This window comes from Muntiacus reevesi, chromosome 5 (genome assembly GCF_963930625.1).
Source record: "Muntiacus reevesi chromosome 5, mMunRee1.1, whole genome shotgun sequence".
In the NCBI taxonomy this organism is placed as follows: domain Eukaryota; kingdom Metazoa; phylum Chordata; class Mammalia; order Artiodactyla; family Cervidae; genus Muntiacus; species Muntiacus reevesi.
The window spans coordinates 100,181,783-100,253,871 of record NC_089253.1 but is presented as its reverse complement, the minus strand read 5'-3'; the positions used below and the strand labels follow the sequence as shown (position 1 = coordinate 100,253,871).

At 42.3% G+C, this 72,089-nt stretch overlaps 4 protein-coding genes across 4 annotated transcripts; 1 reads left to right on the top strand and 3 right to left on the bottom strand.

The window, feature by feature from the left end:
* Nucleotides 1-10,329: 10,329 nt before the first annotated feature.
* Nucleotides 10,330-13,227, bottom strand: LOC136169388 (melanoma antigen preferentially expressed in tumors-like). Its single transcript, XM_065937158.1, has 3 exons — nucleotides 12,941-13,227; nucleotides 11,937-12,509; nucleotides 10,330-10,903 (listed from the first exon to the last, which is right to left on the bottom strand). Exons 1-3 carry the CDS (start codon nucleotides 13,225-13,227, stop codon nucleotides 10,330-10,332), a joined length of 1,434 nt encoding a protein of 477 aa, XP_065793230.1.
* A 10,609-nt stretch (nucleotides 13,228-23,836) lies between these two features.
* On the bottom strand, nucleotides 23,837-25,054 carry LOC136168860 (solute carrier family 38 member 8-like). The gene has a single exon (XM_065936574.1). The coding sequence runs from the start codon at nucleotides 25,052-25,054 to the stop codon at nucleotides 23,837-23,839; it is 1,218 nt and encodes a 405-aa protein (XP_065792646.1).
* Nucleotides 25,055-30,946: 5,892 nt separating this feature from the next.
* Nucleotides 30,947-33,718, bottom strand: LOC136169387 (PRAME family member 8-like). The gene is made up of 3 exons (XM_065937157.1): nucleotides 33,432-33,718; nucleotides 32,512-33,075; nucleotides 30,947-31,499 (listed from the first exon to the last, which is right to left on the bottom strand). Exons 1-3 carry the CDS (start codon nucleotides 33,716-33,718, stop codon nucleotides 30,947-30,949), a joined length of 1,404 nt encoding a protein of 467 aa, XP_065793229.1.
* A 12,929-nt stretch (nucleotides 33,719-46,647) lies between these two features.
* LOC136169128 (endogenous retrovirus group K member 13-1 Env polyprotein-like) lies at nucleotides 46,648-48,403 on the top strand. The gene is given in 1 exon segment (XM_065936906.1): nucleotides 46,648-48,403. A coding segment is annotated over 1 exon segment (1,614 nt). The 5' UTR covers nucleotides 46,648-46,681; the 3' UTR covers nucleotides 48,296-48,403.
* Nucleotides 48,404-72,089: the final 23,686 nt, after the last annotated feature.

Below are 72,089 nucleotides of genomic sequence, written 5' to 3'. Positions count from 1 at the left end.
CCTTCACTTTCATCAAGAGGCTTTTTAGTTCCTCTTCACTTTCTGCCATAAGGGTGGTGTTGTCTGCATATCTGAGGTTCTTGATATTTCTCCCAGCAATCTTGATTCCAGCCCAGCGTTTCAGCATTAACTCAGAAGCATCTTCCCTGATGTGGGGTCCAGTGTCCTCCAGGTCTCCCTGGTCCCCACCAACAGTCCTTCACCCACACCCCACTTGGCCCTGGGGATGTGGGTTTACAGTCTCATGTAGGAAGATGACAGACAGTTTCACCTGAGACTGGGGATTTGAGTGAAGGAAACTGCTCTCCTACAACTACAGTGGATAATGAATGAGAAGAGCCCCAAGCGGCAGTTGGGGGCTTGGGTTTCAAAAACCACCTGCAGCCAAGCTTCTTCTCCAGTGACTCTGGGAGTCAAATTCCAGGATAAACATGACCCAGCAGGAAAGTCACATTCCGAGGTAAGCCTCTAACGTGTCACAGGAACATCAGAAACAATTTTTTTTCTCAAACAAAGAACCTGAGGTCCAGGATGTGAAGTGAGCTGGGAGCAAGATAATGTCTGGTTCGAAACTGGGACTTCAGAATCAGTTCCAAATGGTTTGTAGGGCAACAAGGCTTAGTCTTTCAATTTAAGCATCACTTCTCCTAGCATGTATACATCTAAAAACACCAAAAGGCCTCAGATGGTTTCCAAGGGAAAAACAGAAAGTCGCTGGACAGAGAAATCTGATTCAGATTTTTGTTCACATCTGCTCCCTGGATTAGTGCCAAACAGAGAAACCCTGAACCTAAGACTTATAGGTGCCTGCATGCTCAGTCGAGTCTGACTCTTTGCCACTCGACGGACTGTAGCCCAACATGCTCCTCGGTTCATGGAAATTTCCAGGCAAGAATACTGGAGTGAGTTGCTGTTTCATACTTCAGGGGGTGTTCACAACCCAGGGGTCCAACCCCCACCTCTGAGTCTCCTGTATTGCAGGCAGGTTCTTTACCACTGCGCCACCTGGGAGTCTAAGCCATAGCCAACTATAAATAATTGTTTAATGGGCTACCAGAGGACAGCCTTGTTTCAGCCAGTGGGCTGAATTTGGCTCCCAGGGTTTTCTCTTAAGTTACTGGCTTCCAGAATCAAAGCATCACAATTTGTAAGAAGGGATGACTGACATGTGAGACTCTGCCTCAGGTTCTGTTTGTCGCCATGGCTGTTTCACCTTGTGGTCTTTGAATGTCAAACAACAGCCCTGCCATTTATGGAGGATTTATTCTGCACCAAGCTCTGGACTCTGTGTTTTTATCTGAGTTAGAGATCATATGGTGCCCATTCCATAGAAGGAGAGATAGATTCAGAGAGGAGCAGTAACTTCTTCAAAGGCACACAACCTGTAAGTCGTGGAACTGGAAGTTCTGTTGGCTGATGTTCTGAAAAACTGCTCTATGCCAGCTATGTTCTGCCTACTTTGAACTTTGTAATTAAATACTGGAGTCATGGGCTCTTCTCTTCCAGGAGGAAGTATGAAAGAGAATAAGACTAAGATTTTTCCACATTGCTTTCTCTAAAGAACCTGTTATCCAAAAACTGCACTGATAAAATAAAAGTGGAGTGGCTCCATCTACTACAGTGGTTCTCAATGTCTGGTCCTCCAACTAGTAGTATCGGCATCAACTGAGAACTTTTTAAAAATTTATGTTTACAGATTTTATTTATTTTATCCATTTTTTTTTAATTTTTGGCTGTGGTGGGTCTTCACTGCTGCTCTCAGGCTTTCTCTGGTTGCAGAGAGAGGGACTGCACACTTCTCACATGGTGGTCTCTCTTATGGAGCACAGGCTCTAGACGATCTGGCTTCCGTAGTTCTGGATCTCAGGCTCTAGAGTGCTGGCTCAGCAGTTGTGGTGCAGGGGCCCACAGCTCCATGGCATGTGGGACCCTCACAGACCAGGGGTCAAACCAGTGTTCCCTGTATTGCAAGGAGACTTCTCAACTACTGGATCATCAGAGAAACCCTGAGAACTTTTCAAAAAGTGACTTCCCAGCCCCAACCCAGCTCCACTGCCCAGAAATTCAGAGGGTGAGACCAACATCAATGTTTTAATAAACACCTCCTTCCCCCAATACCCACCACATCTGCCAGAGATGCTGAGCCTCTTCACTTTGAGAGACCAGGTGAAGAAGAGAGGAAGGGTAAAGGTCCTCTCTGGCTCAATTCCACCCTCATTCCACTCTTTTAGAGAGAGTAAGGAAATCCTCCACCAACCATGTTAGTCCTTGCTATTGGTCAAGGAACCCAATTATTAACCTGGTAGCAAAGTTTTAAACTTACTTTGGAACCCTTAATCTGATTCAAGTACTTCTGGTCACTTCAGTGTTAAGAGCCAATTTTAGACTGTGTGTGTGTATGTGTGTGTGTGTGTGTGTGTGTAAGTTCATGGAGCACTAGGATTCATTCAGTCCCACTTCCACTCTCAACCTTTGTCCTCCACCTTCTCAATGCCCAGAAAGGACTACATAGATTGAGGGCTAAGTGATGGAACATGTACTGAGCCAGAGGACTCCTGACTGGTTCCAGGATACAGATTACTCATGCCCTCCCCAATCAAAATATCCACATTCTCAACCCTGGACTATGTGAATAAGATTGTTATATTCAAGAGGAATTTTGCAGTTCTGATGAAGAATTTTGAGATGTGCAGATGATGCTCTAGGTGATTCACACTGTGCTGTGGTGGTGTGGCAGTTTTCAGAAGAGTGGGGCATCCTGGGAGCAAGAGCTAATACAGAAGTTCTAAATGTGGCCAGATTCCAAATGGGCCATTTGAGGATGTGGGAACATGGAGGGTATTCAGGGGACCTTCCTTGCCTGAGCAGTAATCAGCTGTGAAGTTGTGACAAAAAAATCAGAGACAGACACAGGTGTCAGCGGTAAAGTCACATTTTATTCAAAACTATACAATACAGGAAAATATACCCCATTATGAAAGTGGACTTCATTTGCAATTCAACAGGCACAAGTATGGATTCAATGCCAAGAAGCAGGATTTTGCTGGGTGTGAAATTTCTAAGAGGAGACATCAGATCTGGGAGGGATTCTGGATGAACCAATCTAGAAGATTTCTTGCTGAAGGAAACACAACATTATCAGATAACAAGTGTGGGCGGTGAGGAATTTTGATCAGATTTTGGAGATGATCTGACATCAAGAGTGTGGTTTCTTCCTGAACAGAGTTACAATTCTTATGCAAAGTGAATTTTACATGAAAACCCTCAGACCCTCTTGGGAGAAGTTCAGGAACCTGAATAATTGCTGATCAAACAAAGAATGCTTTTATTTTTTAAATTTATTTATTTTAATTGGAGGCTAATTACTTTACAATATTGTAGTGGTTTTTGCCATACATTGACATGAATCAGCCATGGGTTTACATGTGTTCCCCATCCTGAAATACATTTGAATCAGCTCTAATGAGGTGGATGAAACTGGAGTCCATTATACAGAGTGAAGTAAGCCAGAAAGAAAAACACCAATACAGTATACTAACACATATATATGGAATTTAGAAAGATGGTAATGATAACCCTATATGTGAGACAGCAAAAGAGACATAGATGTATAGAACAGTCTTTTGGACTCTGTGGGAGAAGGCAAGGATGGGATGATCTGAGAACAGCATTGAAACATGTATATTATCATATGAGAAACAAATAATGCTTTTAATTAAGGGGATTTTGTTGGGTCACTGGGTGGACTGTGCAAACACTGATGTAGTGAAGTATGTAGTTAACTTGGGAAAAAGTGAAGGTCACTAATGCTGTTCAGGGAGGGTTCAGGCAGGTCACGTGGGGCTTGAAGTAAACTGGAGATACTTTGTAAGATTTCCATGATCTGAGTAATATTTTCTCTCTCTCCAGTGGTTGCAGGGAAATGATTTTGTCAGCCAACAAAAGAGCAGGAATGGAGAGTGGGGAGAGAGCACAATCTTCACTCGGCTTGATCAGAGCAGTTGTATTGGACAAACAGGAGGCACCACAGTCTTGGCTGTTTGCAGGCAGCTTGGGTGTGGATATGGCAAAATCATAGAGAGGAGGATGACCACTGGAATATTGATGGGTTCACTGTAACCTTGCTTTCTCTTCATGGTGATGGGTTTCTATGAACTGAATGTTTGTTCCCCATCTCCTACCCCACCTCCCATCCTCCCCCCCCCCCCCAAATTAATATCTTGAAGCCTTAGTTCCCAGGGTGATGGGATTTGGAGTTACCTTAGTAGGTAAGTAGGTTTGGCTGAGATCATGGAGCTGGAGATCCTTGAGCCATTTAGTGCCCTTAGAATCAAATGAAGATATTTTTTCCCAGCCCTTCACTTTCATTCTGTATGTGTCCCTTGTTTTGAGGTGGGTCTCTTGTAGACAGCATATGTAGGGGCCTTGCTTTTGTATCCATTCAGCCAGTTTTTGTCTTTTGGTTGGGGAATTCAACCCATTTACACTTAAGGTAATTATTGATAAGTATAGTACATAATGAGAAACGCTGGGCTGGAAGAAGCACAAGCTGGCATCAAGATTGCTGGGAGAAATATCAACAACTTCAGATATGCAGATGACACCACCTTTATGGCAGAGAGTGAAGAGGAACTAAAAAGCCTCTTGATGAAAGTGAAGGAGGAGAGTGAAAAAGTTGGCTTAAAGCTTAACATTCAGAAAACTAAGATCATGGCATCTGGTCCCATAACCTCATGGGAAATAGATGGGGAAACAGTGGAAACAGTGTCAGACTTTATTTTTTGGGGCTCCAAAATCACTGCAGATGGTGATTGCAGCCATGAAATTAAAAGATGCTTACTCCTTGGAAGGAAAGTTATGACCAACCTAGACAGCATATTAAAAAGCAGAGACATTACTTTGCCAACAAAGGTCTGTCTAGTCAAAGCTATGATTTTTCCAGTGGTCATGTATGGATCTGAGTTGGACTGTGGAGAAAGCTGAGCACCGAAAAATTGATGCTTTTGAACTGTGGTGTTGGAGAAGACTCTTGAGAGTCCCTTGGACTGCAAGGAGATCCAACCAGTCCATCCTAAAGGAGATCAGTCCTGGGTGTTCATTGGAAGGACTGATGCTGAAGCTGAAACTGCAATACTTTGGCCACCTCATGCGAAGTGTTGACTCATTAGAAAAGACTCTGATGCTGGGAGGGATTCGGGGCAGGATTGGCTGGATGGCATCACCGACTCGATGGGCGTGAGTTTGAGTAAACTTCGGGGGTTGGTGATGGACAGTGAGGCCTGGTGTGCTGCAATTCATGGGGTCGCAAAGAGTTGGACACGACTGAGAGACTGAACTGAACTGAACTGACTGATGGCCCCATTGCCATTTACTTTGTTGTTTAGGGTTTGCGTTTATTCAACCTCTCTGTGCTTTCTGTCTAGAGAAGATCCTTTAGCATTTGTTGAAGAGCTGGTTTGGTGGTGCTGAATTCTCTCAGCTTTTGCTTGTCTGTAAAGCTTTTGAATTCTCCTTCATATCTGAATGAGATCCTTGCTGGGTACAGTTATCTGGGTTGTAGGTTATTCTCTTTCATAACTTTAAGTATGTCCTGCCATTCCCTTCTGGCCTGAATAGTTTCTATTGAAAGATAAGCTGTTATCCGTATGGGAATCCTCTTGTGTGTTATTAGTTGTTTCTCCCTTGCTGCTTTTAACATTTGTTCTTTGTGTTTGATCTTTGTTAATTTGATTAATATGTGTCTTGAGATGTTTTGCCTTGGGTTATCCTGTTTGGGACTCTCTGGGTTTCTTGGACTTTTGTTACTATTTCCTTCCCCATTTGGGGGAAGTTTTCACCTATTATCTCCTTGAGTATTTTCTCTTGGCATTACTCTTTGTCTTCTTCTTCTGGGACTCCTGTGATTCGAATGTTGGGGCATTTCACATTGTCCCAGAGGTCCATGAGGTTGTCCTCGTTTCTTTTGATTCTTTTTTCTTTTTTCCTCTTTGCTTCATTTATTTCCACCATGTTATCTTTTACCTCACTTATCCTATCTTCTGCCTCTGTTATTCTACTGTTGGTTCCCTCCAGAGTGTTTTTGATCTCATTTATTGCATTATTCATTTTTAATTGACTCTTTTTTATTTCTTCTAGGTCCTTGTTAAACATTTCTTGCATCTTCTCAATCCTTGTCTCCAGTCTATTTACCTGTAACTCCATTTTGTTTTCAAGATTGGCTCATTTTTATTATCATTATTCTAAGTTCTTTTTCAGGTAGATTCCCTATGTCCTTCTCTTTTGTTTCGCTTGGTGGGCATTTTTCATGTTCCTTTACCTGCTGGGTATTTCTCTACCTTTTCATCTTATTTAGATTGCTGAGTTTGGGGTGGCCTTTCTGTATTCTGGTAGTCTGTGGTTCTTTTTTTATTGTGGAGGTTTCTTCTAGTAGGTGGGATTGGATGATTGGCTTGTAAAGATTTCCTGGTTAGGGAAGCTTGCGCTGGTGTTCTGGTGGGTGGAGTTGGATTTCTTCTCTCTGGAGTGTAATGGAGTGTCCAGTAGTGAGTTTTGAGATGGGTCTATGAGTTTGGTGTGGGTTTGGGCAGCCTGTATATTGGCGCTCAGGGCTATGTTCCTGTGTTGCTGGAGAATTTGCATGGTCTGTCTTGCTCTGGAACTTATTGGCTCTTGGGTAGTGGTTGGTTTCAGTGTAGGTATGGAGGATTTTGGATGATCCCTTATTAAATAATGTTCCCTGCAGTCAGGAGTTCTCTGGTGTTCTCAGGTTTGGGGCTTAAGCCTCCTGCCTCTGGATTTCAGTCTTGTTCTTCCAGTACCCTCAAGACTTCTCCATTCATACAGCACTGATAATAAAACTTCTAGGTTAATGGTGAAAAGATTCTCCACAGTGAGGGACACCCAGAGAAGTTCACAGAGTTACATGAAGAAGAGGAGAGGGAAGAAGGAGATAGAGGTGAGCAAGAGGAGAAAAAGGGGGACTCAAGAGGGGAGAGACAGATCTAGGTGGTACTCTGTTCCCTAAGTGTTCTCTGCAGCCCAGAACACCCAGAGATTCACAGAATCAAAGAGGACACAAATAGATGGAGAAATATACCATGTTCAAGGATCGGAAGAAGCAATATTGTGAAAACGAGTATACTCCCTTAAGCAATCTATAGATTCAATGCACTCCCTATCAAGCTACCAACACTATTCTTCACAGAACTTGAACAAATAATTTCACAATTTGTATGGAAATACAAAAAACCTCGAATAGCCAAAGCAATCTTGAGAAAGAAGAATGGAACTGGAGGAATCAACCTGCCTGACTTTAGACTTTACTACAAAGCCACAGTCATCAAGACAGTATGGTACTGGCACAAAGACAGAAATATAGATCAATGGAACAAAATAGAAAGCCCAGAGATAAATCCACATACCTATGGACACCTTATCTTTGACAAAGGAGTCAAGAATATACAATGGAAAAAAGACAACCTCTTTAACAAGTGGTGCTGGAAAAACTGGTCAACCACTTGTAAAAGAATGAAACTAGAACACTTTCTAACACCATACACAAAAATAAGCTCAAAATGGATTAAAGATCTAAATGTAAGACCAGAAACTATAAAACTCTTAGAGAACATAGGCAAAACACTCTCTGACATAAATCACAGCAGGATCCTCTATGATCCACCTCCCAGAATATTGGAAATAAAACCAAAAATAAACAAAATTAAACTTAAAAGCTTTTGCACAACAAAGGAAACTATAAGTAAGGTGAAAAGACAGCCTTCAGAATGGGAGAAAATAATAGTAAACGAAGCAACAGACAAAGGATTAATCTCAAAAATATACAAGAAACTCTTGAAGCTCAATTCCAGAAAAATAAATGACCCAATCAAAAAATGGGCCAAAGATCTAAACAGATATTTCTCCAAAGAAGACATATATATGACTAACAAACACATGAAAAGATGCTCAACATCACTATCAGAGAAATGAAAATCAAAACCACAGTGAGGTACCATCTGACACCAGTCAGAATGACTGCTATCCAAAAGTCTACAAGCAATAAATGCTGGACAGGGTGTGGAGAAAAGGGAACCCTCTTACACTGTTGGTGGGAATGCAAACTAGTACAGCCACTATGGAGAACAGTGTGGAGATTCCTTAAAAAACTGGAAATAGAGCTGCCATATGACCCAGCAACCCCACTCCTAGGCATACACACTGAGGAAACCAGATCTGAAAGAGACACGTGCACCCCAGTGTTCATCACAGCACTGTTTATAATAGCCAGGACATGGAAGCAACCTAGATGCCCATCAGCAGACGAATGGATAAGGAAGCTGTGGTACATGTACACTATGGAATATTATTCAGCCATTAAAAAGAATACATTTGAATCAGTTCTAATGAGATGGATGAAACTGGAGCCCATTATACAGAGTGAAGTAAGCCAGAAAGATTAAGACCAATACAGTATACTAACGCATATATATGGAATTTAAAAAGATGGTAACAATAATCCTATATGCAAAACAGAAAAAGAGACACAGATGTACAGAACAGACTTTTAAACTCTGTGGGAGAAGGTGAGGGTGGGATGATCTGAGACAATAGCATTGAAATATGTATATTATCAAGTGTGAAACAGATCGCCAGTCCAGGTTGGATGCATGAGAGAAGTGCTCAGTACTGATGCACTGGGATGACCCTGAGGGATGTGATGGGGAGGGAGGTGGGAGGGGTTTCAGGATGGGGAATACATATAAACCTATGGCTGCTTCATATCAACGTATGGCAAAACCCACCACAATATTGTAAAGTAAATAGCCTCCAACAAATAAAAATAAATGAAAAAAAAAGTTTTTTAATAAAAAAAAAAAAGAATAAAATGAAGAGACTTGAGCTTCCCTCCCCCCACGAAGTGAGGAAACTAGGAAGCTTGTTCCCTCCATAACCCAACCTCACTGTCTCTCTGATCTCAGTCTTCCAGGCTCCAGAATTGGAAGATGCAAATTTTCTTTGCTTAAACCCCTCAGTCCATTGAATTTTTATAATGGCCTGATTTGACTCAGACACACATGAATAGGATAGAAAGATTGTACAGAAAGGTGGAAGATATTTGTGGCTCATGATTTTCTTTTTCTTGAAAAATCACACAGCACATAATAAGAAGTTGGTGCTTTCTATAGTATTTTAAAGTAAAATACAGGTGAGCCTTATAATGTAATCCACTCTTGCATAAAATTCCCTATGACTGTAACAATCGTTCACTATTTCAGGTCATAGGCAATTTATGTGAAAATATATACTGCCCACAAGTGTTATTTATTTTACATCCTATGCATTTATATTATTTGTTGTTCAGTCGCTCAGTTGTGTGTCCTACTCTTTGGACTACAGCAAGCCAGGATTTCCTGTCCTTGAAAGAATATAATTTTATTGAGTTATAGAAATACTAAAACCATATTATATGCCTCTATGATTTGTGCATTTTGCTAAAAGATACTTATATAACTTCCCTAGCCCAAAAGATTAATTAAGAAGAATCATTATCCACCTGGGTTGGATAAAGTTGGCAAAGTCCAGAAGTTCAGCTTATCTGAAGTCCAGAAGTCCCCTTCTAGAATTGGTACCCATGCCTTCTGCAGTTAAACCCTTTCCTCCCACAAATAAAGGTCAAAAACTGAAACTTATGGAGGGACCAGGAAATGATGAGGACTGCTCATGACCAGGGTCATGGCCTGAGTCAGCCGTAAAGGTCCTGACTGGGCTTTCATGCGAGTGCCTCATTGGACACTGAGTATGCTCCTATCTGTGTTTATTAACCCACTGAACAGCCCCAGAAGTAAAAACGGAGGTCAGAGATGCCCCAAAGAATAAAAAACTGGTTGGAATGGTTTTGAATCATAGACAACTCAGTGCCTTAAAAAAAAAAAAAAAATCAGTGTCCGGAGATTCCTGTAGTAAAAACTGAAAAATTAAGATGATACATCATGGATGACAGCAATTCATTTACAATGAGGGTCTCTTATTTCTGACCATTTCTTTACAACTATTTACCCAGGATAACTCCAACATGTGAGTCTCAAGCTTGAATCCACCTAAAGAAATTTAGGTTCCTAGTTATGACACTACAGGACACATGTCCACAAGCATTCCTTTACCAGGAAGACTACATTTCCCCCTGCAGTCCTGCTCCCCCTGCAGGATCACCTTTCCTTTTCACATTCACATTGAGCAGATGTCTGAAATCAGTTCTATTTTCGCTTCATGATGTATCTTGTCCTAGATCTCAGTTTCCAAGTGCTCAGAAGAAAGCTTTGATTGATGCACCAACTAGGCCAGGGTGTTACCACCATATATAATGGGCTCAGGACGATAGAACGTGTTATCTCCACAGTGTGGGCAGGGTGTGAAGCTAATCCAGATGGTCCTGGGATGTCTCAAGTGCTTCAGAATCTCAAGCAGTTCAGTCTGACACCGGGCAAATCTCCCAGGTTGGAGGATCCCGTCAGAGCTGAAACTTTCCTTTGGCACAGGGTACAGTTCTCGACTTAAACTGGAAAGCCTAGAGGTATGTTGCAGCAGCTTCTCCATGATGGCCATGGAGAGGAGGTTACCAGAGAGATTGAAGCAAGTGAGCTGGATGCAGTGGCTCAGGGCTGGCAGGATGGCTTCAAGGTGGGAGTCCCTGATCCCACATTGCTCTAAGTACAGTTCCTGGAGGGTGGATGCAATTTTCTCCAGCAGAGCTGGGAGGAGCTCAGAACTAGAGTAGGTCATGGTAACCCCACTCAGATCCAGGCCCCTTAGGTGACTGATATTCGGGCTCTGGGATAGATGGGTCAGGTCTGAATCTGTAAGCAGGCAGTGAGTTATCTCAAGGTTGTCCAAGGGGGTCATCAGATACCTGGGGAGAAAGAGAGGAATTAGGTATTGGAAACTGAGGTCAAAGTTGATCACAAGTTGAGAGACAAGTGATCTGCCCAAGCCCAAGTTTGGTCTGATCATCTAGTAAGATTAATACTCAGAATGGATAATCTCATTGTAGACAGTCATTTCACCTTCTCTGTGGGACTGGGTCAAGTACACAGAGTTTTAAATGCTTCCTCTCCTCAGTACTCAAGCAGAGAAAACTGTATTCTGCTTCCTTACAAAGAGGAATGAAGATAATGGAATGTACCAGGCAAACTTAAAGGAGAGCCTGACATCTTGTCTCAGTAAAGAGTGGACATCACTGAATGTTAATAGTAAGAGATATAGTTACTAGGCAGGCTAACTAGGCAGGCTACTTTCCAAACATGCTTGGGCCCCAGACATCCATCTCAGGCAGGTGAAGCTTCTGGGTGGCATGCAGCAAATCCCACAGCATCCACAGAGGATGCCAGTCTGCAAGGGTTCATTTATATCCCTGCTTTATCTGCAAGTCATATACCAATTTTTATGGTCCCTTTGACAACTGCCCTATTACCATCATCTCCAGAGTCATGCATTTCCCATATATTATTCACCATATCTGGAGCAAAAAAAAAAAAAAAGAAAGAAAGAAAGAAAGAAAAGAAAAACAACCTTTTGCAGACAGGGAATTTGAGATAGGCTTGTCGTGGTCACAAAACTGGAGAACACAGAGCATCAGTTTAGAAATGCTCAGGGCTAAAGGAGTCCTCTGTGTTCAATGCCCTCTTCCCTTACCTATTTTCCTAAGTTATCTAGGAAAGATATCTCTTCCTAAGAAATAAAATACCTACCCCCTAGATTCTAACCCTTAGTCTAGAGCTTCCTATCAAAGTGCCCCTTTCAAGAGCCTCTCTCCCAGTTTGGACCCCTACCTTGATTTGTGTGGTTATGTGATACCACAGTTCACAATGGAGCAGTAAAAGGGACAGTGCATTTGATATTCTAGTGTTGGGTTCACTGTTACTTGGTCAGTGGTGCACACTCACCTGAGCATCAGGTCCAGGCAGCCTTCGAGGTAGAAGGGAGATTCCAGCTGGAGATCCCGGAGGCACTGCAGCCTCAGGAACTGAGAAGTAATTTTGACAACGTGCTCTTCTTCCTGCTCCTCGGGATCAGGCAGGTGGATGTGGGAGATGAGGAGTCTCTGCAAATTGCTCATCTGGCCCAGGAGAGGAGCAAACATGGCCAGGGTGGACAGATGCCAAGTGCAATTCACATGTAACTCCTGGATACAGTCCAGCTGCACCATACTCAGGACCTTCATAATATTATCCATGGAAGATGAAATAATCCTCAGCTTCTTACAACATAGGTGTATGGAAGCTTTCCTCTGTTCCACCCATCTCATAAGGTAGGTAAGGAATCCATCCATGCTCCTTTCCTTGAGGTGAAGTTCTATGAACACCTCGAAGGGAGCCGAGGGCTGCTCGGTCCTCGACCTTTCCTCAGTCCCTGGTGCCATTGAAGAGCCTGAGGACACATGGACACTGGATCCAGACCACATTCTCCAGAAGTTCTGGCCAGTATTCCTTAAATCCAGCACACGCAGTTTGCACCTCCTATGGGGAAACAGCAAATTGGCAGTGATGATTTTAAGATCCACAAAAAATTTAGGCAACACTGACTTCCCACCTGAGCTTTTACTCCACATTCCCAATGTCACAAGCTGCCTTGTCCTCTTCTTCCCTCTCTGCTTCACATTCCTCCACCTCCTTTTCCATTTCACTTTTCCCTTACTTTCTACTCTAGGGCCCTTATGCATCCCTGTGAGGAGGCTGGCACTTGTACTTTCACATTTCCTTGCATCTTAGGCACTTCTACACTGCTGGAAGGCATTTCCCAAAGTGAGCTCAGTAATGACCAAGTCTCTGTGTTTCTTCATTAGCATCACCAGAAGCAACTGATCCATACATGTGCCATCTACTCTCCTGATGTCAGCTATCTCTTCTTTACTGCTCATGACCTATCAGATTATCTGCATCAGACTCACCTGGGCTGATCTTTCTGTGCAAGCAGGACATCGAGTCCATCCAGCACTGCTTGTAAGGTTCCCAGATGAGGCGTCTGCATCAGGCCCCCCAGAGGCAGGCGGACAAACGGCCAGGCTTGCACCAGGGCCTTTAGGGTCTTTCTGCGTCTTCCACAGAATGCTTCCATAAAGAGTAGGGGGAACAGCTCGATGGGCAGATACTCCAGAGCAGAAATGGACAAGGCCTCATTGGTTAGTAGGCTCTTCCCTGCCAGGTTCAGGAGTCTCAGGGGGTTCCGGACACTCATCTTGAATCTACTCCTAAAGGAATCATGTGAGAACTTGCAGGAAAGAAGGCATCAATCTCACGTAAGCATGAACACCCCTTCATCTGTCTCCCCACCCTTCAGAGAAACCATCTCTGAGTGAAAGTCTCTGCTCTGATAGTTGTGGAATAGCCGCAATTTTGCACAATTTCACTCCAGTTCAGGCTTAGTAAGGAAAAAGTGATAGCTATGCCCCACAGACACCAAATGGCAACCCACTCCAGTACTCTTGCCTGGAAAATCCCATGGACTGAGAAGCCTGGTAGGCTACAGTCCATGGGGTCACAAAGAGTCGGACATGACTGAGTGACTTCACTTCACTTCAAGGAGGAAGAAACCCAACCCACTAATCCATTCATATCCATTCACTGCATTGCTTAATCAGGTTTCAGTGGGAAGTATGTACCAAGAGCTGAAGGTTAAGTTCCATCTTTTTGGGGGGAAAATATTTAAATCATCACTTAGAGCCTTAAAACCATGGGAATAAGAGCATCATGTAGCCCAACACAGCCTCCATCCTCAGTTCCCACAGTTACTGAACTAGAAACATCAAACAGATACTCCTTAAATAAATATCATTTGTACAAACTGGATATTTTTAATGTCAAGAAATAAAATTTCAAAAATTTAGATGTTTTCATTAAAAAATAAAATCTTATTGGTTAAGATATTTTTAAATGATATAAAGGAAAGCACATAACAAAATGTTTGGGATTAATGCAAAATTACACTTAGAGGTAAAATCAAAGGCTTACATGTATACATCTGAAAATAAAGAAATCTCCCTGACATCCACTGCTGCATGCCACCAGTGGAAACCCACTGACCATAGGTAAGAGGAGGGGTCCTTTGCTGAGGTCTGTAACTTACCAGCTCTACTGAGGTTGACAGGGTGCTTAGAAGTCAGATCTGGTGGAGAAGCCAGACAGTGACTCCAGAGGAAGAAGTTTCTTCATCTCTTCCTGATGCCTCAGGTTTTTATTGGCCTTTCTGATCACATCTTTCCTCTGTACATCCAATCAGAAAGTGAGACTTGATTAAATTTCCAAACGTCCATCAGGTAAATCCTGATTGGATCTTTGCTTATAATCAGGTGATTTGACTGAATCAGATATTCATTCAGGAAGGAATACATGGTAGGAAGGGAGTCAAATATTCAACCATGGATTCACTCTACGAATGCTCACTAAGTTCTACTAATAGGGTCACTTATGGGGGCTTCCCAGGTGGCTCATTGGCAAAGAATCCGCCTGCCAATCTTTTGATTTCCCTTTCAATTTCATAAGTAACCTGTTCATTATTTAGAAAAGTATTGGTTAATCTCCATGTGTTTGTGCTTTTCAGAGTTTTTTTCTTATAATTGATACCTAGTCTCATAGCATTGTGGTCAGAAGAGATACTTGATATGATTTCAATTTTCTTAAATTTACTGAGGTTTGATTTGGGACCCAAGATGTGGTCTATCCTGGAGAATGTTCCATGTGCACTTGAGAAGAAGGTGTATTCTTCTGCATTTGGATGGAATGTCCTGAAGATATCAATGAGAGCTATCTCGTGTAACATATCACTTAAGACTTGTGTTTCCTTACTAATTTTCTGTTTTGATGATCTGCCTATTGGTGTAAGTGGGGTGTTAAAAATCTCCTACTATTATTGTGCTACTGTCAAATTCTCCTTTTATGTCTGTTAGTGTTTGTCTTATGTATTGAGGTGTTCCTATGTTGTATGCATAGATATTTACAATTGTTATGTCTTCCTGTTGGATTGATCTCTTGATCATTATGTAGTGTCCTTCCTTATCTCTTGCAATATTCTTTATTTTAAGGTCTATTTTGTCTGATATGAGGACTGCTACTCCAGCTTTCTTTTGATTCCCATTTGCATGCAATATATTTTTCAATCCTCTCACTTTCAGTCTATATGTATCTTTAGATCTGAAGTGGGTTTCTTGTAGACAGCATATATGTGGGTCATGCTTTTGTATCCATTCAGCCAGTCTATGTCTTTTGGCTGGAGCATTTAATCCATTTGCATTTAAAATAATTATTGATGTATATCTATTTATTTACTGCTGGCAGAGTAGAGCGACATGTGCTCATCTTCTCTTTTGAAAGATCTCACATGCTAGCAAAATAATGTTCAAAATTCTCCAAGCCTTGCTTCAGTAGTACGTGAACCATGAGCTTCCAGATGTTCAAGCTGGGTTTAAAAAAGGCAGAGGAACCAGAGATCGAATTGCCAACATCCGTTGGATCATCAAAAAAGCAAGAGAGTTCCAGAAAAACATCTATTTCTGCTTTATTGATTACACCAAAGTCTTTCACTGTGTGGATAACAACAAACTATGGAAAATTCTTAAAGAGATGGGACTACTAGACCACCTTACCTGCCTTCTGAGAAATATGTATGCAGGTCAAGAAGCAACAGTTAGAATCAAACATGGAACAACAGACTGGTTCCAGACTGGACAAGAAGTATGTCAAGGCTGTATATTGTCACCCTGCTTATTTAACTTTGATGCAGAGTACATCATGCAAAATGTCAGGCTGGATGAAACACAAGCTGGAATCAAGATTGCCAGGAGAAATATTAGTAACCTCAGATATGTAGATGGCACCACCCTTATGGCTGAAAGCAAAGAAGAACTGAAGAGCCTCTTGATGAATGTGAAAGAGGAGAGTGAAACCGTTGGCTCAACATTAAAAAACTGAAGATCATGGCATCCCATCCCATCACTTCATGGCAAATAGATGGGGAAACAATGGAAACAGTGACAAACTTTATTTTGGGGGGGGGCTCAAAAATAATTGAAGATGATGACTGCAGCCATGAAATTAAAAGACACTCCTTGAAAGAAAAGCTATGACTAACCTAGACAGCATATTAAAAAGCAGAGACATTACTTTGCCAACAAATGTCCATCTAGTCAAAGCTATGGTTTTTCCATTAGTCACGTTTGGATGTGAAAGTTGGACTATAAAGAAAACTGAGCGGTAAAGAACTGATGCTTTTGACCTATGGTGTTGGAGAAGACTCTTGAGAGTCCCTTGGACTGCAAGGAGATCCAACCAGTCAACCCTGAAGGAGATCAGTCCTGGTTGTTCATTGGAAGGACTGATGTTGAAGCTGAAATTTCAATACTTTGACCACCTGATGTGAAGAACTGACTCACTGGCAAAGACCCTGATACTGGGAAAGATTGAAGACAGGAGGAGAAGGGGATGACCAAGGAAGAGATGGTTGGATGGCACCATCGACTAGATGGACATGAATTTTAGCAAGCTCCAGGAGTTGGTGATGGACAGGGAAAGCTGGCATGCTGCAGTCCATGGGGTTGTAAAGAGTCAGACACGACTGAGTGACTAAACTGACTGACTGCGTGATATATATGTTCCTATTGCCATTTTCTTAATTGTTTGGGGTTTGTTTTTATAGATCTTTTCCCTCTCTTGTATCTCTTGAGTATATAAGTCCCTTTAATATTTGTTGTAAAGTTGCTTTGATGAAATTGAATTCTCTTAATTTTTGCTTCTCTGTAAAGCTTTTGATTTCTCCACTAGTTTTAAATGAGATCCTTGCTGGGTAGCATTATCTTCATTGTACATTTTCCCCTTTCAGTACTTCAAATATATCCTGCCTTTCCCTTCTGGCCTGCAGAGTTTCTGTTGAAAAATAAGCTGTTAAATGTATGGGGTTTCCCTTGCTGCTTTTAATAGTCTTTGTTTGTGTTTAATATTTGTTAGTTTGATTAGTATTTGCCTTGGTGTGTTTCTCTTTGGGCTTATCCTGTATGGGACTCTTTGTACCTCTTGGACTTGATTGACTATTTCCTTTTCAATGTTGAGAAAATTTTCAACTATCAGTTCAGTTCAGTCACTCATTCATGTCCAACTCTTTGTGATCCAATGGACTGCAGCACACCAGGCTTCCCTGTCCATCACCAACTCCCAGAGCTTGGTCAAACTCAACTATAACCTCTTCAAACATTCTTTCATACCCTTTCTTTTTTTCTTCTTCTTCTGGGGCCCCTATAATTCGAATGTTGGTGCATTTAATCTGTCCCAGAGATCTCTGAGATTATGCTCAGTTCTTTTCATTCTTTTTACTTTATTCTGCTCTTCAGCAGTTATTTCCACACCATTTTATCTTCCCAATCACTAATCCATCCTTCTGCTACAGATATTCTGCCCTTGATTCCTTCTAGAGTATTTTTCATTTCAGTAATTGTTTGTTTCTTCATGTTTATCCTTTAATTCTTCTAGGTCTTTGTTAATTGATTCTTGCATTTCCTCCATTTTATTTTCAAGATTTTGGATCATCTTTCTATCATTATTCTGAATTCTTTTTCAGGTAGTTTGCCTATTTCCTCTTCATTTATTTGGACTTGTGTGTTTCTAGTTTGTTCCTTCATTTGTGCAGTATTTCTGTGCCTTTTCATTTTTTTTTTTTAACTTATTGTGTCTGAGTTCTCCTTTCCCCCGATTTCAAGGCTGAACTATTTCTTTCTTTTGGTTTCTGCCCTCTTAAGATTGGTCCAGTGGTTTGTGTGAGCTGCATGTAAGGTATAACTTTGTGCTTACATTCTAGTGGGAGGAGATGAGTTTTATTTTTCCCTCTGATGGATAGGACTGAGTGAGCTGGTAATCCTGTCTGCTGATGATTGGGTTTGTATTTTTGTCTTATTTGTTGTTTGGATGAGGTTGCCTGCACAGGGTGCTGCTGGTAGTTGGGTGATGCTCTGTCTTACATACAAGTGTTTGCATTTGTGGGAGTTCTCACTCTTTGATACTCTCTAGGGTTAGGATTTCTTTGGTAGTCTAGGGTCTTGGAGTCAGCACTCCCACTTCAAAGGCTTGGGGCTTGATCTCTGGCCAGGAATGGAGATTTCACAGGTGGTTTGTTATGACATTAGATGGGTTTAAAACAAATACCCCAAAATGAGAGACCAAAGACAAATCCCAGACAAATAGCAATTACAAAATCAGGCAAATAATAATTAAAACAACATACACAAAACACATACACTCATAAGCAGAATCAAATAGTCCAACAAAAATAAATTACAATAGATTGACCCAGTGAACAAAGGAAACCAAAAATGATATCCATCAATTAAGAACAAAACTAACTAAGGCACAAGCTGGAAAACAAAACTAAAGCGAGGTACCAAATTTGAATTAAAAAAGTAATGAAGGCAAAATGAACAAATATGGTGAGAAAAAGAAAGGAAAGAAAGAAAGAATAGAAATGCAAAGTTAAATAGAGGTAGATAAAGAAGATTTATAGATCAGTGATAGGGGAGGAGCCAAGATGGCAGAGGAATAGGACAGGGAGACCACTTTCTCTCCTACAAATTCATCAAAAGAATAACTGAACGCAGAGCAATCTTCACAAGACAACTTCTGATCGCTAGCTGAGGTCATCAGGTGCCCAGAAAAGCAACCCATTGTCTTCGAAAGGGGGTAGGACAAAATAGAAAAGATAAAAAGAGAGACAAAAGAGCTAATGATGGAGATCTGTCCTGGGAAGGGAGTCTTAATAGAGGAAGTTTCCAGACACCAGGAAACCCTCACACTGGCGGGTCTGGGGAAAGTTTTTGAATCTCAGAGGGCAACCTGACTGGGAGGGGAACAATAAATAAAACTCACAGATTACGTGCCTAAAAGCAACTCCCAGCAGAAAAGTACCCCAGATGCCCGCATCCGCCACCAGCAAATGGGGGCAGAACGGAGAGCAGCGGGCGGCATTGCTTAGGGTAAGGACCGGGCCTGAGTGCCCTGAGGATAATCGGAGGGGGCTTTTGTGAGTTACCAACTTAAACTGTGGGACAGTAAAAGAGAGAGAAAATTAACCGGCCCGAACACGCTGCCAGCCGTTCGCAGAACAAAGGGACCGAGCAAGTCCAGAGGAGAGCTCGCAGGCTGCGGACTGGCCCAGCCCCGCCGGAGGCTGGAGGCAGTGGGGAGGGGAAAGGGGCAGGCTCCTCCCCAAGGACCGCATCCCCTACCACACTGCAAACAGGCCTCCAGTTTCTAATCAAAGACCTCCTGATTCTGGATGGTCGACATCCGCTGGGAGGGTCATGGCGAGACACGACTCAGGCACCCGACCGGGGCGGGCGGGGACTGGGGCTGGGGACGCAGAGGGCAGAAGGCGCGCCGCACCCAGGGAGAGTGCGCCCGTCAAGCACCTGGCTGCCTGAGCCACTCAGACGGCGTAGGCACAAAACGCAGGTGCAGCTTTTTGTTCCGCGCTATTGTGGAACACCCGAGGGCTGGAACCACGCGCAGCACAGGGCACGCTCCATATAGAACAGCCGGGAGCCTGAGCAGCGCAGATGGGGGGAAAACAGTGCCAGCTCCTCCCCGCAGTGCGACAGAACTAGCAGCCTGAATAAGAGACACCTCCGCCCGCCTGTGTCAGGGCGGAAATTAGGCACGGAAGAGACCGGCAAACAGAAGCCAAATAAACAAAGGGAACTGCTTCAGAAGGGATCCGTGCAACAGATTAAAATCCCTGAAGAAAACACCGACTACACCGGAAGGGGCCTGTAGATATCGAGAAGTGTAAGCTGGAACGAGGAGCTATCTGAAACTGAACCGAACCCACACTGACCGCAACAGCTCCAGAAAAATTCCTAGATATATTTTTACTTTTTTTTTTTTTTAAGTAAAGGAAAAAAAATTTTTTTTTCTTTTTTATTTTTTCTCTTTCATTTTCTTTTAAAATTCCCTATTACTCCTCCATTACTCCTTAACTTTCATTTTCATAGATTTTTACGATTTTCTTAATTAGGCAAAAAAATTTTTTTTTCTTGTGTTGTGTTTTTTTCTTTTTTTTTCTTTTTCTCTTCTATTTTTTACTTTTCTTTTTCTCTTATTTCCTTTTAAAGTCCTCTATTACTCCTCTACTACTCCTTAATTTTCATTTTCATTACACTATAACCTTACAAAAAAAAAAAGAGAAGCCCTATTTTTAAACCGAACTTCATATATATTTCTAAAATTTTTTTGGTGTGTTTTGGTTTTTGATTTTAATATAGTATTTTTAAGAATCTAACCTCTACTCTAGATTTTTAATCTTTGTTTTTCAGTATATGATATAAATTGTGTACATTTAAGAATCCAACATTCAGTTCCCATTTTTATTCAGGAGTGTGTTGATTATTCTCTCCCAATCTTGACTCTCCTTTCTCTACCTCAGAACACTCTATTTCCTCCTTTCCCCTTCTCTTCCCAATCCAATTCTGTGAATCTTTGTGGGTGTCTGGGCTACAGAGAGCACTCTGGGAACAGACAACTGCATATCAGTCTCTCTCCTCTTGAGTCCCCCTTTTTTCTCCTCCTGCTCATCTCTATCTCCCTCCTCCCTCTCCTCTTCTTCATGTAACTCTGTGAACTTCTGGGCGTCCCTCACGGGGGAGAATCTTTAGCCATTAACCTAGAAGTTTTATTAGCAGCACTGTATAGTAGAAGTCTTGAGACTACTGGAAGAATAAAACTGAAATCTAGAGGCAGGAGACTTAAGCCCAAAACCCGAGAACACCAGAGAACTCCTGACTACATGGAACTTTAAGTAATAACAGACCGTCCAAAAGCCTCCATACCTACACTGAAACCAACCACCACCCAAGAGCCAATAAGTTCCAGAGCAAGACATACCACACAAATTCTCCAGCAATGCAGGAACATAGCCCTGAACACCAACATACAGCCTGCCCAAGGTCACGCCTAACACATAGACACATCTCAAAACTCATCACTGGGCACTCCATTGCACTCCAGAGAGAAGAAATAAAGTTCCGAGCACCAGAACACCGATGAAAGCTTCCCTAACCAGGAAACCTTGACAAGCCAATCATCCAACCCCACCCACTGGGTAAAACCTCCACAATAAAAAGGAATCACAGACCTCCAGAATACAGAAAGCCTACTCCAGACACAGCAATCTAAACAATAGAAAAGGCAGAGAAATACCCAACAGGTAAAGAAGCATGAAAAATGCCCACTACGTCAAACAAAAGAGGAGGAGATAGGGAATCTACCTGAAAAAGAATTTAGAATAATGATAATAAAAATGATCCAAAATCTTGAAAACAAAATGGAGTTACAGATAAATAGCCTGGAGACAAAGATTGAAAAGATGCAAGAAATGTTTAATAAAGACCTAGAAGAAATAAAAGAGTCAATTAAAAATGAATAATGCAATGAATGAGATCAAAAACACTCTGGAGGGAACCAAGAGTAGAATAACGGAGACAGAAGATAGGATAAGTGAGGTAGAAGATAGAATGGTGGAAATAAATGAAGCAGAGAGGAAAAAAGAAAAAAGAATCAAAAGAAAAGAGGACAACCTCAGGGACCTCTGGGACAATGTGAAACGCCCCAACATTCGAATCATAGAAGTCCCAGAAGAAGAAGACAAAAAGAAAGGCCATGAGAAAATACTCAAGGAGATAATAGCTGAAAACTTCCCCAAAATGGGGAAGGAAATAGCCACCCAAGTCCAAGAAACCCAAAGAGTCCCAAACAGGATAAACCCAAGGCGAAACACCCCAAGACACATATTAATCAAATTAACAAAGATCAAACACAAAGAACAAATACTAAAAGCAGCAAGGGAGAAACAACAAATAACACACAAAGTGATTCCCATAAGGATAACAGCTGATCTATCAATAGAAACCCTCCAGGCCAGAAGGGAATGGCAGGACATACTTAAGGTAATGAAAGAGAATAACCTACAACACAGATTACTGTACCCAGCAAGGATCTCATTCAGATATGAAGGAGAATTCAAAAGCTTTACAGACAAGCAAAGGCTGAGAGAATTCAGCACCACCAAACCAGCTCTTCAACAAATGCTAAAGGATCTTCTCTAGACAGGAATTGCAGAAAGGTTGTATAAACGTGAACCCAAAACAACAAAGTAAATGGCAATGGGACCACACCAATCAATAATCACCTTAAATGTAAATGGGTTGAATGCCCCAACCAAAAGACAAAGATTGGCTGAATGGACACAAAAACAAGACCCCTATATATGCTGTCTACAAGAGACCCACCTCAAAAACGAGACACATACAGACTAAAAGTGAAGGGTTCGAAAAAAATATTTCATGCAAACGGAAAACAAAAGAAAGCAGGAGTCGCAATACTCATATCAGATGAAATAGACTTTCAAATAAAGGATGTGAAAAGAGACAAAGAAGGACACTACATAATGAACAAAGGATCAATCCAAGAAGAGGATATAACAATTATAAATATATATGCATCCAACATAGGAGCACCACAATATTTATGGCAAATGCTAACGAGTATGAAAGAGGAAATTAATAGTAACACAATAATAGTGGGAGACTTTAATACCCCACTCACAACTATGGATAGATCAACTAAACAGAAAATTAACAAGGAAACACAAACTTTAAATGACACAATGGACCAGCTAGACCTAATTGATATCTACAGGACATTTCACCCCCAAACAATCAACTTCACCTTTTTCTCAAGTGCACACGGAACCTTCTCCAGAATAGATCATATCCTGGGCCACAAATCTGGTCCTGGAAATTTTAAAAAAAATTGAAATCATTCCAGTCATCTTTTCGGACCACAGTGCAGTAAGATTAGATCTCAACTACAGGAAAAATTTGTTAAAAATTCAAATATATGGAGGCTAAATAACACGCTTCTGAATAACCAACAAGTCATAGAAGAAATAAAAAAAGAAATAAAAATATGCATAGAAGTGAATGAAAATGAAAACACAACAACCCAAAACCTATGGGACACTGTAAAAGCAGTGCTAAGGGGAAGCTTCATAGCATTACAGGTTTACATCAAGAAACAAGAAAAAAGCCAAATAAATAACCTAACTCTACACCTAAAGCAATTAGAGAAGGAAGAAATGAAGAACTCCAGGGTTAGCAGAAGGAAAGAAATCTTAAAAATTAGGGCAGAAATAAAAGCAAAAGAAACTAAAGAGACCATAGCAAAATCAACAAAGCTAAAAGCTGATTTTTTGAAAAAATAAACAAAATTGACAAACCATTAGCAAGACTCATTAAGAAACAAAGAAAGAAGAACCAAATTAACAAAATTAGAAATGGAAATGTAGAGATCACAACAGACAACACTGAAATACAAAGGTTCATAAGAGACTACTAGCAGTAGCTCTATGCCAATAAAATAGACAACTTGGATGAAATGGACAAATTCTTAGAAAAGTATAACTTTCCAAAACTGAACCAGGAAGAAATAGAAGATCTTAACAGAGCCATCACAAGCAAGGAAATAAAAACTGTAATCAGAAATCTGCCAGCAAACAAAAGCCCAAGACCTGATGGCTTCACAGCTGAATTCTACCAAAAATTTATTTATTTATTTATTTATTTTTGTTTCTCCAGCGTCTTTATGAAGATGTCACACGGTTCTCACTGCCGGATGCAGGCGGCCGTGGGGGCCCCCGTCCTGCTCGGGCACGGGCCGCCCCTCACAGCAGCTCCATGACGGCCGCCACCGTGCTCTGCCTGAAGATGAAGGCGCCGACCAGCATGGAGACCACCTCCCAGGCCTCCAGGCAGCACTCACTTAACTCGGGGTCCGATGGGCTCCACGCTGACTGCACAAATGAGGCACACACCTGGGAAGATGAAGATGAAGAAGGAGCTGATGCCGCCGATGATGCCGATGATCTCGCTGAGGTCAGGCAGGAACAGGGCCATGGCGAGCGTCACAGCGACCCAGAGCACGGTCAGCGGCACCCGGACCCATGGCCCCGAGGGCTTAGCCAGGGCCTGCGGCCCACAAGACCCACCACAGCCCCGCCTCCAGAAGTCCCGCATCACCGACCTTCCCAGGAAGAGCACAATGGGATAGGCGGTCACGATGGACACGGCGAACAGGACCAGGGCAACAATGACGACCCCGTCGCTGCCTGGGTAGGACATCAGGATGTCAGCAGACACACCTGTCCCGAAGGTCAGGAAGCCGTACACACCTGTCAGTGAGTAGACGAGGCAGCAGGCCAGCAAGGACAGCACGGAGACCAGCGCCCAGTGCCCCAGGCTCTGGTGGCGCATGCTGCAGTAGATGGACACAGCGGCTTCGTGACACTGAAATCCAGAACAGATGGTGGGGAAGACACTAAATACAGAGGTCCAGGAGGAGGGACTGGACGCCAGGTGGGGCTCACGGGCGAGGTCTTGGGGCCTCAGGTAGTACTGCACCATGATGACCAGGGCCAGGTAGCAGGCGGCCAGGGTGCCTAGGATGCTTGTGTGTTTCTGGAAGCTGATCTCCCGCGGCGTGGAGAGGGGCAGGATGACCAGTGCACAGAGCAGGGTCAGGGTGAAGCGCTCGTTGGTGTACCAGGGCTGCAGGGCCGGCGGGGCGCCGGGCAGGAGGAAGTCCCACAGCTTCTCCAGCTGGTCACCGACCACCCTGAGCAAGGCCACGGAGATCATGAGCAGGTTGACGATGAAGCAGGCCTCGCACAGCTTGCCGATGGCGGGGCCACACAGCCCTCCGACCACACCTTGGTAGGTGGCCTGGCCGCTGACGGAGGCAGCGTAGCCCAGGACGACCAGCCCGCTGATCAGGAAGACCAGGGAGACCAGCTCCACGAGAAAAGCGGGGGCCACTACCCCCGCCTTGTGGAAGGCCCATGGAAAGTTGAGCAGACCAGCGCCCAGCGCAGACTTCAGGAGGATGAAGACGGCGCCCAGCGAGGACAGGCCAGGGCTTGTGGCCGTGGGGACCGGCTTTTCTGAAAGGCCTCCGCCTCCTGGGGTCTGCCCCTCCATGGCACCAAGTCCAGTCTTCACGGAGACCAGCAGTCCTGGGCCATCGGGGATGGGATTCAGGCTCACTCCAGAGAACCCGGAGGGGTGGGCAAATGAGTCAGGAATCGTGGGGGGCCCTAGACAGCACTGGTGAGGGTCACAACCCCAAACCTAGGAGGATGGGACCAAGAGGTCAGACCATCCGTCCCAAGAACTTGCGGCTTCTGAGGCTGCTGGTCTGAGCGGGGGAGAAGAGGAGGCTTAAGAAGCACTGGGGCGGGGCTTTCCCTGAGCTCCGGGTCAGGGGAGCTGGCTGATCTCAACCAGTGACCTGGGCCAGGGGCCCAAGGCCTCCTACCAGGACACCTCTCCAGGCCCCCTTCTGTCACCTGCTAAGGACACCGTGCCTGGCTACCCAGCTACAGAAAGGGGTCTGCCCTCCTCGCAGGGAGGCTGGAGATTCACCTCTACCAAAAATTTAGAGAAGAGCTAACACCTATCTTACTCAAACTCTTCCAGAAAATTGCAGAAGAAGGTAAACTTTCAAACTTGTTCTACGAGGCCACCATCACCCTAATTCCAAAACCAGACAAAGATGCCACCAAAAAAAGAAAACTACAGGCCAATATCAGTGATGAACATAGATGCAAAAATCCTTAACAAAATTCTAGCAAACAGAATCCAACAACATATTAAAAAAAATCATACACCATGACCAAGTGGACTTTATCCCAGGAATGCAAGGATTCTTTAATATCCACAAGTCAATCAATGTAATACACCACATTAACAAACTGAAAGATAAAAACCATATGATTATCTCAATAGATGCAGAGAAAGCCTTTGACAAAATTCAACACTTATTTATGATTAAAACTCTCCAGAAAGCAGGAATAGAAGGAACACACCTCAACATAATAAAAGCTATATATGACAAACCCACAGCAAACATTATCCTCAATGGTGAAAAATTGAAAGCATTTCCCCTGAAATCAGGAACAAGACCAGGGTGCCCACCCTCACCACTACTATTCAACATAGTGTTGGAAGTTTTGGCCACAGCAATCAGAGCAGAAAAAGAAGTAAAAGGAATCCAGATAGGAAAAGAAGAAGTGAAACTCTCGCTGTTTGCAGATGACATGATCCTCTACATAGAAAACCCCAAAGACTCTACCAGAAAATTACTAGAGCTCATCAATGAATATAGTAGAGTGGCAGGATATAAAATTAACACACAGAAATCCCTTGCATCCCTATACACTAACAATGAAAAAACAGAAAGAGAAATTAAGGAAACAATACCATTCACCATTCCAACAAAAAGAATAAAATACTGAGGAGTACATCTACCTAAAGAAACAAGAGATCTATACACAGAAAACTATTAAACACTGATGAAAGAAATCAAAGAGGACACAAACAGATGGAGAAACATACCGTGTTCATGGATTGGAAGAATCAATATTGTCAAAATGGCTATTCTACCCAAAGCAATCTATAGATTCAATGCAATCCCTATCAAGCTACCAACGGTATTTTTCACAGAACTAGAACAAATAATTTCATAATTTGTATGGAAATACAAAAAACCTCGAATAGTCAAAGTAATCTTGAGAAAGAAGAATGGCACTGGAGGAATCAACCTGCCTGACTTCAGACTCTACTACAAAGCCACAGTCATCAAGACAGTACGGTACTGGCACAAAGACAGAAATATAGATCAATGGAACAGAATAGAAAGCCCAGAGATAAATCCACGAACCTATGGACACCTTATCTTCGACAAAGGAGGCAAGGATATACAATGGAAAAAAGACAACCTCTTTAACAAGTGGTGCTGGGAAAACTGGTCAACCACTTGTAAAAGAATGAAACTAGAACACTTTCTAACACCATACACAAAAATAAACTCAAAATGGATTAAAGATCTAAATGTAAGACCAGAAACTATAAAACTCCTAGAGGAGAACATAGGCAAAACATTCTCTGACATGAATCACAGCAGATCCTCTATGATCCACCTCCCAGAATATTGGGAAAAAAGCAAAAATAAGGAAATGGGACCTAATCAAACTTAAAAGCTTTTGCACAACAAAGGAAACTGTAAGTAAGGTGAAAAGACAGCCCTCAGGTTGGGAGAAAATAATAGCAAATGAAGCAACAGACAAAGGATTAATCTCAAAAATATACAAGCAACTCCTGCAGCTCAATTCCAGAAAAATAAATGACCCAATCAAAAAATGGGCCAAAGAACTAAACAGACATTTCTCCAAAGAAGACATACAGATGACTAACAAACACATGAAAAGATGCTCAACATCACTCATTATCAGAGAAATGCAAATCAAAACTACAATGAGGTACCATTACACGCCAGTCAGGATGGCTGCTATCCAGAAGTCTACAAACAATAAATGCTGGAGAGTGTGTGGAGAAAAGGGAACCCTCTTACACTGTTGGTGGGAATGCAAACTAATACAGCCACTGTGGAAAACAGTGTGGAGATTTCTTAAAAAACTAGAAATAGAACTGCCATATGATCCAGCAATACCACTTCTGGACATACACACTGAGGAAACCAGAGCTGAAAGAGACATGTGCACCCCAATGTTCATCACAGCACTGTTTATAATAGCCAGGACATGGAAGCAACCTACATGCCCATCAGCAGACAAATGGATAAAAAAGCTGTGGTACATATACACCATGGAATATTACTCAGCTATTAAAAAGAATGCATTCGAATCAGTTCTAATAAGATGGATGAAACTGGAGCCCATTATACAGAGTGAAGTAAGCCAGAAAGATAAAGAACATTACAGCATACTAACACATATATATGGAATTTAGAAAGATGGTAATGATAATCCTATATGCAAACCAGAAAAAGAGACACAGATGTACAGAACAGACTTTTGGACTCTGTGGGAGAAGGCGAGGGTGGGATGTTTCGAGAGAACAGCATGTATATTATCTATAGTGAAACAGATCACCAGCCCAGGTGGGATGCATGAAAGAAGTGCTCGGGCCTGGTGCACCGGGAAGACCCAGAGGAATTGAATGGAGAGGGAGGTGGGATGGGGAATCGGGATGGGGAATACATGTAACTCCATGGCTGATTCATGTCAATGTATGACAAAACCCACTGCAATTTTGTGAAGTAATTAGCTTCCAACTAATAAAAATAATTGAAAAAACTAATAATATATATATATATATATATATAAGATTAAGAGGAAAAGAGCAGCAGGAAAAGCAAACAAAGCAATAAATGTAGAAAAATAATAAGCTTAAAAAAATAAAAAATTTAAATTAAAAAAGGGGAAAAAAAGTACAAAAGGAAAACTTTATAGAACTGCAAAAGGGCAACATAGAGGCAGAAGTTTATAACAGAACCAAAAAGTATGATTAAAAACATCTCAAAAGCTTAAATAGGTTTCATAGTGCTAATAAAACCGACAACTACAACAGAGGGAGAAAAAAGGGAAAAAAATCAGAAGAAACTGCAGAAAAAGTCAAAATATAAGATTAATAAATGCTTTTCTTGAGCTTTTGCTGTCAGTGTCCTTTCCGTCGCTGGGTGTTACAGTCCACCTTGCCTCCCTAGGATGCCCTCCAACACTGTGCTGGTCTCTGAACATGCTGTGGTGCCAGCTCAAACTCTGATCTGGTCCTACTCCTGTGTGTTCTTGCCTCCACTGTCCACAGCTGTCAGAACAAGTGTGTTTTCTTTTGTGGGAGCTCTCAATGTCCTTTTATATATTCCATAGACAGAGTCTGCCTAGTTGATTGTGTGGATTTAACCTGCAGCTTGTACAACTGGTGGGAAAGTTTTGGGTCCTCTTCCTTATCCACACTGCCCATGGGTTTCAATTGTGGTTTCATCTTCACCTCTGTGTATGGGTCGTCCACTGGGATTTGCTCCTGGGACTGTCCTGGAGGACTTGGGTCTGCCCCAGTGAGTATCAAGTGTGGAAGTGGTGCAGGTGCTTGGGTCGCAGGGGCCCTGGCAGCACCAGGTACTCAGGGGAGGTGGTGGCTAGAGAAGCAGGAAAAATAGTGCTCTAGAAGTGTAAGGCAACCCAATCCAGTATTCTTGGCTGGAGAACCCCACTGACTGAGAAGCCTGGCAAGCCACAGTCCACAGAATGGCAAAGAGTTGGACATGACAGACGCAACCCCACATGCATAGAAGCAAGACTTTTCTTGCCTATGGCAGCTCTGCCCCAGTGAGTGCTTAGCCTGAAGGTGGCACAGCTGCTTGGGTCATGGGAACCCTGGCGGTGCCAAGTGTGCAGGGACACGGACTGCCTCAGCTGCAGGAGTTATGGCCCTATCAGAGTCTTTCGGAGCCTCTGGCAGCTGGCGATCAGGCCTCTTTGGCTAGTCTTTCTCCATTGCTCCACTGGTTCAGGCACTTAGAGGGTTCCCTTGCCTGGGGTCCTTCTCTACTGTTCAGCGCCTCAGGCACATAAAGTGGCCACCCTGGAGGGGTCCCACCCTGTTGTTCGTTGCATCAGTCACCCTGGGTGGGGTCCTACTGTGTTGTTCCATGCATCAGGCGCTTGATGGGCAGCCTCTCTATTGTTCAACTGCCAATGTTGTTCAACTGTCAATGCTGACAGGTGGGGAGAGAGAGGCTATGGTGATGGCCCCACCTCCTATGCATGACTCAGCAGTATTGTCTTGCTTCCGTGGCTGCCTGACTTTCCTCCACAGGCATTTCTCACCACAATCTCCTCCCTCACATCCCCTTGGTCAGTCTCCCAGCAGTCAACAGCAGCCCTTGCCCTGGGATTGTTCCACAATCCCTAAACTCTATTTCACCTTCTAGGTGAGCTGCATCCCTGTCTGGGGTAAATAGGGCTGTGGCAAGGATTGTCTGATTCTCATTTGATTTAGGCTGTCAAAGATCAGCTTCTTCACTCTCGGCCTCAAATGTTTCTTCTCTGACCAAGACAATTGTCCCAATGTGGGGATCAGACCCCTGTTTCAGTTCCCCCACCCATTGAGGGCAGGTCCAGTCCTACTAACACTCTGGTTTTTCCCCCTAGTTCCTTCATCCTACTGAGTTTTGTGTGGTTCTATATATTCTTTTCCAGTGGTCAGGTACTCCTATCTACTCTCAGCTGGAGTTCTGCAAGCACTTCTGTGTCTGAAGGTAAATTCCTGATGTACCTGTAGACAGAGATGTACTCCACATCCACCTATTCCTCTGCTATCTTGTTTCCAACTGGGATGTGTTGTTGAGGACATTGAGTATGTTTCCTTTGTTGCTTGTATTAGCCAGTAGAAGAAAGTAAGGAAATCAAAACGAAAAAACTAAGGGAATGATGGAGTTTCAGATCATAGTCTATGGAGTACTTTTCACTTGCATCAGTAACAGGAGATTCTGGAGATGTAAACACAGAAATCATGATAATATCATGGACAACATTTTTTCATTTACAATGAAGGTCTTTTTATTTCTGATCATTTGTACAACTTTGCATACAAAAATAACTCAAACTGAATCATCCAGAAATTCAAGTTCATATTTGACTTTATAAACATGTCTCTACAAGTCCCCAGCAACTACTCAAATCAACACATCCTTCTAGAATCATGCACTCTTGCTGGATCACATTTACGTCTCTCAATCACACTGAGCAGATATCAGAAACCAGGGGTGCATTTTCCCTTCATAATGGACCTATGTCCTAGATTTCAGTTTCCAAGTATCAGAAGAACGTTTATGATAGAAGGAACCACCTAGGTAGGGTATTTGGAAAAGGAAATGGCCACCCACTCCAGTATTCTTTCCTGGAGAGACCCAGGGACAGAGGAGCCAGGTGGGCTGCTGTCTGTGGGGTCACTCAGAGTCAGACATGACTGAAGCGACTTAGCAGCAGCAGTAGGCAGGGTATTGCAGTATTATGCATTGGGACTCAAGTGATCACACATGTCATCACCACAGTGAGGACAGGGGCTGGGGCTAACCCAAATCTTCCTGGGACGTCCTAAGTCTGTAAGGATCTCCCAAAGCTCAGCTTTTAGCTGGGCAAGTCTCTCCTGGTGAAGAATACCCAGAGAACTGTAACTCTCCCGAGGGGCAGGATAAAGCTCTAGACTTAAATCAGACAACCCATCAGTATGACGCAGGAGACTCTCCAGGACAGCCATGGAGATGAGGTTCCCACATATGCTGAGGACCCTGAGTTGGGAGCAGCTGCTCAGGACAGGAAGGATGGCCATAAGGTGGGAGTCCATGATCCCACACAGGTTTAAGTCCAGCTCTTCAAGAGTGCCTGCAACTTTCTCCAGCAGAACTTGGAGGAGCTCAGGACGAAAGTTGGTCAAGGTAACACCGTTTAGATTCAGGCCCTTTAGCTGACAGATGTTCCTACACTGGGACAGATGAGTCAAGTCTGATTCTGTGAGCAGGCAGTTGGTTATTGAGATGTTGTACAAGGAGGTCTTCAGACACCTGGAGGGAAAAAAAAAAAAGAAAAACTAGCAATTAGATATGGAAAACCAGAGTGATAAGTGATCTCCAGTTGAGAGGTAAATGATTGGCCTGCAGCCAAATTTGTTATTACCATCTGATAAAACTCAATACCCAGAATGTCCAGTCTCATTTTACCTAAGTCCTGCCATTTTCATTTTGTGAATGGATCAAGCTCAAAGAATCTTGAAAACTCCTTTTCCTCATATGTCAAGCAGAGTACAACATACTGCACTTCCTTAGGAGCATGAAGGAAGATAATGGATGCACTAGAAATGCTCAAAGGAGAGCCTGAGACAGTCACCATCAAGTGTGGACACCACTGAATTTTAGTACTGGGAGATGAGATAAATATGCTTTTAATTCAGATCTCTTCAGTCAATGCTTGGGCTCCAGGTGCCTGTATCTCTGGCCAGGTCAAGCACTTGGAAGACATGTAGAAACAATAAGACCCCATACATTGCCCTGGGGCTGACAAACTTCAGCAACTTCCAACCAGGCATCATCTACAAACCTTCTATCATTGTTCACTCTCCTTTTGCTTCTGCTTTGTTACCATTAACTTCAGAATCATGCACTTCCAGAATATTACCTTATATGCAACACAAGATCACCTTTAAGGGCTGGGACTTTAAGACAGGCTCACTGTGGTCACGAATTAGTGACCACAGAGTTTCTTTTTAGAAATGCTAAGGTCTGATGTGGTTTTTCCTTGTCAATGCCACCTTCACTAACCTGTTTACCTAAGTCATCCGAACAAAGATATCTCTTCCAAAAGAAGAAATCACATACATTGTCTGCATTACATTTATGCCCCCTTAGTTCATAGATTTCTAACCTGACGTCCCTTTCCAGAGCTTCTATACTGGTTTTCTCACACCTTGATTGCTCCACTTATGTGTTACCACAGGTCACAGTAGAGCAGCAAATGAGACAGTGCATTTGATATTTCACTACTGTGTTCACTGTTACTCAACCAGCACTGGTCCCCTACCTGAGCATCTGGTTCAGGCGTCCTTCGAGGAAAGCTGGACCTTCCATACGGAGATCCTGGAGGTACTGCAGCCTGAGGATCTGAGAGGTAAATTGCAGAAGAGCCTGATGGTCCTGTTCCTCAGCAACAGACCCATGAATGGGGGAGAGAAGGAGTCTCTGAACATTTCTCATCTTGCCCAGGAGAGAAGCAAACTTGGCCAGGGTGGACAGCTTCTGGGTGAGACTCAATTCTACCTCCTGTACACAGTTCAGCTTCACCATACTGAGAATTTTCTTAATATTTTCCTTGGACCTTGAAATAATTTTTATCTTTTTACAGCACAGGTGTATGGAGCCTTTCCATTGCTCCACCCACCTGAGGAGGTAGGTGAGGAATTTGATCGAGGTCTTTGTCTTGAGACAAAGTTCTATGTATACCGCCAAGGGGTGCTTTGTTCTTGACATGTCCTTAGCCACTGGTGCCATAAGTGAGGTTGCGGGCACATGGTCTATGTCTCCAGACCATATGTTCCAGAAGTCCTGGCCAGTATTTCTCAAGTCCAGCACCTGCAGTTTGCATCTCCTGTGGGGAAACAGAAGATAGGGTGAGATTCTTTAAAATATACACTACATGAAACTACAGCCTCAGAATTTAGGCAACATTCTAACTTCCCATCTGTGCTTTTACTTCACATTCCTGATGTCACCTTCTGTCTTTTTTCTTTCCTCTCTTGCTCACTTTCCTCCAGCTCATTTTCCTCTTCCATCCTTCTCATTATACTTTTGTAAGGTATTTCCCAATGTGATCTCAGCAATGCTCAAAGCTTCTGAGCTTTTTCAGAAGTCTCTGGTCCACCCCTTTGTCATTCACTGTCCCTGACACCAGCAGTGTCTTCTAGGACACCCAAGATCCTACCAAGTTACCTGGTTTGGACTTACCTGGGGTGAACCTTCTGGGCCAACAGGACATCAAGACCACTCAGCACTGCTTGTATGGTTCTTTGGTGAGGCTTCTGCATCAGGCCTCCTAGAGGCAGGCGGGCAAAGGGCCAAGCTTGCACCATGGCCTTCAGGGTCTCACTGTGTCTGCCAGAGAAGGCAGCCATGAATAGTGGTGGGTAGAGCTCCATGGGCAGATACTCCAAAGAGGAGATGGCCAAGGCCTCATCTCTCACTAGGCTCATTGCTGCCAAAGTCACAAGTCTGGGTGGGTTGTAAGCACTCATCATGACTCTTCTTTGAATAGAATCCTGTGAAAACATAAGAGAACAAAGCATTCTTCTCAGGTCGATCATACCCATAAGAGTGGTCTCTCTCCCCATCTCTCAGGGAAATCAAATCAGAGCCAAAGTCATTGCTTTGGAAATGATGAACCAGAATGGAAGAAACTCAGTTTGTCTGGCTTCCAGTCTGGATTTGGTAGGCACTAAGCCATAGGTCTGCCCCTCCTGGCACTAGAGCAAGAATCTCTCCAGTATGAAGAATGAAGAAAGGCAACCAGTAGCTCATTCATTTCCTTCCACTGCTTTGCTTAATGTGTTTCCCTGTTGTGCATTTGTATCAGGAGATTGAACAAGCTGACTCCCTTTTTCAAAGGTGAAAACATGTAAAGAATCACACAGGGCCCAAATTAAGGGGATAGAAGGTCATGTGGAACTTGAACTTCCATCCTCAGTTCCCACAGTTAACTTTGATTGGAAGGATTAAGGAGATACCTTAAAAGAAATGCCATTTGTACATAGATTAAAACTTTAATGTCAAGAAATAGCATTCAAACAGTTAGATGTTTTTTATTATCTAGAAAAACTGCTTGATAAGACATGTAATTGATATAAACCAAAGCCAAAATCAAAGTGTTTAGGATGAAGGCAAAGCTACACTTTGAGCCAAAAAGAAAGCCTAAAATTTGTTAACCAAAAGAAAAGAAAGAGGAAAACTCTTCCTGTCATGTCAGACTGCATACCGTCTTTCATACCTGCAGGCATTGGCAGAATATCTTCCCTGAAGTTGGTAACTTACCAGATCTGATGTGGTTGCGGGGCTGCTCAGATCAAACCTGGTGGAGAACACAGGCATTGACTCTAGAGTGAAAAGCTTCTGTGTCTCTTCTCTGGTGCTTCAGGCTTTTATAGAACTTTCTAACCACATCTGCCCTCCTTCTAACTGCTAACTTCCAATCACAAGGCACTACCTGATTAGATTCCAGAGTGTCCATCAGGTTAATCCTGATTGGGTTACTGTTAATCTCCTGGTGAATTGATTGAGTCAGACTCCATTCTTGAAAGAGAAAGAATGGGGTTTGGTGGGGGGTGAGGAATCCAGGACTTATTCCTTGATTCACACCATACAATTGGATTGAGTTTTGCTAACATGGACAGTTGTAATTCTGAGTAGGAGAAAGGTTTTGAGTTCCTGACATCATACAAAAAGCAAAACCAAAAGCAGTGTCCTGAATACATCATTGTTGGGAGATCTTTGGCCAAATAAATTTATTAAATATCAAAATTAAACAGCTTCATAAAGGTAGCGGTGTCATTTCCAAAGGAAACCAAATTAACTCCTTTTGCTTCCAAGTTATCTCTTAGGGATTATATGGGAAACACAGTAGATTGTGAGTGTAATCAGAGAGCAAGGAATGTGCAATTGGAGATGCAGTTGACTATTCAGGCTTAAGTCCTGAGTCTTCAAAAGGATATCTGGTCAAGATCCTTGTGAGTACTAAGGGTGCTTGCTGGGCAGTGTGGCAGTGGCCATTCCTAAAGGGACCTTGTGAATGACTCAAACAGCCTCATGGATCTTTTTTATTTTTTATCTGGAGAAGACAGACATTAAGGCTTTTCTTTGGGTGATATTTAGAAAATAAACAGGTGTGGCCTAGGAGACAGTCTTCTTTGAGGGTTTTCCTCCTAAAATGTTGAGATCAGGACAGCAAATTGACTTGCAAAGACTAAATCTGAAAACATGAGCAGAGAGAGACGTGACTAGTTAGTTCTGTGAAGGAGTACATTTTCATGTCTGAGAGCCATTGAAGGTGGTCAGTGTCGACTCTGTGCGAACTTAGGGTGAGGAGTGAAATAAGCATGGATCAGTCCCATCTAACCTTGTCCCCAATGTAGCAGCTGCTACCGGTACACATTGTCTTTGCAGTTCTTCCCACAGAGGATGCACCTGAGATGGCAGTTAACCCCAGGCACATTCTCTGGACTCATGGAGCAGAACTATAACCACATTGGCCCCTTTTCTAAGTAATTATTGATATTAATTGATAATACTTTACTTACATTGATACTTATTTTATGAGTAGAGTAAAGACATGAATTGTTGCCCATTTCCCAGTTCACCTGATTGCTGCTGGACCATGTTGGGAGGGTTAACAAGGAAACAGGACACCAGCAGAAGACCCTTTGCTGCTCCAGGCAGGAGGTGAGGGACAGCACTTGAGTGGTCCTTGGAACAGCTTTGAGGATGTTCTGGGGGCAGAATCAGAAGCACCTTGCTCTTACAAGGAGGTTGAAATGGAAGGATAAAGGAGGTTCCATGGAATCCCCTACAATTTGATTGTATCTTCCTGAGACTGGGAAGGATGAGGCAGGAGCAAGTATGGAGAAATAAAATAAGTCACCTATTAGGTTACTTGTTAGATTTGAAATAGTGACAGCCTTAAGTAAAAAGAAATATCAAGTACTGAATATCACCTGAAACAAAATCCTATTCATATAAAATCATACACATACTCACTCAAGAGCTAGTGGTAAATGTCTCTTATGAAATTTAAATTTTGTATTTGGTGTGGCAGAATCATGGGGGTGCAAAGGCAATTCCAGCCCCAACAACATCCCCACCCAAGCCCACAGACCAAGGGAGGTCTCAGTTTCTAGAAAAACAAAGATATGCATTTTCTCCTCTGATACTATAAAGATCATTGTGGGACAGGTTAGAGTTCAAGGCTTAACAGTTTTCTCAAACCAGAGGCTACAAGGTGGCCACATATATATCACACACAAGATTTTAAATAAAATTTGTGACCAGAGATTGAACACAATATTTTACATCACAATTTACTCTCCAGTGTCCCTTAGGGGAAAAATATTTAAAGAAAAATGTAACAACACTGAACCCACCTTCCTGAAGACCTTCTCACAGCATTCATTCAAAAGCAGTGCACTGATGTGAGGTCCCATGCCCTCCATGTCTCCCTACTCACCTGTCATCCTTCACTAACCCCCCAGCTGGCCCTGAAGTCTGTGGGGCTCCTGCCTCCTGTAGGAAGATCCCAGATAATTGGATCTGAGACTGGGGATTTGCACCAGGGAGAGAAGAATTCTGTTCTCCCACAACTTCAGTGGGAAATGGGGGCTGGGGGTGGTGTTAACTCCCAGGTGGGAGTTGGAGTCCTGGGTCTCAGGAACCACATATACCCAAGCTTTTTCTCCAGTGACTATGGGAGTGCATATCAAGAATAAACAAAACCCAGCATTAAAATCCAGATTCATGAGCAATCCAGGGCACCTACAGTGTCACAAGAACCCCAAAAACTATTTTTCAAAAAAAAGAACTCTCTCAAGGCCCTGGGCATGAAATGAGCTGCAAGAAATTTAATGGGACCTGACAGTGAGCCTCAAAGTGTTTGTAGGTCAACAGGGCTTAGCCTTCCAATTCAGGCATGAATTCTCTGAACATCCCTAAACCTACAATCACCAACAGGCCCCAGATGATTTCCAAGAATAAAGAGAAAGTCATTGGATGGGGAAATCTGATTTAGATTTCTTTCACTCCTGCTCCCTGAAGTTAGTGCCAATCAGGAAAACTCTGATCCTGAAGCCAAAGCCAATGTTAAAGAATTGTCAAATTGGCCATCAGAAGACAGACTTTTCCCAGCCAATAGGTTGAACTCCAGGCAGAGACACCCAGGCTTGCTTTTAAAGTGTTGGCTTCCATAATCTAAGCATCGCAACTTGGCAGAGGAAATGGCTGGCATGTGAAGCTCTCCATCAGATGTGGCCTTAGATATTGTCTTGATTAAGCTTGCAGCCCTGTAATTTCAGAGGGTTTATTCTGCACCAAGTTGTAGGCTCAGTGCTTTTTTCTGAGTTACAGATTACATGGTAATCATTCAAAAGAGCGAGAAGATGACTGAAGCTCCAATATTTTGGCCAGCTGATATGAAGACCTGATTCATTGAAAAAGACCCTGATGATAGGAAAGATGGAGGGCAGGAGGAGAAGGGGTCGACAGAGAATGAGATGGTTGAATGGCATCACTGAATCAATGGACATGAGTTTGAGCAAACTCCAGGAGATGGCGAAGGACAGGGAAGCCTGTTGTGCTGCAATCCATTGGTTGAATTTTTAAGGTTAATTAACACACATCCCACAAACAGACTGTACATTTTTTTATCCCCTGTGTTATACAGTAGGTTCTCATTAGTTACTACCTTATACATAGTAGTGTGTCTATGTCAATCCCAGTCCCTCAATTTATCCCTCCCATTGTCTTCCTTGTTGTCCATATGTTTGCTATCTACATCTATGTCTCTATTTCTGCTTTACAAGTAAGTCCATTTGTACTATTTTTTCTAGATTCCTTATATATTTTGCTCCTGGACATATCCCCAAAGAAAACCATAATTCCAAAAGATACATGCATCCGATTGTTCATTGCAGCACTATTTACAATAGCCAGGACGTGGAAGTAAACTAAATGCCTATCAACAGAGAAGAGGTTAAAGAAGATGTGACATATATATGACAGAATGTTGCTCAGCCTTAAAAAAGTAAGAAAATAGTACCACATGCATAGATATGGATGGAACTAGAGTCTGTCACACAGAATGAAATAATTCAGAAAGAGGAAAATCAGATTTTATTTCAAAATTTATTCCCTAATGTCCTTTGGGGAAAAAATAGTAAAAGAAACATGTAGCAGTACTGATGCACCTTCTTAAAGGGCCTCACTCAGCATTAACTCAGAAACAGCTTCTCTGATGTGGGCTCCCTTGCCCTCCAGGTCTCCTGGCCTCCACCTATGGTCCTTCACTCACCCACCACCTGGCCCTGGGGATATGAGATTTCTGTCTCTTGCAGGAAGATGCCAGACAGTTTGACCTGAGACTGGAAGTTTATACCAGAGAGAGAAGAAAACTGTTCTCTGTAGTGAGCAATGGGTGAGAAGACCTCCAAGTGGGAGTTGGGAGCTTGGATTTCAGAAACAACATGCAGCCAAGCTTCTTCTCCAGTGGCTGTGGGAGTCCAAGTCCAGGATAAACATGACCCAGCAGGAAAGTCAGACTCAGGAATCACCCAGAGTAACTACTGTGTCACAGGACCCTCAGAAACAATCTCTATCTCAAACAAAGATCCTGAGGTCCAGGGTCTGAATTGAGCTGTGAGCAAGGTAATGTCTGGCCAGAACTGGAACTTTGGAGTAAGCTCCAAATGGTTTGTAGGTCAACAAGGCTTAGTCTTTCCATTTAAGCATGACTTATCCTAGCATCTGTATACCTATACCTGTACTCACAGATGGTTTCTAAGAAAGAATAGAAAGTTGCTGGATGGAGAAGTCTGATTTGGATTTTCTTTCACATCTGCTCCCTAGATTAGTGCCAATCAGAGAAATCCTGAGTCTAAGTCATATAGGTGCATGTGTGCATGTTTGCCACTCCATGGACTGTAACCTGCTAGGCTCCTTGTCCATGGAATTTTTCAGGCAAGAACACTGGAGAAGGTTGCCATTTCCTACTCCAGGGGTCTTCCAAACCCAGGGATGGAACCTCTGCCTCTTGGGTCTTTTGCATTGCAGGCAGATTCTTTACCACTGGAGCACCTGGGAGCCTGAGCCATAGCCAACTATAGGTAATTGTCCAGTTGGCCACCAGGCTTATCCCAGTCAATGAGCTGAACTTGGTTCCCTGGGTTTTCTCTTAAGGTACTTGTTTCTAGAATCAAAACAACACAGTTTGGAAGAGGGGATGGCTGGCATGTGAGACTCTGCCTCAGATTCTGGTTGTCCCTGTGGCCTTGGCTATTTCAAGGCTTGTGGTCTTTGAATGTCAGATAGCCCTGCCATTTATGGAGGATTTATTCTGCACCAAACTCTGGGCTTAGTGTTTTTATCTGAGTCCAGTATGGTACCTATTCAATAGAGAAGAAAGAGATTCAGAGAGGGGCAGTAACTTCTTCCAAGGCACACAGCCTCTAAATCATGGAACTGGATGTTCTTTTTGTTGATGCTCTTAAATACTGCACTGTGCCAGCAGTGTTCTACCTACTTTGAGCTTTGTAATAAAATCCTGGAGTCACAGGCATTTCACTTCCAGGAGGAAGTTTGAAGGAGCATGAAATTTAGATGTTTTCCACATTGTCTTCTCTGAAGAATCTATTATTCCAAAAACTGTACAGATAAAATAACAATGGAGTAGCTCCACCTGCTACAGTGACTCTCAGTGTCTTGTCCCCCAACCTGCAGCATCAACATCAATTGAGAACTTTTTAAAATTTTATTTTTAAAGATTTATTTTACCATTTATTTTATTTTTGGCTGTGGTGGGTCTTCACTGCTGCTCTCCGGCTTTTTCTAGCTGCAGAGAGTGGGGTTACACTCTAGTTTTTGATGTGCCTGCTATGTCTGCGGTGGCATTCCTTGCATGGAGTACAGGCTGTAAGCAATCCGACTTCAGTTGTTGTGGCTTCTACAACAACTCATGTTGTAGAATTCATTGGTTCTAGATCACTGGCTCACTAATAATCAATGAAAGGTGAGACCTTCTCAGACCAGGGGTCAAATTAGTGTCCCCTGCATTGCAAGGCAGGTTCTTAACCATTGGACCATCAGGGAAGCCCTGAGAACTTTTTAAAAAGTGACTTTTGAGCCCTACGCCAAACCTACTGATCCAGAAACTCAGAGGGTGAGACCAATATCAGTGCTTGGATAAGCACTTCCCCTAATCCCTACCACATCTGCCAAAGAGACTGAGCTTCCTCGCTTTGAGCGTCCAGGGGAAACAGGAATGTCCTCCACCCTCATTTCTACTCTTTTAGAGCTATTGATCAGGCAGCCCAATTGTTAACCTGTCAGCAAAGTTTTAGTCTTATGTTTGAACGCTTAGTAATCTGACTCACATACTTCCATTTAGTGCAGGGTTAACAGTCAGTGTTAGACTCTGTGTGTGTGTGTGTGTGTGTGTGTGTGTGTGTGTCTATAAGTTCATAGAGCACTGGGATCCATTCAATCCCCCCTCAACCCCCAACCATTGTCCTCCACCTTCTCAACTGCCCAGAAAGGGTTGAGGTCTAAGTGATGGAGCAGGTGCTAAGCCAGAGGACTCCTGCCTGGTTCCAGGATGCAGATTGATCATGCCCATCCCCTAAATATGCACATCCTTATCCCTGGAATATATGAATTAGATCATTTATATTCAGGGGGAACTTTGCAATTGTGATGAACTTTTTTGAGATATGGAGGTGAGGCTGATTATCCAGTGAGCCAGATGTAATCGCAGGGTCCTTACAGAGAGGGAGACAGAAAGGAAAGAAGATGCTATACTGCTAGCTTTGGAAATGGAGGAAGAGGCCAGGAGCCAAGGAATGCAGGTGCTTCCTGGAAGACAAGGAAACAACTCACTCCTAGAGCCTCCAGAGGGAGCACAGAATGTCCTATGGGCTTCTCATTTCTAGAGCTCTAAGGAAATAAACCTGTGTTGCTTTAAGACTCTGGAGCTGTTGTTTTTTGTTACAACTGCAGTTGGACTTAATACACCATCTTTCTGGGACTTCAGCAAACCTCTGAAGCTCCTTCCCAACTGTGCCAGCACATGCCATTTCTACAGTCTGCATCACCCAGTCCTCCCTCCCAACTGTCCCTGCACTTAGATGGTCTCTCTCAGCATTCTAGTCTCAGCATAAATGTTTCCTCTTCAAGGAAGCTGTCCCTGATTAGTTCATGTCCTCATAACCCCATTGCTGCTATCACCTGCCCCTTCACTTCAGCACACCCCCAGGGAACTCCCTTAGGACCCACTGACCCACAAAGTATCCACTTTTATAATCCTGCCCCCTGACATCACACTCTCACATCAGTATTTGCTTAACATCCCTTTCCTTCTGGACTGAAGGCCAGAGACTGGCTTGACCTTGGGTCAGTAGATGTTTGTGGGATGAATGGATGGTGCAGGAGGTGTGAGGAGGCTAGCTGACTCCATCTCAGCTGTCACTGTGTCTTCACCCCAAACTTTCTCTCTTTCCTATTCTCCCATCAGTCATTCATTCAATGAACATTACTCATTGAGAGTCTGTAACATGTTTCGAGAACTTGGAGTCATGTTATATCTCTGGGTCTAAGTTTTCTCTTGTGTGGAATGGAGGTAATGCAGGTCCCTCCAGTTTCTCCTGATATTCAAGCCTATATTCTGCAAACTCATGATACTCCTTGTTTGACTCTTCTTTATTTGTGGGCTGGTAAAGAAAGAAACCTATAGGTTTGAAGGAAGTGGATGCATGCATGCATGTTCAGTCATGCCTGAGGGGTGTAGCCCAACAAGCTCCTCTGTCCACCAATTTTTCCAGGCAAGAACACTGGAGCAGGTTGCCATTTCCTCTTCTAGGGGAATTTCATGACTTAGGGATCAAACCCAAGTCTCTTGGGTCTCCTATATTGGCAGGCAGGTTCCTTACCACTGCATGAACTGGGAAGATTTGGAGGAGGGGCAGGAACAATACAACACAGACCGTGATTCCAAGACTTCAAAGATGGCCCTCTTTAAAATTGGGAGTGTATCTGCAGCTACTTGCTCTCTGACAGTGTGATAGACCTCTAGGTGATTCACACTGAGCTGCGATGATGTGGCAGTTTTCAGAAGCATGGGACATGCTGGGAGCAAGGACTGATAGTGAAAAGTGAAAGTTATTCCATTGTGTTTGACTCTTTGTGACCCCATGAACTATACAGTCCATGGAATTCTTCAGACCAGAATACTGGAATGGGTAGCCTTTCCCTTTTCCAGGGGATCTTCCCAACCCAGGGATCGAACCCAGGTCTCTTGCATGGCAGGTAGATTCTTTACCAGCTGAGTCACAAGTGAAACCCAAGAATACTGGAGTGGGTAGCCTATCCCGTCTCCTGCAGATCTCCCCAACCCGGGAATTAAACTGGGGTCTCCTACATTGCAGGTGTATTCTTTACCAACTGAGCTATCAGGGAAGACCCCCAAAGACTGATATGGAAGCTCTAAATGTAGCCAGACTCCAAGTAGGCCATTCAAGGAATTGGGAACATGGAGGGTATTCAGGAGACCTTTCCTTCCTGAGAAATAATCACCTGTGAAATTGTGACAGAGAAACTCAGACACAGACACAGATGTCAGTGGTAAAGCCAACTTTTATTCAAAACTATACAATACAGGAAAATATACCCCATTATGTAAATGGACTTCATTCACAATTCAACAGGTGCAGTTATGGATTCAATACCAAGAAACAGGGTTTTGCTGGCTGGTAAATTTCAAGGAGATGATATCACTTCTGGGAGGAATTCTGGCTAAACCAATCTTCTTGCTGAACACCTTATCTGATAACAAGAGTGGACAGTGAGGAATTCTGATAACATATTGGGGGTGATCTGATATTAAGAGTGTGGTTTCTTCCTAAAGAGAGTTACAATTCTTATTCAAAGTGAATTTTATGTGAAAACCTTCAGACACTCCTGGGAGAAGCTCAGGAACCTGAATAATTGTTGATGAAACAAAGAATTGTTTTAGTTGAGAGGATTTTGTTGGGGCACTGGGTGGACTGAGCAAACACTGTGGTGAAGTGTGTGGCCAACTTGGGAACAGGTGAAGGTCACTGGCGCTGGGCAGGGAAGGCTTGGGCAGGTCACATGGGGCTTGGAATAAAGAGGAGATACTTGGTAAGATTTCCATGATCTGAGTAATATTCTCTCAATCTCTGCAGTGGTTGTTGGGAAATGATTTTGTTGGTAGGCAGAGAAGCAGGAATGGAGACAAAGGAAAGGGCACAACCTGCATCCTGGCTTGATCAGAGCGGTCGTGTTGGACACACATAGGTGGACGGACACAGGAGATGCCATGGTCTTGGTTATTTGCAGGCAGCTTGGGTGTGGATGTGGCAAATACATAGAGAGGAGGATGACCACTGGAATATTGATGGGTCCACAGTAATCTTGCCTTTTCTTCATGGTGATGGGTTTCTATGAACTGCATATTTGTTCCCTATCTCCTACTCTACCTCACACAGACACACACACCCCACAGACACATCCCACAAATTCATACCCTAAAGCTTTACTCCCCAGGGTGATGGAAGTTGAAGTTACCTTAGGATATAACTAGGTTTGAGTGAGATCATGAAGCTGGAGATCCTTGAGCCATTTAGTGCCCTTAGAATCAAATGAAGAGACTTGTGCTCCCTTTCCCACACCAAATGAGGAAAGTAGGAAGTTTGTTCCCTCCACAACCTAACTTCACTGTCTCTTTAATCTCAGGCTTTCAACCGCCAGAATTGGAAGATGTAAATTTTCTTTGTTTAATCCCCTCAATGCATATGGTTGTAATGGCATGAATTGACTCAGACACACATAAATGGGATAGAAAGAGTGTACAGGAAAGTAGGAGATATTTTCAGGCACATAACCTTTCCTCCTTATTCCTATCTTGGCTTTCGTTTAGAAAGGGAGACATTTGGAGTTCAGCCCATTGCTTTGCGAAGGGATAATCTGAAAACACTTAATGATTTTCAAAAGTTGCTTGGGGACATTAATTGGATTAGACCCTATCTACATTTTGCAACATATGAATTAAAGCCTCTTTTTGATATCTTAAAGGGAGATAATAATCCTACCTCCCCACGCAGCCTTACAGAAGCTGGAGAGCGAGCTCTTCAGAAAGTGGAAACTGCCTTATCACAGCAGCATTCCAGTTACTGTGACTATGAAAGGCCTTGGGGACTTTATATCCTTGCCTCAGAACATTCACCTACCGGTGTCCTGTTTCAAGATAACCCTCTAAGGTGGATTTACTTGCCAGTTTCTCCTTTACGGGTATTAAGTCCTTATCATGTTCTTGTAGCCAAAGTAATAGCAAAAGGTAGACAGGAATCTGTGACTTATTTGGGAAGAGATCCCCACTTTATTTGTATTCCTTTTTCAACTGAACAGCAACTATGGCTCTCTCAATTTTCTGATGATTGGGCAATTGCGCTTGCACAGTATGCAGGGGAGATTAAACAACAATATCCTGCTAATAAGTTATTACAATTTGCACAGCGGCATCAGTTTATTTTTCCAAAAGTCGTGCAGCAATGCCCTTTGGAAAAGGGGACAACTGTCTTTACTGATGGATCTTCCAATGGCATGGCCAGTTTGGTGATTGAAAATGAATCTTATTATTGTCAAACCTCATATTCATCAGCTCAAGAAGTAGAGCTTTTTGCAGTACTCCAAGCTCTGCAACGTGTTCCTCAAAGTTTTGATTTATACTCTGACAGTCATTATGTTGTCAGAGCTCTCTCAGTCATTGAAACAGTACCCCTCATTGGAGCTGCAAAGCCCTCTATTCAAACCTTGTTTTTGAAAATTCAGAATCTCATTCGAGCCCGAACTCATCCTTGCTTTTTTGGGCACATACGCGCTCACACTGCCCTTCCTGGGCCTTTAACGGCCGGGAATGCTCTGGCAGATGAAGCCATCCGTATGGTATGTTATTCTTCCTTAACCCCTATCTCTGCGGCACAGGCCTCTCATGCAATACACCATCAGAACAGCAATTCTTTACGGTTACAATTTGGAATTTCTCGGGAAGCCACTCGTCAAATTGTAAAAGCTTGTCCTACTTGTCCACAATTTTTTGTGCTCCCAACATATGGGGTCAACCCTCGAGGCTTGCTTCCTAATGATCTATGGCAAATGGATGTTACTCACATCCCTGATATTGGTAAATTAAAATATGTGTACGTTACTGTTGATACCTTTTCTGGTTTCCTCATGGCCACACTTCAACCTGGAGAGGCTAGTAAGCATTGTATTCAGCATTGCTTACGGAGCTTTTCTGCTATGGGCCTACCTAAATGCATCAAAACAGACAATGGCCCTGGATATACTGGTCGCAATTTTCAAGCCTTCTGTGCCCAATTACAAATTGTGCATAAGACTGGTATTCCATATAATCCACAGGGCCAAGGAATTGTTGAGCGGGCACATCAAACCCTTCAGCACCAATTGAAAAAATTAAAAAGGGGGAGTCTGTATGTTATTACGCCTAACAATCTTCTTAGTCATGCTTTGTTTGTTTTGAATTTTTTAAGCCTTGACCGAGATGGCAAATCAGCAGCTCAACGTTTTTGGCACTATGATAATAAAAAGTCTCGGCCATTGGTCAGGTGGAAAGACCCGCTGAAAGGCAGATGGCATGGGCCAGATCCAGTTCTAATATGGGGGAGAGGTCATGTTTGTGTTTTCCCGCAGAATGCCGAAGCGCCGCGCTGGCTCCTGGAAAGGCTGGTACGCACGGTGGAGGAGATCACTGGTGGAGAGAATGAGACAGCTCACAATCCAGGAGACGGTCCCGCTGCCGATAGCTCAGCAGATACAGGCCCTGTTACAGATGGTGTGTGAGAAGGCTCCAAACCCTTCCCCTGCCTCTCCTACTGTAAGACCCAAACGTCAGGTCTCTGTTCCGGAGAGGAGCTCCCGCGACTCAATAAACAGTCCAGCAGATGCAATATGCAAGAGGCTTTATTGTCGGTTTGCGCAAGCCGGGCGACTCTAGTCTCCTCGGAGGCAGAGTCGCACCGTATAGCAGTGTAAGCTGACTTATATAGGAAGAAGTCACATTGTCATCACATCCAGTACAGTGAATGAATAACATAATGTATACCGTTACAACATCCAGTACAGTGAATGAGTAACATAAAAGTAACATGATGTGTATCATATGGGGTCATCTTATCTGTGAATACAGGTGCTTGACGTCAGTTGGTTCCGGAAAACAGCAGGCTTGTTTGTGCAGTTATTGGGAAACCTATAGACGTTCCGTTTACATTTCTCTATCCTTATTTTGCAAACGGAAAATTCTGCGCAAGTGGAAAATTTACACAGGCCAGGGAGTTTCATGGTGTTTTTCAGATTCTTTCACTACTAGTATATTAATTTCTTTATTACTCCTTTTGAACCAGATAAGTTCCATGAATGCTGATGTCTTCTGGGCATATGTTCCTGATCCCCCTCTTTTGCAGCCTGTCGGATGGGAAATGAGTTCCGTTCCTGTGTATGTGAATGACACAATACTTTTGGGGGGGTCTTCTGATAAACATATTTTTCCGCAGAATGCCAACATTTCTTATACTGGATCCTCTTCACAATTACCAATGTGCTTTTTCCGAAATCATAATGTTTCAGGATGTCTTACTGTTACAGATGCACAATACTTTGGTTATAATTACGACCATGACCACCGTAATTGGATAGTGGATATTCCTAGCATTACGAGATCCACAGGATATGCACGACGAGTCAATGGAACCGGACCTAAAGACATCCCATTTTGTGGCCTGGGGGTAGAAGGACGATATATAGCTGTGCCATGGAAACTTTGTAGAGATGAGACTGCTACTGTATATTCTATTACTAATGACACACATTCCCTTTGGGACTGGTCGCCAGACTCCAACAGGAACCCCGGAAGGGAAGGCAGCAGACAACTTGCAGCCAGAATTCGGAATCTTGGCGGTACCACGGTGTATCAGACTGAGATACGGAAGCTGTTGGCTGCTTTCGGAACAGATGGGACTAGTTTGCGGACCGGAGGGAAGATCAAAGGAGTACTATCCTGGAGAGCACATTGGTGGAATGAGACTTGGAGATATCCTCGGGCCTGTGTATCCTATCCCTTTATGATCCTTGTTGGCTCTGTGACTCTTTCTAAAAATGCTAGTCTATATCATGTTCATTGTTTTAATTGTACCCTGACTAATTGTATAAGAGGTATGGAAAATAATTCTGGGGCTTTGATAGTCAAACAACCACCCTTTGTCATGATGCCTGTGAACCTTACTGAACCTTGGTATGAGGAGTCAGGGCTTGAGCTGTGGAATAAGGTGCGTACAGCCCTTGCTAGGCCACGAAGGGGGATAGGATTAATAATTCTGGGAGTAGTAGCTCTTATAGCTTTAATTGCTTCTGCTACTACTGCTTCTGTATCTTTAGCTCAATCTGTGCATACTGCTAATATTGTAGATGATTTAGCAAAGAACACTTCAAAAGCTTTAGGAATTCAGGAAGATATTGATAGAAAACTTGAAGATAGGCTAAATGCCCTCTATGATACCGTGAGATTTTTGGGAGAAGAAATATTAAGCTTGAAATTGAGGGCTAAAATCAGGTGTCATGCTAATTATCATTGGATTTGTGTAACTCCAAAAATTTATAATAATACTGAGACCCCTTGGAATAAGATAAAATTACATTTAGATGGTATTTGGTATAATGAAAACATTTCCTTGGATCTATTACAACTTCATCAGGAAATTCTTGATATAGAAAATGCTCCTCGGGCTAGCATGGATTTGGCAAAAAATGCTTAAGAGTTTGTTAACAGTTTGTTTTCCAATTTTCCCTCGATTACCTCACTTTGGCATCTTTTATCGGGGGTCGTGGCTGTGCTCCTAGTGTTTGCGCTTTTTGTGTGCATTGCTCCTTGTATCATAAAGAAATTCATTACAGAGTTGTGGGACATCAAGGCTGTCCTACACAGTAATTATTTACGCCAAAAAAATCAGGCGTGCCATTTTACTAAATAAAAGAGGGGGAGCTGTGGGGAGCGGCTTGAAAGAGCTGACTCTGGGAGCTGCCTTGATTGATTATCAAGGGTCCCTTCAAGGACATAGCTCTCTGTCCCGCCACCCCTCTCCTGGAATCCAAAGTTAATCAGAACACTAGTAAGCCTTGAATGCACACATGATGCAGATAGATAAGCCTTTCATGACCACCCTTAAGATAAACGGGATGCCCTTCTTATCCCTTGACGTTATCAGAGAGTTCTGGTGATTGTTATCTCAAAGTGATGTTTATGGAAAAATATTTTCTCTTCTTAAGATTCTCTTCTTGGTTTAGTATAAATGTAACCCTGAGAAATAAAGAATCATCGCTGACTGCAGCGATCCTCTCGACCCCATCTGTTCTGTGTCTTTATTTCTTAGCCTAAAGGAACGCGCCGTGTTGCTCGCTGAAACCTCCCGGCTGGTCCGGCACCTTTTCTTCATGGTGATGGGTTTCTATGAACTGCATATTTGTTCCCTATCTCCTACTCTACCTCACACAGACACACACACCCCACAGACACATCCCACAAATTCATACCCTAAAGCTTTACTCCCCAGGGTGATGGAAGTTGAAGTTACCTTAGGATATAACTAGGTTTGAGTGAGATCATGAAGCTGGAGATCCTTGAGCCATTTAGTGCCCTTAGAATCAAATGAAGAGACTTGTGCTCCCTTTCCCACACCAAATGAGGAAAGTAGGAAGTTTGTTCCCTCCACAACCTAACTTCACTGTCTCTTTAATCTCAGGCTTTCAACCGCCAGAATTGGAAGGTGTAAATTTTCTTTGTTTAATCCCCTCAATGCATATGGTTGTAATGGCATGAATTGACTCAGACACACATAAATGGGATAGAAAGAGTGTACAGGAAAGTAGGAGATATTTTCAGGCACATAATTTTTTTTTCTTAAAATATCACACAGCACACAATAAGAAACTGGAAAAGGTGGACATGAGGCAAAACAGCCCATATTACACTGTGGACTCAGGGGCACAAAGCAATACCTCTTTCCCTACTGGATTTGACACAAGCATCTCACAAGTACTGATGAGGAAAAATGCAACCACTAGCCCATTCAGGTACATCCACTGCTTTGCCTAATTCATGTCTCCTTGGTACTGGAAGTCAGTACTAAGGAGTCTGAAAGCTCACTTGAATCTTTATTTGTGGAAAATATTCCAACTATGACTTAGAGCCCTAAATCTATGGGAAGAGGAGGGTCATGTGGATCAACACAGCCTCCATCCTCAGTTATTCCCATTAAAATGATTGGTAAAATGAAGGATATGAGAGGGTAACAGGCAGGAAGGCCAGGGGTCTCCAAATGGAGGAAAGAGGCTGCAAGTGCCAGACATTTTTATCTCTCTTAAGTGGCAAGAAGAAACAAACCAGTGATATGTTTTTCCTTCTCTATAGAAATTTAAAAAGAGGTTTCTCTTAAAATGCTGTGTTGCCATGACACCTGGTCTCACCTAAAGCTAACTACTCTCAAACTTTGAGTTAACCAATACTTTCTTTTTCTTATGGAAATGTTGTCTTAAGCTATGTTAATGTACCCCAGACTCTATCTTCAAGTTGGCTCTGTCAAATGGCCTAACTTACTTACTCAGGTATTGTTCCCCTAATCTATGTAAATGAAACTATTTGTTGGTGTTCTGCTCTTCTACAAGATTCAAGTCAATCGTTTTATGGCCAGGGATGAATTATCTGGTGCTATTCTAAATTTTATGACATTCCTTTCTTTTCATTAACAGACTGTGAGTGACTATATAACATACAGCTAAAGACTAGGAGGGGGTACTCTTTTGCCCCCTTCTGATGCCTATGTCAGAAGCTTTCTCTATCTCCTTTATACTTTAGTAAAACTATTACACAAAAGCTCTGAGCGATCCAGCCTCCTCTCTGGCCCCGGATTGAATTTGTCTCCTCCGGAGGCCAAGAATTCTGGCATCTTATCGTTCAGCAACAACCTTTCAGATATACACCTAACTTGAATTATATTTGTGTATAAAAATCATTTTAAGTTTGAATAAATTAAATTCCAAACTGATGGTTTTCATTTAAAGTATCTAATTAGTCAGGTCATTTAAAAATATTATCAGCTTTTGCACAATGAAGGAAACTATAAGCAAGGTGAAAAGACAGCCTTCAGAATGAGAGAAAATAATAGCAGATGAAGCAGCTGACAAAGAAATAATCTCCAAAATATACAAGCAACTCCTGCAGCTCAAGTCCAGAAAAATAAATGACCCAATCAAAAAATGGGCCAAAGAACTAAACAGACATTTCTCCAAAGACATACAGATGGATAACAAAAACATGAAAAGAAGCTCAACATCACTCATTATCAGAGAAATGCAAATCAAAACCACAATGAGGTACCATTTCACGACTGCCAGAATGGCTGCTATCAAAAAGTCTACAAACAGTAAATCCTGGAAAGGGTGTGGAGAAAAGGGAACCCTCTTACACTGTTGGTGGGAATGCAAACTAGTATAGCCACTATGGATAACAGTGTGTAGATTCCTTTAAAAACTGGAAATAGAACTGCCATATGACCCAGCAATCCCACTGCTGGGCATACACACTGAGGAAACCAGAATTGAAAGAGACACATGCACCCCAGTGTTCATCACAGCACTGTTTACAGTAGCCAGGACATGGAAGCAACCTAGGTGTCCATCGGCAGATGAATGGGTAAGAAAGCTGTTGTACATATGCACAATGGAATATTACTCAGCTATTAAAAAGAATGCATTTGAATCAGTTCTAATGAGGTGGATGAAACTGGAACCTATTATACAACATGAAGTAATTCAGAAAGAAAAACACCAGTACAGTATATTAACACATATATATGGAATTTAGAAAGATGGTAACGATGACCCTATATACAAGACAGAAAAAGAAACACAGATGTAAAGAGTGAACTTTTGGACTCTGTGGGAGAAGGTGAGGGTGGGATGATTTAAGAGAATAGCATTGAAACATGTATATTATCATATGTGAAACAGATAGCCAGTCCAGGTTCCATGCATGAGACAGGGTGCTCAGGGCTGGTGCACTGGGACGACGCTGAGGGATGGGATGGGGAGGGAGGTAGAAGGGGGGTTCAGGATGGGGAACACATGTACACCCATGACTGATTCATGTGAATGTATGGCAAAAACCACTACAATATTGTAAAGTCATTAGCCTCCAGTTAAATTAATTAATTTACACATACATACACAAAAACAGTATCAGGCAAAGCACAAATTAAAATGTTTGGGATTCAGGCAAAACTACACTGTGATGCAAAACAATACCTAAATGTGGTCATGTGAAAAATAATTTTTTGAAAAACTTTCCTTGCCATCCAGAGATACATGTTACTCTTTAAGACTAGCTAACCGTGGGTAAGAAAAGGGTGTCCTTATATGAGGTTGGAAACTTACTCTGATGTGCCTGGAGGGGTACTCAGACCTCAGACCCTGTGGGGAACCTAACTGGTCACTCCAGAGCCAGAAGATTCTGCTTATCTTCTTCAGTACTTGAGACTTTTATAGGCTTTTCTAAATCCATCAAAGTAAGGTTAAATTGATTTTATTCAGTAGACAAATTTTAAACCCTAAGTCATCAATCTGTTGCAGGAAGGGGGACCCCTTCCAGGGCCCGAAACTGGGCTCTTGTCTAACACTCGGAAATGAATTGTCCGAGGAGACACATGTTGACAAACAAGAGATTTTATTGGGAAAGGGCACCCGGGTGGAGAGCAGGAGGGTAAGGGAACCCAGGAGAACTGCTCTGCCGCATGGCTCACAGTCTTGGGTTTTATGGGGATGGGATTAGTTTCCGAGTGGTCTTTGGCCAATCATTCTAATTCAGAGTCTTTCCTGGTGGCGCACGCATTGCTCAGCCAAGATGGATGCTAGCAAGAGGGATTCTGGGAAGTGGACGAACAGGCAGTGTCTCCTCCCGACCTTTCCCGAACTCTTCCGGCTGGTGGTGGCTTATTAGTTCCGTATTCCTTATCAGGATCTCCTGCCATAAAACAACTCATGCAAATGGTTACTATGGTGCCTGGCCAGGGTGGGCGGTTTCAATCAGTGTGCTTCCCCTAACAAATCCCTTTTATTAACGACCAACAATAGGATGAGGTTAGTAATAATGTTAGTCATAAACATCTCTGTTTTATGAAGACAAACAGGGTAGGCAATTCGGTGGGCAGTTTTTATTCACTACTGATATCTAAATAGCACTACTATTCCCCCATTCTTAGACTGGTGAGACAAGGTCTTTGCCAGGTAGAAGAGTCTGCCCATTTCTGAGTAGTGAATGATTAGCTGAAGGGATGAGAAGGATCCCTCCAATTGTCAGACAACATAAATGTAGGGAAGGGCTGTTCATGAGACTTCCCATGATGTGAGTGCAAATGTGGAAATTTCAGAATATAAACTAGGGATGTTCCCTTGGGATTACGATTACTATGAGATCAGAAAGAACATTGTTTTAAAGTAGCTAGTTGAAACTAACTCTGAAAAAACTCCAGGTTTCGATACAGAAGCTACCAAAGCAGCCAGACTCCAAGTGGGTCATTCTTGGTATGTGGGAATCTGGGGGTAAGTGGAAGAAGCCTTCTTGCCTGAGCAGTAGTCAGCTGAAGGAATCATGTCCAAGGAAAATCAGAGACAGAGGCAGGTGTGAGAGGTGACATCAAATATTACTTCGGACGATGACAATAGAGGCAAGGATACCCTGGCATCAGTCTTCGTTCAAGTTCAAGAGAACCAGGTGGTAGGTACTCACAGCTAAGAAGCAGTGTGTTTCCTGGCTGGTAAATTCCTAAGGGGAGACATGAGGTCTGTGGAGGATTCTGGCTGAACCAAGCTAATAGATTTTCTGCTAATGGCAGCCCAACTGAACTGGGTACTAATAGAGGGCAGTGAGGAATTTTGATCAGATTTTTGTGGTGATCATACATCAAGAGTAGGGTTCTTGCTGAACTGATTTGGAATTCTTGTTCAAACTGAATTTTACAAGGAAGCTCTGAGATAATTCTAGGAGAAGGTTCATGAGCCTGAATAAATTTTGGTCAGACTAAGAATGACTTCCCAACTTCACTTCCATAACCTGGTGAGCAGGAGCATTTAGAGGGGACACAATAGACATTCTCTCTCAGTTAACTTTGGTCTTCTAAGCTTTTTCTTGGGGACAAATATTTCACTTACCATTTCAGTAAACAAAGCCGGTTGAAGCCAGAACTCCATTATCTACTAAAGCCCACCTCCCCCCAAGACAGTGTGCCCTGAGGTAGTTAAGATGCATATCATATGAATGACTTAAAGAGGGAAGGGAAGACTCTTCCCTCTTCACATACATTAAAAAAGCATGAAAAAGTACTTCCCTAGAGGTCCAGTGGTTAAGAATCCACCTGTCAATGCAAGGGACAAAGATTGGATCCCTGGTCAGGGAAGATCCCACATACTGTAGAGCAACTAAATGCATGCTTTACAACTACTGAGCACTGGACTAGAGTCTGGGAGCCATGAGTAGTGAAGCCCACGCACTCTGGAGCCCATGCCTTGCAATGAGAGAAACCACCAAAATGAGAAGCCAATGCACTTCAAGTAGAGAGTAGCCCCTACTTGCTACAATAAGAAAAAGGCTGCACTCAGCAAGGAAGACCCAGCACAGCCAAAATAAGTAAATAAATAAAATCAGAAAAATAAATAATTTTAAATTGTATGAAAGTCATTAGTTTGTGTGTATCCTTTTTCTTTCTTTCTTTTTTTTTTTAAGTGCTAGAACATGATATATTTATTTATTTATCATTTATTTTTATGTATCCTTTTTCTCATAGGCAATAAAATTTTGATGCTTTCTGAATTTTTCTTTAGCAAATGACCTTATTTACACTGGCTCCCCCTTACAACTTTTGAACAGTTCCTCAGAGTTATCTGAGAAGCCATCTTTCTGACTACAATCTTCTGTAAAGTAAGTCACCAAATAAAACATATTTGTCATGTATTAGGTTGTACTTTTTTTGTCATTTAATATGATCTTCCAAGACCTTAAACCAAACCACACTGTCCTGTCCCTACTCACCAGAGTTCAAGGAATTAGATGGAAACTGTCAACTAAAACATTGCTCACCACCTGAAAGTAGAGAGTTATTTTATTTGGTGGGAATATTTAGGATCCAATCCTGGGCTTCCAAGGTGGCTCAGACAGTAAAGAATCTGCCTGGAATGTGGGAGACTAGGGTTGGATCCCAGGGTTGGAAAGATCCTCTGGAAAAGGAAATGGAAACCCACTCCAGGGTTCATTTCTGGAGGATACCATGGACAGAGGAGACTGACAGGCTACAGTCCATGGGATTACAAACAGTAAGACGTGACTGAGCAACTAACTAACATACACATAAAACATAAGATAAGAAGCCTGGGATATAGCATGTCAGTAGCTCTGAGAAAATTGCTCCAAGGAAGTTGAAGAGGGAGACAGGCTACATACACGTTTGTAACAAAGAAAGCAGGCAGTCTGAACATCAAAGATTGTTGCGAGGTTAAAAAAAAAAAATCAGAAATAAAGTTAAGGAATTTAGCACTGTATGTATGGGAAGATGTAAGCCTCTGGGCTCCCTGAATTCATCCCTTTCCTATGCACTTCAACTCTCTGGGATCAGATCCTATTTCCTTGTTCACCTTAAGGGGTGGCAGATGACTGTTTCTTGCCTTCCCCCAGTTTCGCAGTCATTATCCTTGGGGTGGCAGCGTTTGCTAGATTGGAGGTCTGGGAGCCCTCATTCACAGTTTGAGGCCAAAAATAGCTGATGGATGCAATATATCTCATTTACTGAAATGGTAGAACTTTCTGTGTTTTCTATTCAATTTTATTGTGAACCTAAAGTTGCTGTAAAACATAATGTCTACATTCAAAAATATCCTTGGAAGCCTCAGACTCAAACTTTTATTGAACTGCATAATTTTTTTTAAGGAAACATTTCTTGCTCATTTAGGGTCAAAATCAGTTTTAAAATCACTCTCTCTCTCTCTCTCTCTTTTTTTTTCTGTGGCTTCAAGGCAAGTAAAACATTTTAAAATTACCTACATGCATTCTTAAAAAAGACTATATTACCTCAGTAATCTTTTGAGAAATTTTGTATACAAATCTCTGTGAAAAAGTTTAAACTTATATGCCATGTACATGACTGTAAAATTTTATAAATATCTATTTGTTTAACTATGTGGCTGAACCTAGTCTTAGTCACCCATATGGAATCTTTGCCTTTCCTTGGTGCCCTGTGTATTTGTGTCTCCATACTCAGTCATGCCTGACTCTGTTACCCCATGGATTATAACCCGTCAGGCTCCTCTGTCCATGAAGTTTTTCAGGCAAGAATACTGGAATGGATTGCTATTCCCTTCTCCAGGGGTTCTTACCAACTCAGGGATCAAACCCACATCTCCTTGGTCTCCTGAATTGGCAGGTGGATCCTTGGCCACTGTGCCACCTAGGAAGTGTGAGGATCTTTTAGTTATGGCACAGGGACACTTAGTTGCAGGATATGGGATCCAGTTCCCTGACCAGGGATTGACCTGGGGGCCCCTGCATTGGAAGCATGGAGTCAAGCCCCCAGACCACAAGGGAAGTTCTAGGATAGAAAGATTTCTTGAAAGAGCTAAAGTATACAGTCCTGACTACAAAGTTGATTTTTCTCCTCTGGTCTGATCAAGCAGGAGGCAGCCTAGGAGACCTGAGGCTCAGAATATCTATCGCTGGAGATGAATCCATTCTATCCTATTCTCTTCCAAAATTGTATATTGTCATCCTGCTTATTTGACTTATATGCAGAGTACATCATGAGAAACACCAGGCTGGATGAAGCACAAGCTGGAATCAAGATTACCGGGAGAAACATCTATAACCTCAGATATGCAGATATGCAGATGACACCACCCTTATGGCAGAAATCGAAGAACTGAAGAGCCTCTTGATGAAAGTGAAAGAGGAGAGTGAAAAGTTGGCTTAAAACTCAACATTCAGAAAACTAAGATCATGACATCTGGTCCCATCATGGCAAATAGATGGGGAAACAATAGGAACAGTGACAGACTTTATTTGGGGGGGGGGGGCTCCAAGATCACTGCAGATGGTGGTGACTGCAGCCGTGAAATTAAAAGACACTTGCTCCTTGGAAGAAAAGTTATGACCAAACTAGACAGCATACTAAAAAGCAGAGATGTTACTTGGCCAACAAAGATCCATCTAGTCAAAGCTATGGGTTTTCCAGTGGTCATGTGTGAATGTGAGAGTTGGATTATAAAGAAAGTTGAGCACTAAAGAACTGATGCTTTTGAACTGTGGTGTTGGAGAAGACTCTTGAGAGCCCCTTGGACTGCAAGGAGATCCAACCAGCCCATCCTAAAGGAAATCAGTCCTGAATATGCATTGTAAGGACTGAATCTGAACCTGAAACTGCAATATTTTGGCCTCCTGATGCTGGGAAAGATTGAAAGCGGGAGGAGAAGTGGACAGCAGAGGATGAGATGGTTGGATGGCATCACCGACTTAATGGACATGAGTTTGAGTAAGCTCTGGGAGTTGGTGTTGGACAGGGAGGCCTGGTATGCTGCAGTTCAGGGGGTGGCAAAGAGTCAGACATGACTGAGTGACTGAACTGAACTGAACTGAACTGATTCCCTCCCACCCCCAACCCCCTGCACTGGCTACTGGAACAGCTTGGGTGAATCCTGTTTCATTGGTGACACCGTGAAATATGTGAGACTAATTTCAATCCCTGGGGTTTGCCCTCCTCACTGTTGTAAGCAATAGAGGGTAAGTTCAAGGGAAGAAGACTTATCCTGTTCACTAGCAGGGAGAAGATTGCAAAAGAACGACAAAAAAACATTGTGGAGTTCTCACATAATAAGGAGCTCTTGCTCAACAACTCCAGAGGCAAACCCTCAGCAAGCAATGTATCACTGGATCCTACTAAAAATTCCATAAGTTCTGTGTGTAACATTATATTCATTGTGGGGGGAAACAATGCTCTGCCTAATGTCCTCCTGGCCCTAAATCCACTTCCTCCCCAGAGTAAACAATCCCAGTGTCTGAATCCTTAGCAGGGAAACTTCCTTTGGTGCATTCTTTGTAGATGCCCTGTGAAGATTATATTTATGAGTCAACTTCACTGTGAGATGAGATGCCCAGATCATGGGTCAAACATTAATTTCTGGGAGAATCTGAAAGGGAATTCCTAGAAGAAATTAGCATTGGAATCAGTAGACAAAGTCAAGAGATCAGCCCTCATCAGTGTGGGTGGGCATCCTATTATCCTCTGGGGGCTTGAATGGGACGAGCACTGCTGCTCTCACTCTATCATCTTGTCCATGAACACTGGAGCTTCTGGCTCCTGAACCTTGAAACTCCAGGACATACACAAGTGGTCCCCTGGCTACCAGGCCTTCAGCCTTGACTTAGAGCTACACCATCACTTCTCCAGCTATTCAAATTGAAAATTAGGTATGAATTATACCGAGTTATTCCTAGTTCTCTAGGCAGCAGGCAGTGGGACTCTTCAGCCTCTGTGATTATGTCAGCCTCTTCTCAAACTACATATGTGTTTATATACAAGGTGAATCCTGAACAAACGTGCTCAAACTGCTCAGGGTCATGTCAGTTCAGTTCAGTCTCTCAGTTGTGTCTGACTCTTTGTGACCCCATGGACTGCAGTACACCAGGCTTCCCTGTCCATCACCAACTCCTGGAGCTTACTCAAGCACATGTCCACTGAGTCAGTGATGCCATCCAACCATCTCATCTTCTGTTGTCTTTCTACTCTTGCCTTCAATCTTTCCCAGAGTCAGGGTCTTTTCTAGTGAGTTGGTTCTACCCATCAAGCAGCCGAAGTATTGGAATTTCAGCTTCAGCATCAGTCCTTCCAATGAATATTCAGGACTAATTTTCTTTAGGATTGACTGGTTTGAACTCCTTGCACTCCAAGGGACTCTCAAGAGTCTTCTCCAACACCACAGTGCAAAAGCATCAATTCTTTGGCACCCAGCTTTATTTGTAGTCCAATTCTTACACCCAAACATGACTACTGGAAAAACCATAGCTTTGACTAGATGGGTCAGGTAGATGAGGCTTTTTACACAGCAAATTTAGTCTACATCATATGTAGTTGGTTGCATCTAAGGATGAAGAACTGAGGATACAGAGAGCCAACTGTGAATGATATGTAATACATAACATGTATTTGTTATACATTAAAGCATTCTGATATCCAGACAAGCTATCCTTTACTTTTTCCCATAGGGAGGGACTGGAATTGTAGTGGGAATTATCAGCCAATTCTGATATGACCAACCATCCAAAATGATACATAAGGAAAGTGAACTCTCTTAGTCATGTCTGACTCTTTGCGACCTCATGGACAGTAGCCCACCAGGCTCCTCCATCCATGGGATTTTCCAGGCAAGAGTACTGGAATGGATTACCACTTCCTTCTGCAGGGGATCTATATCTTTGTTAATTTAGCATTTCACTAAAACGAATTTGGAATTCTGCCCACCACTTGATTATATCCCTGAGGAACACTATCCACACACGACAGGCATGGAATGGTGAGAACCAGGTTCAACCACGTTGCCAGTGTGGAAAACATCTTGTCAAAATGAGGACCTTGCTTTGAAAGTGAAGCACACACAAAGGCAATAAACTGACTCATGTTGTGACTGTTAGACGCATGAGAAACTGCAATGCAAAGGTCATGGACTGAGTCATTAGAGGGAGCCTCTGAGAGTTCCTCACTCCTAGTTCATGGGATACTGAGTTTGTTCCCCTTTTGTATACTAACCCACTGAACAGTCACAGAAGAAAACTAGGAGCTAAGAGCTGCACAAGAAGGTTTACTAATTGCCTCAGAAAGAAAATCCCCTGCAAAGATGGTGAACACAATTTTATGCCAGGGTCAGGAATATTCTCCAGAGAAGTCAAAGGAAACCAAATAAACTGAACACAGAATAATATGCCATGGAGGATGGCAGAAGATTTTCCAAGAGTGTTTCTTTATTTCATTTAATAAATGTGATTGGGGTAGATTTGCTTTATAATGTCCTATTATTTTCTTGCTCTACAACATAATAAACTGGTCATATCTGTGCATTTATCAACTCCCATTTTAGATGTCCTTGCTGTTCGGTAAATGGGAGGTACTCTTTATCACTGACAACCTCTCTGTTTCAAAAATTTGTTTGTTTAACACCAAAAACATTCTATATTGGGACATAGCCAATTAACAGTGTTTCCACAGTTTCAGGTGAACAGCCAAGGCATTCAGTACACTTATGTCACGTATCCATTCTCCCTGGAACAGCCCTCCAAGGCCGGCTGGCACATAATTTTGAGCAGAGCTCCATCAGCTATACGATAGTTTCCCGCTGGTTATCCACTCTAAACACAGTGGTGTGTACGAGACTTCCCTCAAGGCCCAACCATTCCTCTCCAACCCCCACCCACACCACCCCCCCACACATACACCAACCATGACTTCATTTTCGAAGTCGTGAGTCTTTTCTGTTTCTGCAAGTAATTTCACTTGTGTCATTTTCTACTAGATGCCACATATGAGGGATGTCATTCGATATTTCCTGACAGTTTCTTTCCAGCTTTCTCCCCAGGGGTAACTCTAACACGTGGGTCTCCCACGTGGGCCCTAGCAGGTTCATATCAGATTCTAAAGGCACATGTGCATGAAAGTCCCATCCCCTCCCAGAGTCTATCATTCCCCCCTATAATCTTGCCCCAGCACCACCACCACCCACCGCCCTCCTAACATGTTTCCTTTTCCCATTCGCCTTGAACAGATATCTGAAACCGTGGGTCTGTGTTCCCTTCACGATGTCCCCAAGTTCTCAATTTCTGTTTCAAGGTGCACAGCAGAAAGCTTCTGATAGAGGCAACCCCCTAGGCAGGGGCAGAACAGCTGTATACGATGGGCTTCATGTGATGGCATACAGCCTCCCTACAGCGAGGACAGGGACTGAGGCTAATCCAGATGATCATGGGATGTCCCAAGTCTCTCAGAATCTCCAACAGCTGAGCCCGAAGCTGGGCCAGTCTCGCTTCCAGGAGAACACCCCGAGGTCTGTAAGTCTCCTGAGGGGCAGGATAATGCTCTTGCTTTAAACAGGGCAGCACAGAGGTGTGTCTCAGCAGCTTCTCCATGACAGCCATAGACAGGAGGTTCCCACACAGGCTGAAGGACCTGAGCTGGGAGCAGCGGCTCAGGGCAGGCAGGAAGGCCTCCAGCTGGGAGTCAGTGATCCCACTCCCTCTCCCTCTCCCTCTCTCTCCCATCACCATAGGTGATCCCACACACATCGAAGTCCAGTTCCTGCATGGTGGCTGCGACTTTCTCCAGCAGAACTTGGAGGAGCTCAGGCTGAAAGTCAGTCATGGTGACACTGCTCAGATCCAGGCTCTTTAGCTGACTGATGTCTGGGCTCTGGGACAGGTGGGTCAAGTCTGATTCTGTAAGCCAGCACTTGGTTATTGACAGGCTGTCCAAGGGGGACTTCAGGCACCTGGGGAGAGACCAAACAATTAGCTCTTGGGAACCGGGTGCCAGGTTGCATACAGCTGATAGACAAAAGGTCTCTACAATGACAAACATTAGTCTGACCATCCATTGAGGGTCAACACACTGATTTGCCCCGCCTCATTCTGGTCTGAGGGCTGTTGGCCTCACTGTGCCACCAAATCCCTTCACAGGATCTCAGACACTCTCTCCTCATCTATCAAGTGGAGCACAACACACTCCACCTCCTTCTGAGGATGAGTGAAGACCATGGAATCCCAAGAACATGCTGTGAGGGGAGCCATAGAGCATCTCCTTCAAGTGTGGACATCACTGAATAGTAGTGTGGGGAGAGGAGATCTAACAGTGGTTTCGGGTAAGGCTTCCTTCAGCCGGAGGTGGAGCTCCAGATCCTACATCTCTGGACAGGTGAGGCTCTAGGGAGACGTGCATAAGGAGCCAACTTTCGAGCCCCAAACTGTCTCTCACAGACAGGGGTTTACACCAGGTTCACTGAGGGCAGCGACCTTGGGTGCACAGAGCTTCTCTTCAGGGATGCTCTGATCTGATGTCACTTCCCCACTTCAGTGTCCTGTTCACTTTCCTGTGTTGACCATTTTCACTTAGATGCCTCCAGGGTAGGAGGAAATTACCAACTCTGGGATGCGCACATCCCACATACTACCCTCTGCGTCCTCACAGGCGCCACTCGGTCAGTTTAAGCCCCTCCCTTGATTTGCCTGCTTGTGGGCCACCGAACCTCAGGAGAGAGCAACGTGAGAGACAGTGCTTTGGACGTTCTAATGTTGTGTTTACTCTTACCTAGCCAGCGGTCCACTCTCACCTGAGCATCTGGTCCAGGCAGCCTTCAAGGAAGGAAGGAGACTCCAGATGGAGATCCCAGAGGTGGCCCTGCCTCCAGAACTGGGAGGTAACATGCACCACGTGATCGTGCTCCTGCTTCTTGAAGGCAGACACGTGGAAGTGGGAGAGATGGAGTCTCTGCAAGTGACTCATCTCACCCAGGAAAGGAGCAAATGTGGCCAGGGTGGGCAGATTCCAGGTACAGCTGATAGACAAAAGGTTTCTATAGAGGGGCTGAGTCTATTCCAGGTGTTCCTGGGATTGCAAGGAGTCAGACTTGTCTAAGTGACTAAGGACATGCATCAGTGATCATCATAGGCAGAAACATCCTAAACAGAATACTCACAGATATAATAGAAAGCAATATGCAATAAAAGGATCATACATTGTCATCAAGCAGGAATCACCCCAGTGATGCAATGGTTCTTCAATATATGCAAATCAATCAATGTGACATTCTACATTAACCTACTAAAAAATTTAAAATATGATCATCTCAATGGATACCTAACAATGTTTTCGCTAAACTCTGTACCCATTTATGATAAAATGCAAGGATAAATGAAACGCAAATATTTAACCACACTCAGTAGAGAAGATCATGGACTCAAATCAGTACTTTGAAAAGTAAAAAGAAGCTAACAACTGCCACCTTTTTATTTTTTGATAAAAACTATCAGAAAAGTGGGCCTAATGGGAACTTACCTCAGCACAATAAAAGAAATATATGACAAACTCACAGCAAATATCATTCTTAATGGTGAAAAACTGAAAACATTTCCTGAAATGTCAGGAAGACGGCAAGGCTGTGCACTCTCACCCTTATTAGTTGACATAGTTTTGGAAGTCCTCGCTATGGCAGTCAGTGAAGAAAAAAAATTGCAGTTTGTAAAAGACAGAGTGAAACTCTCACTGTTTGCATGTGACATGGTATATACATATTCATTCCTAAAGCTGCTACTAGAAAACAACTAGAACTCATCAGTGAATTTGGAAATACTGGAGGATACAAAATTAATACACAGAAATATGTTGCATTACTATACATTAACAATTGAATATCAGAAAAAAATTTATGGAATCTATCGCATTTAGCATTGCATAAAAATAGCTAGGAATAAACCTATATAAGGAGGCAGAAGACCTGTACTCAGAAAACTGTAAGATACTGATGAAAAGAGTCAATGACAACACGAACAGATGCTGAGTTAGAACATGGACCTTTTTGGAAGAGTCAGTATTGTCAAATGATTATGCTACCCAAAGCAAACTATAGATTCAGTGTAATCCCTATCAGATTACCGATCATATTTTTCACAGAATTAGAAACAAAAATTTTACAATTTGTATGGAAACAAAAAAGGACATGAATAACTAAAGCAACCTTGAGAAGGAAAAATGGAGTTGTACACATCTGGCTCCTTGACTTCAGACATTACAATAAAGCTACAGTAATTAAAACGTTGTAGCACTGACCCAAAGACAGACACATAGCACAATGAAGCAATATAGAAATCCAGTGATAAACCCATGCGTCAATAGTCACCTAATTTATGGCAAAGTAAGCAAGAATATACAATGGAATAAAAGACACTCTCTTCAATAAGTGGTGCTAGGAAAACTGGACAGCATAGAAAGAAAAAAATTCAAGCACTCACTAACATCAAACACAAAAATAAATTAAAAGTGGATTAAAGAACTAAAGGTTAAGTCCAAGGGTTAGAGTCAAAAGTGTTTGTCTTTCAGTCGTGCCCAAGTCTTTGTGACCCGTGGACTGCAGCACACCAGGCTCCTTTTTCTATGGGGTTTCCCAGGCAAGAATACTGGAGTGGGTTACTCAAACTCATGTGCATCGAGTCAGTGATGCCATCCAGCCATCTCATACTCTGTCATCCCCTTCTCCTCCTGCCCCCAACCTCTCCCAGCATCAGGGTCTTTTCCAATGAGTCAACTCTTCACATGAGGTGGCCAAAGTACTGGAATTTCAGCTTCACTACGACTGGACCTGCCTTCGGCGGGTGGCGGAACTGAAGCAGGAGTTCGATCCCCACATCAGGGCAATTGCTTGAGTCAGAGAAGAAATATTTAAGGCTGAGAGTGAAACAGTTGATCTGTGGCAGCCTAAATGGAATGAGAATCAAACCGGCCTTGTCACAGCCATGCATACCCCGAACAGGGACTCTGGTCTCCTAGCAGGCATGGAGGCTGGGAGCTGGAGTTTAGGGATTATGGAACAATAGCAAGGCAGGTCTGCTGTTGACTGTGGAGACTCAGATCGAGGGGCTGTGAGGGAGGAGGTTGTCGTGGCAAATACCTATAGAGGGAAGCCAGGCAGCCATGGAAGCAAGGCAATATTGCTGAGTCATATGCAGTGGGTGGAGCCATCAGCATAGCCTGTCTCTCCCCATATGCCAGCATCCAGAGTTGAACAATAGCAAGGCTGGCCCATCGAATGCCTGACACATTGAACTACAGAGCAGGACCCCACCCAGGGTGCCCCATTAAGTGCCTGATCTGAGTGCCTGAGCAGACACCAGAGCTACAGAGAAAGACTGGCCAAAGAGGCCTTCTGGTCACCAGCTACAAGAGGCTTGAAAAAAGACTCTGAGAGGGCCATAAACCCTGCAGAGGAGGCAATCTGTGTCCCTGCACACTTGACACTGACAGGGTCCCTGCAAGCCAAGCAGCTGCACTCCCTTCATGCTCAACTCTCACTGGGGCAAAGCTGCCACAGGCAAAAAAATCTTGTGTTCATGCATGTGGGGTCGCTTTGGTGGTGTCCAGCTCTTTGCGACCTTGTAGACTGTGGCCTACAAGGCTTCTCTGTCAGGGGGCTTCTCCAGGCAAGTATCTTGGAGTGTATGGGCCAATACTGGTTGCCATAGCCTTCTAGAGCACTTTATTTCCTGCTTCCCTAGCCGCCAACTCCCCTGAGTACCTGGTGCTGCGCAGAACCCATGTGACCCAAGAAGCTGCACCACTTCCACACCTGGCCCACACAGAGGCAAACCCAAGTCCTCCAGGGCAGCCCCAGGAGCAAACCCACATGCAGAGGTGGAAATAAAACCACAATTGAAACCCAGGGGCAGTGTGGCTAAGGAAGAAGACCTAAAACCTTCCCACCAGCTATGCAAGCTGTAGATTAAATTCACATGATCAGCTAGGCAGACTCTGTCTATGGAATGTATAAAAGGACATTGAGAGATCCCACAAAAGAAAACACACTAGTTCCAATAGCTGTGGACATTGGAGGCAAGAACATACAGGAATAGGACTAGATTGGAATCTGAGCTGTCCCCATAGCAGGCCCAGAGATCAAAACACTGTTGGAGGGTATCCTAGGAAGTTAAGGTGGGCTGTGACTCCCAGCGAGGGAAAGGACTCTGACGACAGTGACTCAAGAAAAACATTTATTGTTCTTAGGGTTTTTTTTTTCCCATTTATTTTTATTAGTTGGAGGCTAATTACTTTACAATATTGTAGTTGTTTTTGTCATACATTGACATGAATCAGCCATGGATTTGCATGTATTCCCCATCCCGATCCCCCCTCCCACCTCCCTCTCTACCCGATCCCTCTGGGTCTTCCCAGTGCACCAGGCCTTGTTCTGTAGAGTCTTTTGGACATTTTTCTTTTTCTTTTCTTTTTTTTTAAAATCCTTTTTTCACAGCTCTCTGACATAGTTGTCCATTTTCTTGGCACTATGAAATCTAATTAAGCTTTTGAACATTTTTTTCTTTTTTTCTCAGTCACATTTTTTTATTGTTATTATAAACCTCTGCCTCTACATTGGGCTTTTGCAGTTCTGTGGAGTTTTCCTTTTTTATCTCTCTTTTCTCTCTTGGTTTTTTTTTTTTTTTTTTTTTTTCCATTTATTTATATTAGTTGGAGGGCAATTACTTTACAATATTGTACTGGTTTTTGCAATACATTGACATGAATCAGCCATGAATTTACATGTGTTCCCCATTCCATCCCTCTGGGTCATCCCAGTGCACCAGTGAGCATCAAACCTGGACTGGTCATCTGTTTCACAATTGATAATATACATGTTTCATTGCTAATCTGTCAGATCATCCCACCCTCACCTTCTCCCACAGAGTCCAAAAGTTTGTTCTGTACATCTGTGTCTCTTTTTCTGTCTTGCATATGGGGTTATCATTACCATCTTCCTAAATTCCATACATATGCATTAGTATACTGTATATACTAATATACATAATACTAGTATATAGTATTATCTTTCTGGCTTACTTCACTCTTTATAATGGGCTCCACTTTCATCCACCTTATTAGAACTGATTCAAATGAATTCTTTTTAATGGCTGAGTAATATTCCATTGTGTATATGTACCTTAATTTTAGCCTTTAATCTTTAAAACTTATTATTTTTTTACATCTATTCCTTTGTTTGCTTTTCCTACTGTTATTTTCCCCTTGCAGTTAAGCTTTCATGTGTATAAATCTTTTTCTCTACCCCTGTTTAACTTTGTATATCCTTTCTTTCTTTACTTTCTTTCCTTCCCTCTTAACACATTGGTTGTTTTATTTTCATTACTCTATTCCCCAACTGACACCTTGCTTTAGTTTTGCTTTCTGGTTTGTGCTTCAGTCACTTTTGTTCTTAACTGGTAGGTGTAATTTTTGGTTACCTTTGTTCGCTGGGTCAATCTATTGTGCTATATTTTTGTTGGACTGTTTTCATTTTGCTTACGGATATATATGTATATGTGTATATTCAGTCACAATTTTATTGTTGTTATAAAATTCTGCCTTTACATTGGGTTTTTACAGTTCTGTGGAGTTTTCCTTTTATCCATGTTTTTCTTTCTCTTCCTTTTTTCTTTTCTCTTTTTAATAATTTTAATTTTTTTAACCTATTATATTTTTTCTATATTTACTCCTTTGTTTGCCTTTCCTGCTATTTGTCACCTTTCAGGTAACCTTTAATGTATATAAATCTTCATCTACCTCTATTTAACTTTGCATGTCTATTCTTTCTTTCTTACTTTACTTTGTTTCTTTTCCTCTCAACATGTTTGTTAGTTTTGTTTTCATCGATCACTTTATTCCCCATGTCACACCTCACTTTTGTTTTCCAGTTTGTGCTTTAGTTAGTCTTGTTCTTAAATGGTAAATATAATGTTTGATTTCCTTTGTTCACTGGGTCAATCTACTGTACTTTATTTTTGTTGGACGATTTTGACTTTGCTATGAGTGTATATGTATATGTGTATATTCCATTATTTTAATTATTATGTGCCCGATTTTGTAACTGCCATTTGCCTGGGGTTCATCTTTGGTTTCTCATTTTTGGCTATTTGTTTTAATCTCACTAAATGCCACAACAAACCACTTGTGGGATCTTCGCTCCTGAACAGAAATCTAGCCCTGAGCCTTTAGAGTGGAAGCACTGACTCCAAGACCCTAGATTACCAGAGAACTAACCGTAGGGAGTATCAGACAGTGAGAACTCACACAAAGGAAATGTACGTGAATACAAGACCCTGCATCCAAGCACACAACCACCGGTAGCACACAGTGCAGGATGCCTTATCTAAACAACAAACAAAGCAAAAATACAAACCCAGTCATCAGAAGACAGGATAACCACCTCACTCAGCCTTACCTATCAGAAGATAAACAAAGAAACATACCAAAAAAAAAAAAAGAAAAAAGAAAAAGAAAAAGAAACCAGCACAAATCTCACTCTATACAAAGCTTACACAAACTACTGGACCAACCTTAGGAGAGCTGAAACCAAAAGGAAAATAGAATTCAACACTGAAGCCTGGGAAAAGGAGACCTGAAACACAGTAAGTTTAAAAAAAATAATCTAAAGGCAGAGAAATACTACACAAATGAAGGAACAAACTAGAAACACAGAAATCCAAATAAATGAAGGGGAAATAGGCAAACTACTGAAAAAGAATTAAGAAAATTAATAGTAAAGATGATCAAAAACCTTGAAAGTAAAATGGAGAAAATGCAAGAATCAATTAGCAAAGATCTAGAATAATGAAAAGATAAACATGCAGAGACAAACACAATTACTGAAATTAAAAATACTCTAGAAGGAATCAGTAGAATATCTGAAGCTGAAGAACAAATCAGTGAACTGGGAGATTAAATGGTGGAAATAACTTCTAAAGAGCAGAATGAAGTAAAAAGAATGAAAAGAACTGAGAATAGTCTCAGAGACCTCTGGGACAATATCAAATGCACCAACATTCAAATTATAGGGGTCGCAGAAGAAGAAGAAAAAAAGAAAATTACCCTAAAATGGAAAAGGAAATAGTCAATCAAGTCCAAGAGGCACAAAGAGTTCCATACATGATACACCGAAGGAGAAACACACCAAGACATGTACTGATCAAACTAACAAAGACTAAATACAAAGAAAGAAAATAAAAAGCAGCAAAGGATTGCTGTGGCCAAAAGTTCCAAAACTATGTTGAATAGTAGTCGTGAGAGTGGGCACTCCTGCCTTGCTCCTGGTTTTAGGGGAAATGCTTTCAATTTTTCACCATTCAGGGTAATGCTTGCTGTGGGTTTGTCATATATAGCTTTTATTATGTTGAGGTATGTTCCTTCTATTTCTGCTTTCTGGAGAGTTTTAATCATAAATGGATGTTGAATTTTGTCAAAGGCATTTTCTACATCTATTGAGATAATCATACAGTTTTTATCTTTCAATTTGTTAATGTGGCGTATTATGTTGATTGATTTGCAGATATTAAAGAATCCTTGCATTTCTGGACGAAAACACACTTGGTCATGATGTAATATTTTTTAAATATGTTGTTGGATTCTGTTTGCTAGAATTTTGTTAAGGATTTTTGCATCTATGTTCATTAGTGATATTGGCCTGTAGTTTTCTTTTCTTTCTTTCTTTTTTTCTTTTGTGTGGCATCTTTGTCTGGTTTTGGAATTAGGGTGACGGTGGCTTCATAGAATGAGTTTGGAAGTTTACCTTCTTCTGCAATTTTCTGGAAGAGTTTGAGTAAGATAGGTGTTAGCTCTTTAAATTTTTGGTAGAATTCAGCTGTGAAGCAATCATGTCCTGGACTTTTGTTTACTGGAAGATTTCTGATTACAGTTTTGATTTCTTGGCTTGTGATGGGTCTGTTAAGATCTTCTATTTCTTTCTAGTTCAGTTTTGGAAAGTTATACCTTTCTAAGAATTTGTCCATTTCTTCCAAGTTGTCCATTTTATTGGCATAGAGCTGCTGGTAGTAGTCTCTTATGATCCTTTGTATTTCAGAGTTGTCTGTTGTGATCTCTCCATTTTCATTTCTAATTTTGCTGATTTGGTTCTTCTCCCTTTGTTTTTTAATGAGTCTGGCTAACGGTTTGTCAATTTTGTTTATTTTTTCAAAAAAACAGCTCTTAGCTTTGCTGATTTTTGCTATGGTCTCTTTAGTTTCTTTTGCATTTATTTCTGCCCTAATTTTTAAGATTTCTTTCCTTCTACTAACCCTGGGATTATTCATTTCTTCCTTCTCTAGTTGCTTTAGGTGTAGAGTTAGGTAATTTATTTGACTTTTTTCTTGTTTCTTGAGGTAAGCCTGTAATACTATGAGCCTTCCCCTTAGCACTGCTTTTACAGTGTCCCATAGGTTTTGGGTTGTTGTGTTTTAATTTTCATTCATTTCTATGCATATTTTGATTTCTTTTTTGATTTCTTCTATGATTTGTTGGTTATTCAGAAGCGTGTTATTTAGTCTCCATATGTTTGAATTTTTAAGAGTTTTTTTTCTGTAATTGGGATCTAATTTTACTGCATTGTGGTCAGAAACGATGACTGGAATTATTTCAATTTTTTTAAATTTCCCAAGGCTAGATTTATGCCCAGGATGTGATCTATTTTGGAGAAGGTTCCATGTGCACTTGAGAAAAAGATGAAATTGACTGTTTTGGGGTGAAATGTCCTATAGATATCAATTAGGTCTAGCTGGACCATTGTGTCATTTAAAGTTTGTGTTTCCTTGTTAATTTTCTGTTTAGTTGATCTATCCATAGTTGTGTGTGGGGTGCTAAAGTCTCCCACTATTATTGTGTTACTGTTAATTTCCCCTTTCATACTCGTTAGCATGTGCCTTACATATTGAGGTGCTCCTATGTTGGATGCATATATATTTATAATTGTTATATCTTCTTCTTGGATTGATCCTTTGATCACTAAGTAGTGTCCTCATTTGTCTCTTATCACAGCCTTTATTTTAAAGTCTATTTTATCTGATTTGAGTATTGCGACTCTTGCTTTCTTTTGGTCTCCAATTGCATGAAATACTTTTTTCAAGTCCTTCACTTTCAGTCTGTATTGTCCCTTGTTTTGAGGTGGGTATCTGGTAGACAGCATATATAGGGGTCTTGTTTTTGTATCCATTCAACCTGTCTTTGTCTCTTGGTTGGGGCGTTCAACCCATTTACATTTAAGGTAATTATTGATAGGTATGGTCCCATTGCCATTTGGTTTGTTGTTTTGGGTTCACGTTTATACAACCTTTCTGTGTTTCCTGTCTAGAGAAGAAAAAGAAATAAAAGGAATCCAGATAGGAAAAGAAGAAGTGAAATTCTCACTGTTTGCAGATGACATGATCCTCTACATAGAAAACCCTAAAGACTCTTCCAGTAAATTACTAGAGCTAATCAATGAATATAGTAAAGTTGCAGGATATAAAATTAACCCACAGAAATCCCTTGCATTCCTATACACTAACAATGAGACAACAGAAAGAGAAATTAAGGAAACAATACCATTCACCATTGCAGCAAAAAGAATAAAATACTTAGGAGTATATCCACCTAAAGAAACAAAAGACCTATACACAGAAAACTATACAACACTGATGAAAGAAATCAAAGAGGACACAAACAGATGGAGAAATATATCATGTTCATGGATTGGAAGAATCAATATTGTGAAAATGACTATACTACCCAAAGCAATCTATAGATTCAATGCACTCCCTATCAAGCTACCAATGGTATTCTTCACAGAACTAGAACAAATAATTTCACAATATGTATGGAAATACAAAAAAACCTTGAATAGCCAAAGCAATCTTGAGAAAGAAGAATGGAACTGGAGGAATCAACCTGCCTGACTTCAGACTATACTACAAAGTCACAGTCATCAAGAAGGTATGTACTGGCACAAAGACAGAAATACAGAACAATGGAACAAAATAGAAAGCCCAGAGATAAATCCACGAACCTATGGACACCTTATCTTCGACAAAGGAGGCAAGGATATACAATGGAAAAAAGACAATCTCTTTAACAAGTGGTGCTGGGAAAACTGGTCAACCACTTGTAAAAGAATGAAACTAGAACACTTTCTAACACCATAAACAAAAATAAACTCAAAATGGATTAAAGACCTAAATGTAAGACCAGAAACTATAAAGATCCTAGAGGAGAACATAGGCAAAACACTCTCCGACATAAGTCACAGCAAGATCTTCTATGACCCACCTCCTAGAATATTGGAAATAAAAGCAAAAATAAACAAATGGACCTAATGAAACTTAAAAGTTTTTGCACAACAAAGGAAACTATAAGCAAGGTGAAAAGACCACCCTCAGATTGGGAGAAAATAATAGCAAATGAAGCAACAGACAAAGGTTTAATCTCAAAAATATACAAGCAACTCCTGCAGCTCAATTCCAGAAAAATAAATGACCCAATCAAAAAATGGGCCAAAGAACTAAACAGACATTTCTCCAAAGAAGACATACAGATGGCTAGCAAACACATGAAAAGATGCTCAACATCACTCACTATCAGAGAAATGCAAATCAAAACCACAGTTTCCAAAAGTCGACAAGCAATAAATGTTGGATAGGGTGTGGAGAAAAGGGAACCCTCTTACACTGTTGGTGGGAATGCAAACTAGTACAGCCACTATGGAGAACAGTGTGGAGGTTCCTTAAAAAGCTGGAAATAGTACTGCCATATGACCCAGCAATCCCACTCCAGGGCATACACACCGAGGAAACCAGATCTGAAAGAGACACGTGTACCCCAATGTTCATCACAGCACTGTATATAATTGCCAAGACATGGAAGCAACCTAGATGCCCATCAGCAGACGAATGGATAAGGAAGCTGTGGTACATATACACTATGGAATATTACTCTGTCATTAAAAAGAATTCATTTGAATCAGTTCTATAGAGATGGATGAAACTGGAGCCCATTATACAGAGTGAAGTAAACCAGAAAGGTAAAGACCAATAGAGTATACTAACGCATATATATGGAATTTAGAAGATGGTAATGATAACCCTATATGCAAAACAGAAAAAGAGACAGGGATGTACAGAACAGACTTTGGGAC

Bases quoted from the DNA above. Each gene is read 5' to 3' on its own strand.
- LOC136169388 (XM_065937158.1), bottom strand. From the start codon at position 13,227: ATGAGTGTCCGGAACCCCCTGAGACTCCTGAACCTGGCAGGGAAGAGC. The intron at 12,510-12,940 runs GTGAGTCTGATG...GTTTCCCCATAG, and splicing joins GCACAGAAAGATCAGCCCAG to GAGGTGCAAACTGCGTGTGC. The intron at 10,904-11,936 runs GTGAGTGTGCAC...CTTTCTCCCCAG, and splicing joins TGCCTGGACCTGATGCTCAG to GTATCTGATGACCCCCTTGG.
- LOC136168860 (XM_065936574.1), bottom strand. From the start codon at position 25,054: ATGGAGGGGCAGACCCCAGGAGGCGGAGGCCTTTCAGAAAAGCCGGTC.
- LOC136169387 (XM_065937157.1), bottom strand. From the start codon at position 33,718: ATGAGTGCTTACAACCCACCCAGACTTGTGACTTTGGCAGCAATGAGC. The intron at 33,076-33,431 runs GTAAGTCCAAAC...GTTTCCCCACAG, and splicing joins GCCCAGAAGGTTCACCCCAG to GAGATGCAAACTGCAGGTGC. The intron at 31,500-32,511 runs GTAGGGGACCAG...TTTTCCCTCCAG, and splicing joins CGCCTGAACCAGATGCTCAG to GTGTCTGAAGACCTCCTTGT.